This window comes from Periplaneta americana, chromosome 15 (genome assembly GCF_040183065.1).
Source record: "Periplaneta americana isolate PAMFEO1 chromosome 15, P.americana_PAMFEO1_priV1, whole genome shotgun sequence".
Taxonomy (NCBI): domain Eukaryota; kingdom Metazoa; phylum Arthropoda; class Insecta; order Blattodea; family Blattidae; genus Periplaneta; species Periplaneta americana.
Genome location: NC_091131.1, coordinates 65,352,859 through 65,424,947, shown reverse-complemented (window position 1 = coordinate 65,424,947; position 72,089 = coordinate 65,352,859). Strand labels below are relative to the sequence as shown.

Genomic DNA, 72,089 nt, shown 5'->3' with positions numbered 1-72,089 from the left:
AAGCGAGTCCAAAACTTTTGAATGAGCAGTATCGTACGTCTGCCACTCACTGAAGTCTTCGGCTGCATTTGCCTGCGCTACGATGTGCTACACCACTGAAACAGCGTGCACACCATGTACCGTACTTTAGCGAACACTTTGTCAGTGCCGAACACTTCTTGCGTTTCTGTGTGCATATTTCTTTATGGCACTTGTGACTGGCTAACTGCACGATGAAAGCGTCACCCAATGACATATGGCTCTGTAGTAATTCTGCCTACTTGGAAATGACGGGTACTGTTAAGTAGCATGCCATGATCACCGGAGATGACGTCACAGTTTGACATATTTTTGCACTTTGGTATTTCGAGAGCAGTGAAGTCTAGGGCTGTGCTTCTTTCCACATTCCGGCTCTTCTTTGACTCAGTACAAAACGACTTAGACGTTTTTGTGACAACTTGTAAGTTATATTGCAGATTGGTATTCAATTTAAATGGAAGAGAAAATGATAGCGAGAAATCTCAGGATATCCAGCCTTTTGCATAAAAATTAGGATCGCTGGAATAATGACATTTATTGAAAGCAGTTGGCCATTCTTATAAAACCATCATCACATTTGAGAAAGGTAATTAAAATGAAGTTAACATCGTTCAACATTACAAATAAATAGTATTTCAATTTATTTTTAATAGGTAATAGGGTAAACTAGGGTCTGTTGGACAGTCGGGCATGTTGGACACTCTGTACTTTAACGTGTTACCACGCCACTTGTGGGCACCACATTCAGCTAGAAGTCAATGAAGGAAGTAGCCACGAGTGGGGCTACTTCCGTCATTGACGTCTAGCAGAATGTGGTGCCCACAAGTGGCGTGGTAACACGTTAAAGTACAGAGTGTCCAACATGCCCGACTGTCCAACAAACCCTAGTTTACCCTATACACTCATTCTTAAAATAGGCAGCAAGAACTTAAATAGATAAAATAATAATTAATCATGTGACTCCTAAATACTTCGAAACGCATTTAGGCCTAAATCTACATAACTTTGACATATGCCAACCCAGTATGCCAGTGATCGGCAAAGATTACGTTACATAAAATGCAGCCTGCAATACACAGGAAAGGGGATGTTAAGAGGGGGAGGATACCCAAACTGCTTAACGTTGAATGAACAAGTGATGGCTAAGGGGAGGGAGATCATGTCTTACCCCTCCGCCCTGCTTGTATATTAAGGAGTTAACTCGAGATTCAGGAAATGCCGACCATTGCAGTAGGCTAATAAAAGGCATTTGACAAACATCCGGGTTCTAATTAGCCTATTATTAATATTTTATGATATATCATTCTATACATAACTGCTTTAGCCTTTTGTACTGATATGGAGTATTTATATTATAAGTTTATAACTTATTATTACTTAACACAGTTCATGTTCTCCTTTTGTAACGCCCTGCGAATTAGATATGATCACTTATCATCAATAAATAATAGCCAGTTCAGACTGGTGTCCTCGATTATAAAATAGTCATAATTAAAACTCACAAACCTGGAGCTCCTCGTCGCGTCGCAGTGATTGTGCGAGCTTACGTGACATAGATGGATGGACGTTGTCGGCAGAGCCATCTGGCCGCCGAACAATAGCTCCCATTACAAGACGACAATGGGCGGCGGGGGTCGCGCTACGGCAATTTGTCATGTAGCGCCCCTGCAAGTTGATCCCGATAAGCCGCCCAATTACATCTTAAATTGTCTGCCGGACATGTTAATCTCCAGCTATGATATTGCTTGTATCCATGCTGCTAGCAGGAGCCAGCGTGGTTACTTGCTCTGCAAAACTTTCGCTTAGTGGATCTCATGAGTTGGTTCTCTGAGGAAGAGGATGCGGTACAATAGTTTTCCGGTCCTGCTGCAGGATTTATAAGAATGATTGTAAATTACGGCGAAATGATGGGGGAAACTCTGTGGTGTTTGGTCAAAACATGGTGACTAAAAAAAAATCTGTTTTGAGATACAAGCATTCTTATTTTCACTTTTCTTATACAAAACATATTTCTAGTTTACAAACAAAAATGAATGAAAATAACACGAGTTTAAATGCAGATATCAGGCTATACCAAACGAAGGAGAACTGTTTTTTTTTTTATATAGGGCTGCGCTTTTAGCCAGAAATGGCCATGGAGTTATGTTATGACCAAACACCACAGAACTGGTGTACCCGAAGAAAACTTCCCCAAACAGCGTATTAACTACAACAAATTCAGATTTCCGGAATGTGAACAACAATCTCAGTGTTGAAAATTGATGCGTTCTTTATGTTAGAAGAACAATAACTCTTCCATACGGCAGTGAAACTATAAAATTGTAGTATAATGTAAACGAAGTGTTCGGGAAGAAGTTTTTCACAAGTATAACGGGATTGAAGTCGGAAAGGACAGAAGCGGTAATCTAATGAATTGTAAGATAATTATGACAGTCGTAAGCTCCCATCTTCACTCAGTCCTATTCTTCGACGGGGACCAGATAGAGCGATGTTTTTTTTAATAGGCTTAAGGAGTTCCTTAATAGACGATAATGTAATATGCTCGCAGTCTTTCGAGTTAGCTCTGTGATAGCGCGTCTGCCTCCAGACTAGCGGGCCCGGGTTCGATTCCCAGCGGGGTCAGAAATGTTAGTGTAAAATTTCTACCTCGAGACTAGGAAAGGTGGTGGTGCACAACTTCTAATCACTAGATTGTGCACCAATATGACTGGTTTAAATCTCTCCGCAGTGCGTATGAAGAGAAGGTAGGCTATATGTCACTGTTGATGGTGATTCGTTCGTCGGACGGAGATGTTAAACCTGGCAGCCCCTTGGGAAGACTTACTATTCGACAGGAGTAGGCTACGTGCCGGCACCGGGTTTCTCCTTCCCTTTTTCTCGTCTTCATCATCATCATCCTCATCCATTTCCTATATCACACATAGGCCTAAGTCTCCACAGATACACATCATGCACAGTGTGGCTCACCAAAATGGTATGCAACTTGAAAATGGGTCACAGCAGTAGCGGCCGGTGATCGAAATCCTCGGTGAGGCCAGATGCAACTAGTTTAAGTGCCTCCGATAGGAAATGTTTGTTTATGATATTAATTATTATTGTTATTATATTATTAATATCATTATTACTGTATTATTATTATTACTATTATTAATCTATTCTTATTACTATCAATGAAAAATAATAATTTCACTCACCAAATAAGCTGTTATGCTGTGAGTTTGTGATTGTTTCGTGTGATGAAGCAACCCATATTAGGCCTATGTGTTGAAATTCCTCTTTCTTTCTTTTTATTTTTTTTCCTTTGACAGCAACAGACAAGGCCAAGAGAAGTTTATTTTACACCACATTACCACATAACCATTTATGTTGCCCATACCAGGATGCAATAGATACTCGCGTTTTAAGATTATATGTCAGAAAAATTATCAGCGATGTCGTAGGTATCTCGGTAGTCTCTCTCTTTATTTAAAACTTCCTTTCTTTCAATATTATTTCTTCTCGAAAAAGGACACTCTAACAATGAATTAAGTACACCAGCATTATTTCTCTCATTTGTTTCTGTTTATATTTTCCCAAAATACATAACAACATTGGCCCAGATTCACTACTGTACTACGAAGTACAATAGTACAACACCCTCGCTTAAGTCATAAACTGAGATATAAGGGGAGAGAATAGTGTGTGTCTCTGCCTGCCAAAGAGCTGGAATTTTGTTATTTATGGCCTAGTTAGGAAGACAAGTCACCACTGCTATTCCCACCCCACTCTACCCTTGAGGCCGGCCCATGGATGGGACGAGTGAAACCTGACCAGGCCAGCCGAATTGTGCCTCAGCTACAACGTTTTAAACGTAAACTCAAAGCCCACGAAAGGACATGAAATGCATTAAGCCAGACCCGGCACGAACGATTCTGGCCTCAGGAACAAATTTTACTGCAAAACAGGTCTATATACATCACAAGCCAGACCCGGCACGAGCGATCCCGACCTCAGGAACAAATTTTACTGCAAAACAGGTCTATATACATCAAAGTTTTCAAATGCTTCTACAGCGATATATGCTTCATTCAAATAACTAATACATTATATAAAAACACAAAATTTGATTTCAGTTAAGCGAAGTGACTGAGGCCCGACCTCAATTGCCTCAGTCAATCAGCCGCCACTGGGTCACAGTCTTGTCATCTATCCGCAGTGTGTGTAACGTAAGTGAAGTGGGTAGGCATTGGACACATACACATAATATGTTCGGATTCTGTTAGATTTATGGTGAAAGTGAGTGAGTTATAGTGAGTGTGCGGAGCGTAATAGTGAAAGTACAGTGAGCTGTAGTGTTGTGTGTGTGCAGTGTTTTATAGCATAAGTGCAGTGAGCTGCAGAACCAATTCAATAAGTTTCAGTTACAGAGTAATGAGTGCAATTAATGAATAGTGATTAAAGAATGTATAGGGGATGTTGGAAACGTTGGTAGTGCAAGGTTATAATAATATGACAAATCTCTTTATAAGGGTTTTGATTGTATATTTTCTTGTTAGTTCTCTTACTTGCTGCCGTTCATTTGTTCTGTTTGTTGACTATTCCTATTCTGAAATATTTAGCACGGCTTCCTTCTGAAAGGAAGTAAAGCCCATGTCTTAAGTCTCAACAGTAACCCACTCCTCCTACCTTCCTCCCTTCACCAGTTCCATTCTGCAATTACTGACAGAGAAACTGAGAAATTACCTCAATCCTGTATATAGGCCTACTGTTTGGAAGTTCATTCATGGCTCATAGCATATCAACCAATTGCCAGATTTTTCAGACACGAACATTTCAATTCGTCCAAATGTTGTTTGTAAACAGGTTTATCATCATCATCATCATCATCATCATCATCATCATCATCATCATCATCATCATCATCATCATGACAAGTATTAGACCTAGTGACCTGTTACGGTCTTGTTTTCTGTCCATCTCTTTTGATGTCTTAAATTACTTATGGAAATCTGTTGTTGACGTGATAACTTATTGATATTATTATTATTATTATTATTATTATCGTCATCATTATCATGCTCAGTCCATTTGGTATATTTTGCCACAGGATTTTTAGGAGAATGAAGTACAAACACACCCTCTCACTTCTATGCATTGTCACCATAACCTCTCGGCAAAACCTGGACAGCTAGATGATTCTCGTATGACAACGTTTAGTTCTTCCGGAATATCTTAAGCCTTAACGAGTGTTTTGCATTCTGCTTCATTAGGGATGAAAGTGGTGAGAAAAGCTTTCTCTTTGTAGCCGCCTGTGCCAACATAAATCAAAAGGAGTATTAGGACTATATTAGACTATAAGCCAATAATTATTTGAGTGCAATTGAATTCAGTCACAAAAAGGCGTAGGTAACAAGATACACTCATTAGTCATTACTCATTAGCAGGCACCGAATTTTCGGTCCCCACACAGCGACAAGACGTCTCGTGTTGAGAAGTTTCGATTGCGTAACTGGACTTGCTAAGCCTTTCCTGCAATTCTGCATCCAGCCACTGTATAGGCCTACACGTTCAGTGGCCGTGTAAATATACAACACAGACACCACTGCAATCAGACCGCAATTACGAGGCTGTACAGAAAGTGATTTTCCCTGGGGCAGTTTACAGAGAAAAAGCACAATTGCTTGGAAAAATTTATTGAAGCAGATGTAGCAATTGTTGCGCTATTTGTCAATATATTCCCCACTGTAATTGAGATCAGTTTTTGTTTCCTTGTGTCGTAGAAGTCAGCCGCCTGGAATCGGAACCAGCGTTAGACAGCCGTCTGCACCTCTCTGTCGATCCCATGATACGACAAATGTATCAATTCCGGTGAGGAATATGTTGAAAAATAGCTCAATAATTGCTGTGTCTGTTCCAATAAATTTTTCCAATGAAATTGTGTTTTCTTTCTGTTAACGGCCCCCGGCAAACTTATTTTTTACGGCCCTCGTAATTGCGGTCGAGTGGCCAAAATTTGTATAAGTACTTATTTTGACACTATTAACGTTGTAGAAGAAAAAAAATTAAGTTTATCAGTCCCATCAGAATGTTTGCTTGTGAATTATTTCACTTCCACTCTGTATTGATGTTTATTTTTTAGATATTTTGGTGATGTTAAAATCCAACTTATGTCATTTCAGAATTACAGTAGGCCTATACTATTGTTATTATTAGGGCCTATTATTATTATTATTATTATTATTGTTATTATTAGTCAATTGGAATATTAGTTGGCGTGTATGCGTAAAGAAAAGGCGGTTGGACGTGAAACTTGAAGGAGGAAGAAGCAGTGATTGTCTTAGGTCTATTACTATTACTACTACTACAATTACTACTACTACGCAGTTGAAATATTAGTTGTCGTGTACTGAAAAAACGGTTGGACGTATAACGTGAAATAAGAAGCAATGGTTGTCTTTCTTAGGCCTACATGCAAAAAATCTTGTGTAAACACAGAAAGGAACAGAATATTTACAATGGAGACTATCAAAGAAGCCTGCATTTCAAAATTCAATTCCTGCTGTAAGTTAGTAATTAAGAGAAAATATAATCATTTATGATATCGTGTTATAGCTTACGTATCAGCTTGTATGGAAGATTTTCATGTTCGTCGTAGTAATTTACTATAGGCAGAACGATACGTAATGGACTTCACTAACAGTCATATAGGGATTAATTAATAAATGGATAGAAACCAACAGTTTTCGGTCGCAAGCCGTTGTGTTGCCAGGTCACCAGGAGCGCATCAGTTCTCTGCTTCCCTGTCGTAACATATAGCGTGCACTTCTATTAGGTCTTGTTGTTCTGTGATAGAAACTCATTCTACAGAGTAGCTCAAATCATATTATTTATTTCAGATTAATTGTTCGTAGTTAATTGTTTCAAAAAAATTTCATCGGTCAGAGTACTATTATTAAAATGCTTATGCCTACTGTTCTAGTCTCTGGTCGTAGCGCAGATGCCTAGAGAAGCTCTGTCTTACTGTAATTTTATTGCTTGCGTCGGCGCCAGCCCCAGGAAATTCGACTCTCATGTTTGTCTTTTTCGAAGATCGCTTATCTCGAGGATTTTTTCCAGTTATTCTCCTAGGAAGGTGATGTAGTACATTGCAGAAGTTCCCCCGTTGCTAATATACTAATTAGAAGGGTGACTAGGATTTGTATACAAAGTATGACGGACTGCAAACGGGAATTCCCTAAAATATACTACTACACTCATATTGTCATTCCGTACAAATTCTACTTTCCGGCGTGGAAAATCGCTGTTATGCCGTAACGCAACATTTTTAGAAAATGAAACTGTAGAACTCTTGTAATTAACAAAATATTAAATAAAACATCTATTCATGTGTAAATTAAGTTATAGGTCTAGCTATTAAAAGTTCTCCTGACTATTTGTATTTGACACCAGTTACGTATATAGGATGAACCGTATATGTCATTAATTTCAGGAGTTGTTCTCTGAGATAATGAAACAAAAAAGTTAATACAATGTTGCTCGTTTTTGCTTCCTTTTGGAGATAAAAATTGTTTTATATGAAACACTTCATAGCGTGTTTTGGGAAAACCACTGATTGAAGCTCAGTCAATTTAAGAGAGCAGTATATTAAGATAATAAACTGAAGACCTCCCTCAAAGAAGGTTGTATATCATATGAAAAAGTATATGATATACAACCTTCTTTGAGGGAGGTCTTCAATTATTGAAAGAATTTTAATTTTATCCTTCAAAAGTGCAGAAATTTGATCTGAACAAATGTAACTTTTCATTACGAAAAGTAATTTTAAAATTTTACATTTCTTCGGATCGAAATCCTGCACATTTAAAATATAAAACTAAAATTCTTTCAGTTATTTCTTATCTGTAGTAATGTCACGAGAGGTCTGAAATCTCCCGATAAATCCACGAGCGAAGCGAGTGGATTTATCTGGGAAATCTCAGACCTCGAGTGACATTTATTAGGACTATTTCGTGAATAAAATAAAAATTTAAATAATATATCCCTAAAATTCGATCACAAAATGTTAATAATTGTATATTAACAAATACTTAACCTATTCAGACATTGTGAAGTTGAAATACTCGTAGATGAATATCGATTATTGCAATAAAGAAATTCGATGTTATTATTAAGTAATGCCAATTGCGAAAAGCGAAATACAGGTTTAACAATGTTAATTACATGTACTGCACTTTTCTCTTATTATTATAACAAATACATTTTCATTATCTGCTGAAATCATAATTTAATTTAACAGTAACAGTGGGGACAGCTATATACCAATGCTTATGTATTCACAGCGAGACATGTTGCTACACAGTGAAGTCATCTCTGTATAGATAGGCCTAATTAAAACACGAATTTTATTACGCCATACGAAAGGCAGTTTGATCAAAGACATTATTACTATGCAAGGTCTTTGAGTTTGATATGCGATGATGTTACATAAATTTGAACGTCTATTAATTGTTTAATTTCAATACAAATGTTATAGGCTACAATTTTATAGGTTACGTTAGGCTTACCTGTGGAAGCAGGACCAATATCAGCTGTGCCTTATTTCGACCGTTACTTACAATGAGTGCTACACGAAAGCATTTTTTATAGCTCGACAAACGCATTCTCGCTATAGTGTGTAACGGAACTAAAGCTGCATCTACAAGTTCAATATTCCAATCGCGTATGCGTGCAATCTGGGAAGAATATTGAAAGAATCAAATTTAAACGGTACGTTCAATTAAGATGCATAAAGATTTTGTGTCTACATGGTGCGCTGTTTTGAACGTGGTCTTCACTGCGTAAATATATTAATTAATATTAAATATCAATCTTGCATTCATTGCTTTAAAGTTGAAAGAAAAGTTTAACCGTGTAGTTGCATCTTAATGTATGTATGCATCAATTTACGGAGAAACAGTTGGCGACAACGACTAAACAAAAGAAGGACCATGCGATAAATTGATAGCGATAAATCTAGCTGCAGAAATTATCGCAAAGTCTGGCTGTGATTGGTTGGAATTCAAAATTTCAATACACTTCATTGGTCGAAAATGGAACGACGTCATATAAACGAAATAGTCGTAATAAACTGCTCTCTTAAATTGACTGAGCATATTGGGAATTAAGTCGATGGCTTTCCCAAAACACGCTATGAAATATTTCTTATTAAACAATTTTTATCTCGGAATTAAAGCAAAAATGAGCAAAATTGTATTAAACTTTTTTGTTTGAAATATCTCAAACAATAACTACCTGAAATTAATGACATTACTTACTGTTCACCTGTATAGTCCTCGGCATCAATCCCTTTGATTTGATTACCTGGTTGGGTTTTTCTGAGGTTTTCCCCAACCAAAAGGCAAATGCCGGGTAATATTTTGGCGAATCCTCGGACCTCACCTCATATCACTACATCTCGCCAAAATATTGTAAAAAATTGCACAAAATTGTAAAAATTGTAGAAAATTACTAAACTGTAAAAATTTGTAAAAATTGTAATTGTAATATTGTAAAATGTTGACTTGTTCCACATCTTAAAGCTTCATTGCTCATGTAAGATCTATGGAATAAAATGAATGAATGAATGAATGAATGAATGAATGAATGAATGAATGAATGAATGAATACAGTATTTTTAAAATATAATAGACGATTTCGCCAACATTCGCCATATAGGCTTGTTTATTGCTTGAGAAATGTGAAATTAAATGAGCTATTAAATTCCTGATGACTTGTTAAAATTAAAACTGTTTCATTCAAAGCAACCAAAATGTAACAAAAAATTATCCTTCACTTTTACGATTCTTCACTTCATGTATAGACTACTTAAAGAATCATTCATCTTGCTTAAAGGCAAAAACGTGTTAATGAAAGTGTCCTGATTGGTTAGTCAGATAAACAGTCGGCTGCACATCAAATGTGTATGTTCAAATGTGAGTGTGACATGGGCACTACGTAACACACTCAGAAAGAATAAACCTTATATTTAACTCCGACGATAGGGCATTGATATCAATTTAATGGAAGAATATAGACACATAGTTCAAAATAAAATATACAGAAGTTTATTATATACAAAGATTTTCCTTGACAGGAAGCAATGTCATAAATACAGTGCAAATTAATTTTTATACAAAAGTACAGAGAAACCGTCTGCAGGCGCTGATAGCCCAATGTAGTTATATTATCGTTTTTGTTAATATTGGCATAGACTTTTTAGCAGTGCTTGTTTTGAAAGACTGCATGATGTAAGCGTGATTCACAGCTAATAATAGTCCTAATACACGTACATTATGTCCACAGAAATCTCTGTAATTACAAGCGGATATAATTTCTTAACGGTGAATATTAAAAACTTTATAGGTCTACTAATGTTATAAGAAAGAACGACTCAAAGAATTCCTATTTTGAATATTACGTAATGTCTTATTGCCGGTGGAAAAAATAGATGCCTGCAAGAGCGAATAGCAGCAGCTCATAATATTGGTTTCGTTCGTTCCGGTTTGCCAGTATTCTGTTATTTTTGCTTTGTTGCACTAATATCTCATGCTCGTGACCATCTAAATGAACAACTGGTAAGAAGGTGGATTGGGCGCGCTGGAGACTAAGAAAAGTGTTCTGCAAGTGGCCACCGAGGTTTCCCGACTTGAACGTCAGTAACTACTTGTTATGAGTCTATATAATCATAAAATCAGTAATAATAGCCAATAATCATACTTCTTATTGAGTTAAACAAAAGATATCATCTATGACCTCCACTTCCTTAGAACTTCGACATCGTATCTCCGTTGCCATTGAGTCCATTCCGGAAGATAGGCTTTGTTGGAACGCGTGTGGCTTGACTGAGAGTATCGCCTTGACGTCTGCTGTTGTTATACGCGGGGTGCACATTGTGTGTCTGTTAGGTATGCACTATAAAATGTTTGAATTGTTCTTCCTGGTGTCATCATTTTCATGTATACATACGACTATCGACAGCGACGCTATACCCGTTTACAATCACGGAGATTTTCTGTGGACACTCCGTATTTTTAGTAAAGGATATTTAAGATAGGCTATATAGGTAGGCCTAAAGTTTCTCGATACTCTAAACACAACTCCTCAACATTAACTTAGAATATTTTATAATTTTGATATAAATGTTTAGGAAATCCATATAGACATATATGTAGTCCTAATACATCTGTATAATAACGCTCTTGCCTTCACTTGTCATAAGTTATGTACAATTTTCATTAGTGTACTACAGGGCAATTCTAAATGATTGGTACAAAAAGAAATCATTCCTATGACTGCTGTAATGAATTAATTTCACAAATGCAAATATGACATGACTTTTCCAAATTTTGATAGATATTCACAAATGTTCGATGTGAGCGCCATTTGTGACAAGACAGATGACTACATTATACTCCATTACTTGTCACATCCCCGCTAGCATAGCCTGATCAATTGAGACAACCGGGTCGCCTTAACTGCTGTAAGTTCTGTGGACATAGGGGTACGAAAGCTTTGTCCTTCACATATCCCAAAAGAAAAAATTACAATGCCCTAGGTCGGGTGACTTGGGGAGCCACAATGGATACCCAACTTCATTTTGCAGCAAGACGGTGCCCCGCCACATTGGCATAACCTCGTATACAATCATCTCAACCAGCATCTTCCAGAAAGCTGGATTGGCCGAGTTGGGTTGAATGATGTGCCAATGATGTAGCCCCCAAGTCACCAGACCTAATACCTTGTTTTTTTTTCTTTTGGGGAAAAGTGAAGGACAAGGTGTTCGTACCTCCAGGACTTGCAGCAGTTAAGGCAAAGGATGAGTGATGCGGTTTACTCAATTGATCAGTGATGAAGGATAAGTGGAGCTGAGAAAAATTCTTAGTGATTGAAGACGGCGCTCATTCCGTTGGATCCCGACCACTTAGTCACTCGTAATGAATGCACCTCTGCACATAGTGTGTTGGACATTGTGCCACTGTCACACATCTGACACAGTGCATGAGGGTTGGCCACCAAAGGGAAACTGAGAGGTGGAACTTAAACTGAGAGGATTCAATCCGGCATCTAAACTGGAATCCGGTGTGGCTTAGTGGATAAAGCGTCAGCACGTAGAGCTGAAAACCCAGGTTCGAGTCCCGATGCCGGAAAGAATTTTTCTTCGCTCCACCCATCCTTCGCAGAATTCCTGCGCGGAAATATCACATGTAGCCTACTTCGGTACATCATATTAATATCAATTGATCAGGCTACGTCCGCACAGGTGTGGCAAGAAATGGAGTGTCGTGTAGACATCTGCCGTGTCACAAATGGCGCCCACATCGAACAACTGCGAATGTCCATGGAAAGTTGGAGAGGTAAGCTTTCATGTTATATTATTTATACTGTAGGGATTTGTGAAATAAGTTCATTACAGCAGTCACAGGAATGAGTTCTTTTTGTACCAATCATTCAGAATTGTCCTGTACTTCATCGCTGTTTTAAAATAGTGAACTGAATATAAGGCTCGAAAATACGAATCGTTAAACATTTTATATTGATCAAGATGCCCTGATTACAGATGAGGAAGCCGTATTTATTTATCGCGACAATAAAAGTGTAGGTACGTAGATTGCAGCGATTTATGTTCTCACGTCGTAAAACAGGATGGGTAGGACAGCAGCAATGAAAGTCTGGACGTCGTGGTAGGCAGCACTATATTCTAAACTATGTACAGGCTATACACAATACAAAACGCAGACCGTCTCTGTCCCTCACGCGCGCTCCGTCACATCCGTCTTGTAGGGCTGGAACAGTTTGGGCGGCTCCGTGTGCGGGCTCTTCAGCGCCGTGGTCATGAGCAGGGAGGGCGTGGAGGCCGTGACGCAGTTGACGATGCCGCAGCGACAGCTGGGCGAGCCGTCGCAGTTGTCGTCGTTGTTGTTGGTGGCGGGCGGGCTGAGCGTGGGCGTGCTGTTTTCCGAGCGGGGCGAGTGGCCCGCGCCCGCGGGGCTGCCGGTGCGGAGGGCGAAGGGCGGGGGCGGCGGCAGGTAGGGCTGCGGGCGGTGTGGCGGGGGCGGCAGTGGCGGCGGGTAGGGGCCGTAGCGTGCGTGCGGGTGGTAGTACGAGTAAGGGCTGCCGTACGCCGCGGCCGCCGCTGCCGCCGCGATGCCGGGTAGCCCGCCCGCGCTCGCCGCCGCCGCCTGCAGGATGCTGGCCGCGAAGGCGGGGTCCGTGTACACGGCGTAGGGCCACGCCATCGCCATGCGCTGCCGCTTGTCCTTCATGCGCCGGTTCTGGAACCACACCTGCAATAACATTTCAACATTGTTACATAGGCCTACGTACCAATGTGAGAACTAGGTCTACATGGAGGTTTATGGTGTCAGAACACTCACAGTGCAATCCCTGGGTTAAATTCTTGCTGAACAGTGTCAGATGTGTGGCAGGTAAAGTGGCTGTGGACAAGATTTCTTCGAATACTTCGAACCTTCAGAATTCATTTTTGCACAATTCTAGGGTGACCAACTCTCCCGTATTTACCGGGAACTCTCCCATTTGAACTATTTTTTTAAAATCCTCCTGGCTTTCGTATTGATCTAATTCTCCAGTATTTATATTTATCAATCATGGTCGGTAATTTCTTTATGTATTCTGATAATATAGTAGGCCTAATATCTGCCAAAGTTATTTGAGGAGCTCGAACGTAAAACATGGTAACTAACATTTTGGTCAAAAAATGAGACATGTAGCGTATATTATGGTATCTTACATTCTGCGTCTAATGCATTAGTTACTTTTCCAACATCTCAACAGATGGCTTAAGTGTACAGGTTTTACTTTCCTAGTAGCTAGGCCTATACAAACTGTTGCATGTATAGCCTACCTAATAACTTCAAAACACTAAAACGTCACTTACCATGTTTTACTCCCGAACCCTTCAATTTAGATAATATCGATAGTTTAATAAGTACCAATTAATATAATTTTGTTTCAGTGATCCTGTTATCTATCGTTTAGGGTAATTCTAGATTTTTGCTTGCACTGTTGTAACTTTTTTTTTCTTTTCAGTTTACATTTAACAAGGAATAAATGTTTTTGCAGTATTCTGTTGACAAATATAATAAGTTAAAACTAAGAAACATGCATATTTTTAAATATTAGCCTATTGTATTCAGTATTGTGACCTAAATCATATTTGTATAATTAAATTGATAGTTTTATATTATAAATATTAAACCATTCCATCAATGAATCCTGGCTTCACACCCCAAAAAATTGCGCTAAAACTTGTCGTGATCAAGTCTTCCGTATTTTTATGACTATAAGTTGGTCATCCTACACAGTTCTTCAATTACAAGGACGTCATGATTTAATCGATTCTGAATAACTTCAGACTTCAAACTAATTACATTTCTAAGGGAGGTGACAGGATGCAATACAATAAATGAAACTTGTGTTTTCATGTCTGAGTAAAATACTGACCTAAAACTATAACCAGTTGTTAAAAAGAAGTAGGCCTAGCCTATAGGATGTTAAAAGGATCGATTGAATGCTACGGACAATATAGTTGTAGTGCATCGAAGTTATGGTGATGATCAGGGAAAGGATTTATATGTAAATACATATTTACTTATAAAGCTAATATAATTTATATTTTGCATTATCTTTATGTTTCACAATGTGTAGGGTTGAAAAATCCTACTTTTATTTTCCATATTTTTCCATATTTTAGAGTTTAGTACATATTTTCGTTAATTTCCATATATTTTCCATATTTCATATAAAACAGTCCATATTATATTAGGTTTAACAATAAAACAAAACAAAATTCCATTAACTTTTAAAAATACATTTCAACAATAGAGATTTAAACACATGTTCAGTAATCCCTTTAACATCAGAGTTATTTGAAAATTAGCAGTCCTATCAACAATGGGAAAGTAAGTTACAAAACTGTATTAATTTAATTTAAAATTTTTAACAGACTTCAGTTGTGCAGCTCAACAGTTAAATGCCAGTCAGAGTACACATAGGTTCAGTTTTGTAAATCATACTATAAAGACGGTAAATATGCCAAAAGTACGTCATTCAGTCAATTTAAAATCAAAACTAACAAGTTACATTTCAGAATTTAAAGAAGATGGTTTATCAACTGACAATAAAATATTATTTTGTAATTTGTGTCAGTGTGCAGTATCATCTACACAAAAGTTCCTGATGCAACAACACATTACAACTAGTAAACATCAGGCCAACAAACAACTAAATTCCAAGCAGAGACAATTGTTTTTAACACAACCAACAACATCGAATGTAAGATCTGAGTTTAACATCGACCTGTGCCGTTCTCTCATCTCTGCTGATATTCCTCTCTACAAACTAAAGAATAAGATCTTCAGGGAATTCCTTGAAAAATATACTCAACATACAATCCCGGATGAGTCAACACTTAGGAAGACGTATGCTCCATCCATCTACGATGAGACAATACAGAAGATAAGAGATGAAATTAAAGATAGTTCAATTTGGGTTTCCATTGATGAGACTCCCGACAAAGAAGGTAGACTTGTTGGTAATGTAGTTATCGGTTTGTTAAGTGAACAATATTCTGAACGAATTCTTTTACATTGTGATGTTCTAGAAAAGTGCAATAACAAAACTATAGTTAAACTGTTCAACGAAGCTATGGGTATCCTGTGGCCAAAGGGTATTATGTACGATAATGTGTTATTCTTTATTAGCGATGCTGCCCCTTATATGGTCAAAGCTGGACAAGCATTATCTGTTGTATATCCTAAATTGACTCATTTTACTTGTGTGGCGCACGCATTTCATCGTGTGGCAGAAGTGGTCAGAGACAATTTCCCTAAAGTAGATTTGTTGATTTCATCAGTGAAAAAAGTATTTCTCAAAGCTCCCAGTAGAGTTAACGTGTTGAAAGAAATGTACCCTGAAATTCCATTGCCACCAAAGCCAATTTTAACTAGATGGGGTACATGGCTAGAAGCAGTTGAATATTATGCCGAACATATAGACTCTATTAACAATGTTCTCCTTGCATTGGACTCTGAAGATGCAGTCTCAATTGATACTGCGAAAACAGTTACCTGTGACATAAGTGTGAAGAATGACTTAGCTCACATTCAGCATACATTTTCATGCATCATAAAAACGCTCAAAAGTCTCCAAAATAGGCACCTTTCACTATCTGAAAGTTTTGAAATTATAAATAGTACTGTGGAACAACTGAATCGTGGTAGAGGTAAAGTTGCAGATGCAGTAAGAGCTAAGGTGGACACTGTACTTTCAAAAAACCCTGGATATGAAGAACTACAAAAGGTTGTTGCTGTGATGAGTGGTGAATCAACAGTGAAGATTAACTTGGACTTATCCCCAGCAGACATTGTGAAATTGAATTATGTACCAGTTACTTCTTGTGACGTCGAACGCTCTTTTAGTCAGTATAAATCTATCCTCAGAGACAATAGAAGAAGATTCACTTTTCAGCACTTGAAAGAAATGTTTGTAACCTATTGTTATGGTAACAGACAATAAAAATTGTGTTTTGTTGAAACTACATTGGAAGATAAGGTACGTCCATTATATTTTTTGTTTAGTTTGATAAAAATGTACCAATATTTAACGTACATAGTCATTTTTTTATAATTTTAAGTCCATATTTAATTCCATATTTTGGTAAAAATCCATATTTAATTCCATATTTTGGTAAAAATAACTACATATATATTTACATATTTCATATATTTTTAGTCCATATAAATCCGTTCCCTGGTGATGATAATCATAATTTTTATCAATTTAATTTTTAATTCTTTTCTGAAACAGTAGGGCTATCTAATCCACTACAGCACTCCAACTTAAGTTATTGGACGAGCGTTTTCTTTGCTATGTGTAGCCTAATATTTTCTATATACCAACTCTTTGTGTAATTGCTTTATCGAATGTCTTCCTGATGCTGATTTCGGATAATTTTTCAGTCCTTGTGTCCATTTTTTTTGCTACAGTTAGGACCTACCAGTATTCATTTCATTCTCTCAATTTTTACTTTTGAATTTTTATTCTTCACTTTCTTTTATACCTATTTTTTCACTCGAAATAACAGGCTGAAACTATTGAGATGACTATGAATATACAGCTTGTTTTTCTTCTTTCTGTTATAGGCGAGTCTTGATTGGAATCCACCTGTATGTAGGCAAGTAGTATATATACAGGGGCTCTTGTTTATGCACATGCGCAGTGTGTTGTAAGCGAAACAATAACGGAGCTCCAAATTTTACTTCCGTATCTGTACATATTTAATTTTGGTGCATGTTTTTTTACTTGGTTATTTAACGACACTGCATCAACTATTGTGTTATTTTTTTTTACTTGGCTATTTATGACGCTGTATCAACTACTAGGTTATTTAGCGTCGATGAGATTGGTGATAGCGAGAGGGTATTTGGCGACATGAGGCCGAGGATTCGCCTTAGATTACCTGGAATTCGCCTAACAGTTGGAGAAAACCTCGAAAAAAACCGAACCAGATAATCAGCCCAAGCGGGAATCGAACACATGCCCGAGCGCAACTCCGGATCAGCAGACAAACGCGCTACGGCATGAGCTACGCCGATGGCCTTTGATGCTTGTTAAATAACTTCATTTAGTTAGGTGTTTTGAATAATAAGTTAGCTAAAAAGTAATCAATAAAAAACGGCAATACCATTCGCTGCATGATAAAGGAACTGAACTGTTTCGAAACGCGTGAGATTTATAATGAGAAAATACGCATCGCCGTCGTGAGAGTCATTCGTCACCCTCATTGCCCGAGGGATATCTGATGCTTTTTCATTGCACCTACTTCTGTTGTAGGCCTACATTTCAAGAGCCGAGTACATGAGATAGCAATGGTGTTAATCAGGTTTATCAATCAATTCGAAATGTAATCCACTCGTATTGATTGATACTTCTTTACCAGCTATTATTGAGGTGTTCGAACACTTCGTTTGCTTCCGCTGTTTTATTCATGATATGATTCTCTACCTCTGTTGATGCATGTTGATTCAAGAGTTCTTCATTAGTCAGTCTACTATTTTGGCAGAGTTGTCTCTCTGTACTGGATGCTTTCATGTTTCCATTTACATTTTTCCCATGTTTATTTAGGCCTACTCTTTAGATAAATATGTATTTCCTGTATGTTATTATGTTAATTACTTGTTCTTAAAATATCACGTTTCTGATTATATTTTTCTTTCTTTAACTACTTGCAGATATCAACTTTATGTTCCTGATCTGTGTCGCTGCTGTACTGCCCACGTTTCCATTTCCACACAGCTGGATTTTCTCTGTCCTGTGTGATTTCTGTTTGGAAATCTAAAGGTAGGTTATACATTCTTTTTTGTTAATGTATCTGGTGCAGTGCAGTTTGCTATCAACTCTGTTTTAAAATCTTATCTAGTATTCTGAATTTAGTCCTATTTCTGATGTAAATGAACGTCAATGATGTCTCCACGGCTCTTGTGCTTGTGTATCGTTGAATGGCTGGTCATTCTAAATAGGATTTTGAATGATTTTTTTACTGCATTTATTTAGCAACACTTTCGTGATTCTGTTAATATCTTCGTGTTCAATGTATGGCCAGTTAGTAATGGCAAAGCAAGAATTCTTATAACTTACGTAGGTTATTTATAGAGATGGTTAAAATTCTTGAATAAAAGGGGCTAAAATTCTTTGTTAAAAAGGATAAAAATTCTTGAGTGAAAACGAAAATTTCTTGAGTAAACCTTAAAATTTCACCCTGTTTTATTAAATTATTATGTTGCTTAAGATAATTGACAATTATAATTATATATTCAAAGTTTTACGTTGACAACAATTCTACTGTAAGATACCTAACATTATTTAACATTCAAAGTTGTACGCAGATAACAGTTCTAAGTTTGTACTTGTAAGGTTTGTTCTTCTATTTGTTAGCACACACGAGAACTGTGAAAAGAAAACGTTCACATTCAACATTAGAAACTGGAACTCATATAGGTCTAGCTTGGAGTGCTCCGTCCACAAAATCACTGTGATCTTCACGTAACGACAGCAAACCTTTTCGAACTGAAAGTCCAGGACTATTTTTAACTATGTCCTTCAGTTCACTGTATGCATGTACTGCTAGATCAGGTGATAGATTCTTTAAGATTGGCACCTGATCAAAGAGAGGTTTCAAACTGCTTTCAGTTGCATCAAACCGTTTACGAACCATTTCAACTCACACCACCTAGCGCCAGCATTCCAAAGCTTGTGCATTTTTCAAACAGAACTTCTAAAATTTCCAAATTTAGATAATGTACGAGTATTTATTAATTGCTGAAAAATTGCGTCTTTTCGCGAATAACGACAGAAAATATGTTAAATTCGTGAGTCATAGTATTCTCGAGAGTGTTTAGCGAGTTGAAACGTGTAATTATATATTTTATATGTGATCATGTTTTAAACTATGTTTATTTGGGTTTTAGGTTTTTCGCGATTTCGCGAAACACGAATTTTGACTGTTTCTAGTTATTTATATACTTACAAGACTAGACTCTTCGCGTTTAAATTGCTTGGTAAAATTCTTGAGATTTTTCTATGAGAGTGTTGAATTTTTATAATTGTCTAAGTAATTTCTCCTTTTTTCATATTATTATTATTATTATTATTATTATTATTATTATTATTATTATTATTATTATTATTATTTCCATTGCTTTCTCACGAGCTGCGGAAACTTCTTGTATTGGACAAATTGTCCTAACTTTAACTAATCATCGATGCATAGTTGTTTCAGGTCTCTTTGAACATTATCAATGTAGCTATTTCGGTTATGGTCTTGTTTCTAGTCTCTTCTCAGTAGGCCTCTTTTCACATGACTAGGTTCATTTTACCTTCTTCACGTTCTCATTACCTGCCCATTCCATTTAATTCTTCTTTATTCAATTTTTAGACACCATATTTGTTCATGTAGCTATAGCTACAATTTATATTTTTCTTAATTATCCATTCTTAGTTAATGGAGTTCTTCTTTGTAGGTTATACATATTCTACGTAACATTATTTTTTCAGTCTGATAATAAGTTAGGATATATGATTCATGATCTTGACGCATAAGAGGGAAAGGATTTATTTATAAATATGCAGCTTCGATTTTCTATGATAAATTTATATCTAGGATTTCTTAGTGAGTGTTCCCACCAAGCTAATGAAATCCAAAATAGCTTAGAAGAAATGGACAGGACCTCATTTAATTTAATTGATTTACCGCATTATATATAGGTATCTAGGATGACTAAGTAAATGAACAAAAGATAAGAAGGGGGGGGGAAGTCTTCAAACTTTATAGGAACAAGACACTGGTCCTACAGTTACAAATATTAATACTGATGAATGTTAGAAACGTGTAGGCTACTTCTGTTGAAATAGAGCAGTCGATATTTTGTAGCATTGCAGTACATCAAATCGCCAGTGACATTATAAATAGCGTGTCGGTGTCATGTTATTGTTGTAGTAATTGACAAGTTATTGAGTCACAATGAAGCGCGCCCCCCAGTCATTAATATTTCATACAGGATAACTGGTTGCACAGCCCCCTCGACCCCAGCGCTTAGTCAGCAATGTATAGCACTTGGACACTCCATATAAGCGCATCTCCACAACAGTTATTTGCCCCGCTGTGATAAGATTTGCTTCGATATTTCCGCACAATGATGGAACTGTTTCCCTTTCATATTCATGAGCTACTTTACCCCAGAGTGCGTCAACAAATGTTGAGATTTGCAATTGTACTGGGCCTAAATAGCTCCGGCATGATTTAGGCCTTAGCGAGCGGTGCTCGTGCTCCGAGACTGCTCTCTGATGTGGGTTCGAATCTCGCTTGGGTTAATTACCTGGTTTCCCAAACTGTACGGCGACGTCAAAGATGGTTAAGTCTGCATTGTTTTTACGAAGTAATTCGGTACGTTACTTACTTACTGGCTTTTAAGGAACCCGGAGGTTCATTGCCGCCCTCACGTAAGCCCGCCATTTGGTCCCTATCCTGAGCAAGATCAATCCAGTCTCTATCATCATATCCCACCTCCCTCAAATCCATTTTAATATTATCTTCCCATGTACGTCTCGGCCTCCCCAAAGGTCTTTTTCCCTCCGGCCTCCCAACTAGCACATTCGGTACGTTAGAAAAAGTTTTAAATTCGAGAAATAATCCAGTAGCTAATAATAATTACCTACTTGTATAAGTTACAAAACTTTAATTACGCCTATTCTATTTTAAGTGTGTGGGACCTGGTCACTCACAAAACGGATGAGAAAAAATTGAACAATTTTAAAGAAAAGTCTTGAGAAATATATTAAGATCTGTTTGCGATTCTTAGCTCATATACAATGATGAAAAATTCATAACAAGAAATTTATGATATGACGTTATTAGCAGAAGAGAAGGCGATACTAAGGGGTATTCTACTGGAACTAAGTGTGATGAATATAAATGCAAACAAGACGAAAACCATGGTTATTGGAAGAAAAATAAAGACGGTAAATGTGCGAATTCTAAATGAGGCAGCTTCAAATACTTGGAGTATAGGCCTACTGCGTATAAGAAGTAACATGAGCTGCTGCCAGGAAAGGATAGCAATGGCAAAGGAAGCTTTTAATAGAAAAAGGAGCATCTTCTGCGGACCTCTGGAAAAAGACCTAAGGGAGAGACTAGTGAAGAGCAGTGTGTAGAATGTGGCATTGTATGAAGAGCAGCGAATATAAGCATTTGAAATGTGGATAGGAGAGGAATAGAGCGTGTAAAGTGTACAGACAAAATAAGAAATGAAGCTGTGTTGGGAAGAGTGGATGAAGATAGAATGATGCTGAAACTGACCAGGAAGAGAAAAAGGAATTAGTTGCATCACTGGTTGAGAACAAACTATCTGCTGAAAGATGCACTAGAAGGAATGATGAACGGGAGAAAAGTTCAGGACAGAAGAAGATATCAGATGATAGACGAAATTAAGATATAGTAGGGTAAACCTACCTAATTTAGTGATTTATGAAATTGGGTAAAATATACTATATGCATACAAACAAACTTTTTCAAGTGTGCTCCACAGATGGAATCTATTATTTGAACTCTGTGTACGTATGTAAGCAGTGAAACAAATTAAAATGGTATTCTTGTTAACCACGAGTGATATTTTCCGCAACAAATCCTTAATATCACGAAACTGGGTACGTTTATCTTATACATCATATACGGAGACGTCGACCTGGTTGGCGAGTTGGTATAGCGCATAGCGCTGGCCTTCTATGCCCAAGGTTGCAGGTTCGATCCCGGGCCAGGTCGATGGCATTTAAGTGTGCTTAAATGCGACAGGCTCATGTCAGTAGATTTACTGGCATGTAAAAGAACTCATGCGGGACAAAATTCCGGCACATCCGGCGACGCTGATATAACCTCTGAAGTTGCGACCGTCGTTAAATAAAACATAACATTTTTTATGCGGAGACTAAGGGGAAGGCAGAAAATAGGAAAGATTGGAAAATGCTTCGTTTGCAGTGAAATACTTGGCCTTGGGCAGAAAACTGTGAATGATTGAATGACAATGAACATGATATTATGGCTAGAATTAATACGCCTAAAAAGACTGCGATAAATTAGCCATATTTTAAGAACTGGCGAGTTGTGTTCACAAACTATCAATAAAGAAATTGCAGAACTCATAACTGAGGCTTGATAGTAGGTGCTGGTGGTGGTGGTGGTGATGATATTATTATTATTATTATTATTATTATTATTATTATTATTATTATTATTATTATTATTATTATTATTATTCGTAGGTCTACAGATAGCATATTCTTACTTTCTAATCTTTCTTTCTTCTAAGAAGCTTGAATTATAGGCATGATTATGTAGCCTACATTAGAACTAATTCTGGAAAAGAATAAGGTTTCGAAGAAATACTCTCTAATATGCAGGCTATTTCATGTAACTAGTTACGAGTACATGATATATGAAACAAGTCGTTGCTGTCGATCCAAATTAAATAGTCACTCTGTGTTTAAAGATCTATTCATCCTGTAATAAAAATAATTTCATATCATGCTTACCATTCCTGGAAGGCATGCTTGAACTCAACAAGTTCTCCAAGAAATCCTTGTATAAACGGCGTACGATACTGAAAATCACTTTGTTATTATTAGGAATCCAGAAATTATGTTTTCGCAAACATTTCAAAGCCGACTTTTTGTAACACCACAGTGCTTCATAGCCGCTTGTTGTAGACAGTAAATAACAATCAAACACATACATGCTCAGGATATTAATTAATAAAGGTAGCCTATGGTTGAAGAAATACGGGACAAATAATCTGTATGTAGAATATAATTAAAAATTTCTTAAAGAAAAAAAGTTGTCATTATAAAAACTAAATCCTATTATCCTACACACAAAGACTAGAATATAGCCTACGTATTGACATACCACTACTAGCTTACACATAGTGGACGTTTGAATAATTTGGAGATACCATAGCCTACGCGAAATTATTTTCCTTAAATGTCTATTTGGCAATACTTCTTATGTTATTATTACTGTTTAGCTACACGGTAGGCCTATGCGATTTAATTTCTGTATACAGTTTGCTAAAGAATAACGTCGAAATATTCTCAATGAGTAGAAGGGTCCTAAACACGAAATTTGAGATACGGAATCCATGATCTTTGGATTCAAATTTTCATGTTACGGCATAAAGTCTCCAAAGGATGTCCACGTCACTGACTGATACTGTTTGAAATTAAACGAGACAGTGGCCAAGAATAACTGATGACCATTTGCATCATTATTTACATAGTACATCAGTCACCAACTTCGAAAGAGATATCAATTTTCTTGCATCTAAAATTCAGCCGAAAATTTCTCATTAAAGATGAGGCGTAAATTGTAATGTCAGATTTCCATTTGTACAATTGAAGCACATTTGATACTTTGAATTTATGAGTCTGCCAAAGTTACAAAAGCTAATTTACATAATTTAGTTGCTATTTTGTTTAGTTATATTATTTCTTCAATTTTTTAATAAGTAATAAATAATTAATTAATGAAGAGGGTATATATACATATATCTATATTTGAATGATATCTATCATTCATTTAAATGTAAATCATGTACGAACCAGATCTCCTTCACTTGTTATCATTGTGGTCCGCCGACTCCTGTTCTAGAGTAACCATTCATTTCTAATTTTAAAGCTTAATGTGTATACACACGTCATTAAAAAAAAAGAAAGAGCTCTGACAAATAGTAGACTATTATATTTATGACTACTTGAAGGTAGGCTATTTTTACCATTATTTTGCACGCGATAAGTACCAACTTCCCTTAACTTGCCGTTATTTACCTCTACGAGCGTGTCTGGTACATATCGCTAGTGCCGAGAAGAGTAATAATAATAATAATAATAATAATAATAATAATAGGTAATGGTTTATTTAACCTGGCAGAGTTAAGGCCAGACGGCATTCTCTAACACTCAACCAGGAGTAGACCACATAGTTCGTCAGAAAGTATCCAGAGTGCACCACTGGCAGTGGGTATACATTACACATTAAAAGTCTTACTAATAAACCGTATATAGTTTTTATACGAGACTTATGCAGAGTTGAGACAGAAAACGTTACTAATAAATCGTGAATAAGCTATGGACGTATAAACAGGCTGTAACTATACAATGGGAATTGCTTTGTAGTAGTTATATACACGAAACCCCTTGTTTGAGCGTTGTATATAGCGAAAAAATGGCCGCACCTCTAACAGCTGTTCGTATCGACTGTCATTTTATGATGATGGTTACCTTGTAACCACAGAAGAACAAACCAAAGATCGTAGAATTATTAGAATAATATTGCTGTAGCTTGTACTCTTTGACCAAAATGTAGTGTGGTAATCGATTGGAGCCAGTTGTACTATCGATATTTAACACGCCACACTAGAGCGCTCTACCGGATGCAATAGAGAACCTCAGATATTCTATTACCTTTCGTAACGAAGTAATGACGAAACTATGACGTAGCTGTGTATCAGTTATACTGTTATACACGACGTATGTAGTGATTATTAGTAAGGAATTTACACACGACTTATAAACGAGCTACTCATTGTATAAGTATAAGACAGTTAAACGTCTGTATAATAATAATAATAATAATAATAATAATAATAATAATAATAATAATAATAATCCGTGGCGTTACAGCCCGTGAAGGGCCTAGACTGACCAGCCGGCTGCTGGCCTCACGCCCACATGCAGAAGCAGAGGTGGACGATCATCCAACCAGAATGGAGGTATCGTGTGGTTAGCACGATGATCCCCCCCAGCCGTTATAGCTGGTATTCGCAACCGGATTTCGCTACCTAACGTAGCTCCCCAAGTGCATCACGATGCTGGGTAGGCACCGGTCCCATACACTGGCCGAAATTTCTTCCCCCATGAGAAATCAAACCAGCGCGCATTCCGTAACGCGAGTCCTAGGCGGGATGCCTTAGACCGCAATGCCACGGCGCGCGACTAAACGTCTTTATATAGAGTTTTTATTAGTAAGACCGTAATAATAGAGGATAAATTGTTGGGATGTCACAGGGGAACCGGAGAAAACCCGTGTGTTGCCTGGAACACGGGCTTGCCGAATGTGAGACGTAAATGTAGGATGGATCAACCTGGATTTACCCGTGGCTTATAACCACAGCGTACTAGTACTGAGCCACCGTGTCGGTTATAGAATAATGTAGAGTAAGCTATTTATAACCATATTTAGTAGACTAGTAATTTAGCCACAAGTACCAGTTTCGATTAATCTTGTAAATAGGATTGCAAATCTCACTCGTAAACTGTAATTAATTAGTAACGTGGCTGTGGAAAGCCGGCAACGCTGCAGCTAGAGTACACCTCAGATAGAAGTAACTTACCACCTGACGAGCGCAGACGTCTTGAAATTCGTTGTTATCATTAAAAAAACGACTATGTAATATTACAATCAACTGTCCACATGCTAAGTGCGAGCTAATGTTTTGGTAGCATCATCATGCCGACTGTTCGCAAGCGTGGATTCATTTCCAACTTGCATTTCTCGACTATATAGTCGTCGGTACCTTTCCTCTGTAAGTTAGTGAAGAAGGGGAGTAAGCAAGGGCGCTCGCAGGGAGTAGCCAGTTGTAACAATTGCTATCACGAACATTTTTATTTTTACGAGTTTTTTTTTTTTTTTTTTTTTTTTTTTTTTTTTTTTTTTTTTAGGAGTCCGATAGGCTACATGTTTTCTCAAACCCTCAGTAAACAATTCAACAAAAGCGTGGGCAGGGTAATTTATATTTCACAACTGGCTATTTTTATGTTCAATTTTCTCTCTCCTCGTCCATCCATTTCTTCTAATTTTCTAACCATCTTACTACCACTGAGATTGGATCCTGCGGGCATCCTTGGCAGTAAGTACTAGGCTACTATTTATGTTCTACAACGTTATAATTAATCTTACAAAGAATTGAAACTACTAAATAAATTGGAGTATGATAAATGGGTCAAAGAGTGCCTACATGGATCTAGCCCTCACCAAAATCTACCTGGATTATAATTAATTCCCGAATTTTGTGACACACGGAGTAAAGAAAACGTAACACCTCGGTGACGACACACAATCTACGCCTCTCTACGATGGGTTCATCCAATGTAGCGTGGGGGTAACGGGAGATTTTGATTTGTGCATTTCAAAACCATTAATTTATGTTGACACGACTATAACGATGTCCCCCCCCCCCACAATAATGCCATTTGGTGAACACAGATAAATATATGGGTGAGCAACATGCGTTTTCAATAAAATTATATTACAAAAACAACGACTGTGTAGAAGTTGCAAGATGAGAATTCCTTTGTCACTTTCAATTATGGAGTCATAATCTGAGTCCTTCAGTTCACGCTGTACAGACCTGGTTGAGAAATGAGAAACAGCAAGTTCATCACTGAGCAATAAGCATCTAGGACCAGGAAAACTGTCCGAACACCATATAACGTCGAAGCTGTGAGGACTTCTTTCTTGCGTTCTGTTTCTTTGGATTTGTCACGCCGCACTTTGAGCAGCACATTGTTCAAAGATATACATAGCCTATCCATTCTTGTATGGAGCGACGGCTCATACTGCAAGCATATCGATCGCCGCTGTACAGGAGTTGTTTGGAAATCATAGACTATCATTTCCAGAATTGGTGACATTGTTTAGCCGGCGAGATCCCCAGATCCTTCTGCGTGTGGGTTATTTTTATGGGCAGAATATTGCACGTTGTCCTCACGACATCAGTGAATTAAAGGCTAATATTCATGTGAAGATATTCGCTGGATCTTCGTTGAAATGTTGTGACGAGTTATGAGTAGAGCCCGGATGTTAGGCAAAATGCCTTTTTTAAACTGAGTGTATGTATGAAAGACCTATTAGAGATAAACACGTTTCCACACATTTGGGGACGATAGACCCAATTTTTATTTTGCCTTTTTTGCCTATTTTAGCTCTCGTTGCTTATTTTAAGGTTAAATGCCGTTTTTAGCCTTTATACGTCGTTATTGTACATTTTCTATATTTTTAATGCATTTAAAATAAACCGCACATAAATTATATCAAAAAAGAATAAAGAAAGGTTGTACAAATTAAAAAATATATTCACCTCACACAAATATTTGCTGAGAATCTTATTCTCCAGGAATAGCCTACATTTGTTTCCAAGAAGTCTTAAACTTTTCTCCCCTACCGATTTCACCTTTTAGGCCTATGTCACTTAACAAAGATGTTTGAACAGTATAACCCTCAGTGCTCAGATCACTTCGGGGTTTATCAGCAAAAGAAAGGGGATGAGGGAAGTATTAAAAGCAAGTATCCAGGTCCTATTACTGTTGTCGCTTGCACGCACAAGTCACGCGTACTTTGAAGTCTCTAATTCTTTCTCACACCTCTCTTTTTGAGACAATACACATTCGGTTTTTTCCGATCTCTGAAAGAAAGTAGAGACAGTCCTTCTTAAATAAGTTTTAAGTTTGCTCCAATCACTTCAGGACAAGTAGAAAGATCTTTTTCAACCATGAAGAACGTTCTCTCTGACAGGCGGCTCACTATGACAGTTGACAACTTAAAAAGCATCTTGTTGTGACATGTAACCAAGGAAAGTGAGTACCGTATGGGATAGTTTATTAAGTATTTGTCTATTTTTTGTCTGTTTCCATGAATAATAAATGCCTATTTCACTGTCTATTTTTACTATCTATATGCCTGCCTATTTTAACCAAAATGAATACCTAAACACCCGGGATCTAGTTATGAGGAACATGTGTTCGCGAATGCAGGAATATGTACGCAGAGAAAGTGCCCACCTATGGGTAATCTTCAAGAAATTATTTTTCCATTAGATAAGTGATAAATGGCATAGGCTAATTCTTTTATCTTAACAACCATGACCTAATGAAAGTTCAGTGTATTTAAAGTAGCACTACATGGTTATTAAAATCTCCCATTACCGCGAGTGTACAATTCGCTAATACAGACCTAATTGGTAAGTGCATTGCTCATGCATTGTCGTGTTTCTGTTTACATCGGACTGTTATGCAGACTGTTAAATTCGGTTATGAATCTAAGCGAAATCCTCAGTGTAAAGTTTATTGATGACAATGATAGGGTTCGAATCCAGGGCCAGGTGTTCTCTCACTCCCATTCACCACATCATCGCCACTGAGTAGCAGTCTCTGTGGAATGAAATGCGAGCTTCTTTGTGCCGCCGCTCCAATCGGCAGCCGCCTCCGTAATTGTGTGCGTGGGCGCTACTAATGTAATTATCACTCGCAACATTGTGAGAGGCTTTCGTCACGCGGGCGCTAAGTGATCGCGCCCATAAACTGCGGCGGTCGCTTTGAGGCTGCGCCTGTGTGGCCCGACCCAACATTATTCAGTAATTATTAAACAAATCCCTGGGCCTTTTCTCTGAATTCCGCTTTCCATCATTTCTCTATAATTAACCACCGCCGTGATCTTTTATGTTACTGCCGCATTGTGATGCTAATATTGCAAGTACAAAATGTAGAGAATGCATTAGAAGATCGGTCGTAGTCACCAATGTTTATATGGTTTACCTTGAGAATTCTTAATAATTGTGTCATCAACATCAATTAAGAAATGAAGAATCTCATGAATATCAAATACAACTTCTGGAAACAAATGTATAGGCTGAAAACCTTTGAGAAATGAACGACACTACACAAAATATCCATGAAGAAGATAGCCACTAATGCCAATCCAAGTGAGCAAGTATAACTTACTCGTATTAGGTCTAATCCTGAATTTAGTTTAATAGTATAGGTCATTGAACGGAAAAGATTACGTCATATAAAATGCAGCCTGCAATACAGAGCAAAGGGGAATAGGCTATAGGAAAGGGAGGATACCCGAACTTCAAATTGAATGAACAAGTGATGGCTAAGGGGAGGGAGAATATAGGCCACCTTACTCCTCTCCGCCCTTAAGGGGTTGACTCGCACGTCACGAAATGCCGATCACTGGTGTAGATGCATCATACAAAATAGAAATATTTTGGGAAATGTATATCAAGAACGAATAAATATTGTCAGAAGACACAATGTGACATTAAACAGCTGCTTGAAATTCCAGAAAATATAAACCAGCATTGCTTGCTATGTCACATATTTATTAGATATTGCATTTAATTGACTCATGAAACAAAATACCTTCTGTTTCATAATAAAGAAACGTTTACAAAGTTCGCATAATAGTTTAAAATAACTTCCTTAAAGTAAGTTTATATCTAATAATACAAGATGGGCTTTATCTTCGTCACTGTTTTAACAATAAACAATTCACTTGGGAGACCGAAATATAATAGTCTATGTAATTAACCCATACATGCATGCATGTATGTTATACTTACAGAGAACATTATCTTTCCACGCTCGCATAATATATGCAGCTACGCTGTGCATTGCCGCTCTATATCCGAGAGCGTGGCAAGATAAAATGAATGCACTATACATGTATGGTCTGGTAGGCCTATGTATGTATGTAATGTATGCATGTATGACAGTCAATATATCTGTACCTATATATTTATGTGTATGCGTATAATTCACCGTAGATTAAGTTTCATTATGTAACATTAACAAAATCAGTGCTAAGTAGGTATACGTGGCTTCTAGGCTAGTCTATGAATAAAATTACTAATAACGAAAGTGATATTAAGAATTTACTATTAAGTTCAGTTTTTTTACGATTGAACCTGTGATTCAGTCTCGATAGGTCTACGTGAATGTTACAGTCATAATAATATGGCTGCTATAGTGCTAATAGACCTAGGATATATAGGCCTAAAACTGATGTTAGAAACCTCTGTCAAGGTTTTATTTTCATATGCATTATCAGTTCTAATTCAGTCTCATTTGGAGTCATTACGATAACTAGTAGGGATCCATGTATGTTGTGGTATGAAATTATTATAGGAAAAACTGATAATGAAACAGTAAGCGAATTAAAATTATAAATTATGACTATAAGTGGGAACAAAAAGCGCACGCGTGCTGGCGCTATGGTGCCTTCAGTCAGCGGGATGAGATGTCAGTGAGAAAGGATTTCTCAGTAATCCGACTATTTCCGTCAGTTTCTTTCTTCTGTATTTTTTTTTTTTTTGTTACACTAGATTAATTTTGTCATTACACGAACGATAAATAACTAGAGATCCATTCACAAAGAGGAATGTTGATGGGGTGAAATAGAAACCTCTCAAGATTAAGACAATACATTTTGGTTGGATGTAATGAGTAATAGTATTCCATTTCGAGCATTATCTGTAGGTCTATTTCCAAAATTTGGCCCAAGGCACACCTATGTGGGTTGAATTCTTACTGCGGGTGATGAATTTTTATGCCAAAAAATCATATGTAAGTTACGCCTTCCATTGGATTATGGTGCAAAGTCGTTGTCTTAAATTGAATTTGAAATATATTTTATTGTATCACGAAGGAAGTTGAATAAAGGTAGGCCTAATATTCTAAGTTATGTTAGCCATCGGTGTAGTTCAGGCGACAGGCGCATTTATCTGCTAAGCCAAATCTGCACTCGGACGTGGGTTCGATTCCTGATGATTCCTGCTTTAGGCTGGTTACTTGATTCGGGTTTTTTCGAGGACTTACTCAACAGTAAGACGAGTATCTGTTAATCTATGGCGAAACCTCGGCCTTATCTCGCCAAATACCATCTATCACCAATTCTATTGACTCTAAAATAACCTACCTAGTAGTTAATACAATGTTGTTAAATAATCAACTAAAATATTCTGTATTGTAGCTTGTCACTACCCTTTCTTCAGCTTTTGATCCTCATCACCAGGATGACGACTGTGGAGAATTATGTTGAAAAATAAGTAGGCCTATTGGAATATGTTCGTCCTAGACATTGGTCCACAGCTTTCTATGTGTAAGGCCTAACCTTACCCGCCGGTGTTCAAGAATTTAAAATAAGATTCGGACAAGCCAGTTCAATGACTTAGTTGTGAAATACTCTGTAGTGGAAACCAATTGACCAAATTTCATTAATTGACTGACCCACTCTTGTTACTCGAGCGAAAAGTATTCACCTCAAGAAGTAAGTTTACTCTGTTTAATAATGGAAGTAGATCAAACTTTCGAAATGTGTTTTCACTTATTTACGGCAATGGAAAAAGTTCCTTTCATTGGAATTACATTTAGACATACTTTTATTCCTATCGTTCCATCATGGCATGAGCTCTTCAATGTTCATCTTCTTTCTCGTTTGTAATAAAGTCACAAGCTTAGAAATTCGATCGCCTTCATTCTCATTACATAAATTATGATCTAACTATTTGTTCTTATTGTTACATAATTGTCAATTTATATCCGTCACATGTAATTACGTTTATGGTCTTGAAAAGATACTCATATTCTGCCACAGATCTAAAAATGTTTCTTTCATCGCTTTGAATAATATAGACCTATCAAATGGCCGAACCAGAAGTAACGAGGACAGTATCGTTGTTTTATAAAAGCAATAATTAACTTAACTTAGAAAGCATGATGGAATATTCAGACTGTCAATTTCTATAAATGAATACAATATAATATTTTGTTACTCAGTCAATGACAAATCAATGTAAAATAATGACTATAAAATAAGTCATTATTTTACATTGATTTGTCATTGACTGAGTAATAAAATATTATATTGTATTCAATAATTAACTTGGTAGATATCTTTGTTTGTACCCTCAAAAAATCTTCTAACAAGTAGGCTAAGTAGTTTATCTCTAATTATTTTTACTAATTTTTCTTCTAAATTCGTTTTCTTAATGTAGTACTCTCTTCTTCAGTCAAACTTAAGTTGCTGACCCCTTATTTTTCATTCATTCATAGTTTTCTTCCCAAGGACAGGTCCTTCACTGCAAATCCAGCTTTCGCCAATCTTTCCTATTTTCTGCCTTTCTCTTAGTTTCCCCATATGATCCATATAGGCCTATCTTAATGTCGTGTACCATCTGATATCTTCTTCTGCCCCGAACTCTTCTTCCATTCACCATTCCTTCCAGTGCATCCTTCAGTATGCAGTTTCTTCTCAGCCAGTAGCCCAATCAATTCCTTTTTCTCTTTCTGATCAATTTCAGCATCATTCTTTCTTCGCCCACTCTTTCCAACACAGCTTCATTTCTTATTCTGTCTGTCCATCTCACATGCTCCATTCTTCTCCATATGCACAATTCAAATTATTCTATTCGCGTCTCTTCACTTCGTCGTAATATCCATGTTTCTGCACCATACGATGCAACACTCCACACAAAGCATTTCACTAGTCCCTTTCTTAGTTCTTTTTCCAGAGGTCCTCAGAAGGTGCTTCTTTTTATACTAGTAGCTCTTTAACAATTCTTTATCGTTTCTCTCGGCCGTCTCAAAACGCCATCATTCGTGATTTAAATTGGAGGCTTCTTCAATGTGTTGTTTAAACCTGCGTGTTAATTTTCAATAATAAGCTTAGGACCTTCTTTGTTGTCTTGTACTTAAATCCTCATACTAATCTGACTTTAGTAGGCCTATACACTTTTAAGACAATCGTAGAAGTTTTCCTGCATTATTTATTTATTTATTTATTCCGCCATTTGAAATATAAATTGGAATAGTAGAGGCACAAAAATGTCGTGTTGATTGTGTTTGTGTTGTGCTGTCATTGCCAGCATCAGTTACCAGTCCGTAGTCCACCTTTATGTGCAGTCAGAATCTTTGATTCCTCCAATATGTCAGCAATAAATGTCGATTTTTTTTAATCATCGCTTAATGTTTGTTTGAGTCTTCTCTTGGAAGAACTGACTTCATATTACTTTGCATTTGACGCTCCATAGCAATTTTAATAATTAAGTTTTAAACTTGAGACAGTCTTTAGTTAATTATTCTGTAGCAGTTACTGCTCTCGGAGAGCCTAAGTCTGTGTACTTATGGACTTCGTTTGAAACCTGGGATGTTTTTGAGAAGACAAGCGACAGAACTACCGTAATTTAGTTCAGCTTTACGCTGGACTTCTAAGACTAGACAACCAACAAATTAACAATGAAGAGATAATTGTATTCAGTAAGAAATTCGAACTAACGATTTTTAATTTTCATCTAGGCAAAGCCACATAGAAATAGTGACTGTGCACAGTTTGTCGATTTCATAAAGTTTTCACATTTTATTTGATATGTTTCAAATGTAAAAAAATATATATTAGCCTATATAGGTAACATCCCATTAAAATTAGAATGATAATCCTTCAGTTCAAACGTTCTTTCGCTCATATCTCATGTCATACCTTCATAGAAACAAACCTTACTGTGCAGAAGTGTCATGTATCCTTCATAGAAACAAACCTTACTGTACAGAAGTGTCATGTATCCTTCATAGAAACAAACCTTGCTGTGCAGAAGTGTCATGTATCCTTCATAGAAACAAATCTTACTGTACAGAAGTGTCATTTATCCTTCATAGAAATAAACCTTATTGTACAGAAATGTCATGTATCCTTCATAGAAACAAACCTTACTGTACAGAAATGTCATGTGTCCTTCATAGAAACAAACCTTACTGTACAGTAGTGTCATGTATCCTTCATAGAAACAAACCTTACTGTACAGAAGTGTCATGTATCCTTCATAGAAACAAACCTTACTGTGCAGAAGTGTCATGTATCCTTCATAGAAACAAACCTTACTGTACAGAAGTGTCATTTATCCTTCATAGAAACAAACCTTACTGTACAGAAGTGTCATGTATCCTTCATAGAAACAAACCTTACTGTACAGAAGTGTCATGTATCCTTCATAGAAACAAACCTTACTGTGCAGAAGTGTCATGTATCCTTCATAGAAACAAACCTTACTGTACAGAAGTGTCATTTATCCTTCATAGAAATAAGCCTTACTGTACAGAAGTGTCATGTATCCTTCATAGAAATAAACCTTATTGTACAGAAATGTCATGTATCCTTCATAGAAACAAACCTTACTGTACAAAAATGTCATGTGTCCTTCATAGAAACAAACCTTACTGTGCAGAAGTGTCATGTATCCTTCATAGAAACAAACCTTACTGTGCAGAAGTGTCATGTATCCTTCATAGAAACAAACCTTACTGTGCAGAAGTGTCATGTATCCTTCATAGAAACAAACCTTACTGTACAGAAGTGTCATTTATCCTTCATAGAAATAAGCCTTACTGTACAGAAATGTCATTTATCCTAAATAGAAATAAACCTTACTGTACAGAAATGTCATGTATCCTTCATAGAAACAAACCTTACTGTACAGAAGTGTCATGTATCCTTCATAGAAACAAACCTTACTGTGCAGAAGTGTCATGTATCCTTCATAGAAACAAACCTTACTGTACAGAAGTGTCATTTATCCTTCATAGAAATAAACCTTACTGTACAGAAGTGTCATTTATCCTTCATAGAAATAAGCCTTACTGTACAGAAATGTCATGTATCCTTCATAGAAATAAACCTTACTGTGCAGAAATGTCATGTATCCTTCATAGAAACAAACCTTACTGTACAGAAGTGTCATTTATCCTTCATAGAAATAAACCTTACTGTACAGAAATGTCATGTATCCTTCATAGAAATAAACCTTACTGTACAGAAATGTTATGTATCCTTCATAGAAACAAACCTTGCTGTGCAGAAGTGTCATTTATCCTTCATAGAAATAAACCTCACTGTACAGAAATGTCATGTATCCTTCATAGAAACAAACCTTACTGTACAGAAGTGTCATTTATCCTTCATAGAAATAAACCTTACTGTACAGATATGTCAAGTATCCTTCATAGAAACAAACCTTACTGTGCAGAAGTGCCATGATTGTTCAAACGCAGGAAATTAACCTTTTGCAAAAAAAAAAAAAAATCAATTTATTGTTGTGTTGAAGTGATCTGCTTCTGTAGTTATTAGGGTCTAAATGCATTTTATTCCATTTGAGCCACAATTTTTAACGAACTCTTTTGATAGATGACATCTTACAGGGCCTAAATATGTTTTTACTAGTAAGATATTCCAAGTAATCGTCCAACATTTCACGCCATCAGAATTATTAGTAATTTCACGAAAAGTCACAATTTGAGGACACTCAATGCAGTTATTGATGTGACTAATAATTTCCATCTTCGTATTAAAGCATCGTCTTGGGTAGAGCTTACTAACGCTCATAATATAAACAATGTCTTCAACAGTCGCTAAATATGTGTCACTTACCTACAGATTTTGTTCAAGACTGACGAAATTGATTGATCTCAACTGAATTGTAAATTAACAAACAATATTGGAGCTAGTTTCGGGTATGGTCAGACCGGGAAGTACAGAATGGAAGTAATTAGTTTAATCGTACTAACTTAAGTAGAAGACGTGCTTAAAAGTTAATCAGTTAAGAAAACATTCACTTGATAAGTAGAAACGTTAATATAATTCAAGTAATTCAAGAGATTATAAAATTTAATTTTACGTGGTATGTTACATGCTTCAGATACGGAATGAGCAACGCTTTGCTATACCACTATGCTGTCGGCTGTTGTACTCATAAAAGCAGTGGCTGTTACAATCAATGCACTGTGTAAGAGTGAACAGGAGAGATTGGTTCGCTCACCGATAAATTGCAACGTCGTGGTATAGCGAAGCTTTATTCATTCTGTATAGGCCTACTTGCCGCTTAGTCTCTTTATGCGTGCTGGAGGTGAACATAATATTTTATTTATTTGTATTATGATAAACTGTCTGGAATAATGAATTTAGCTAATGCTGTGTACCTTGATAGGCCTACTTGATCATAAGCTCTTGCAGAATTTCAGACATGGAAAACCAATTCAAACATTTTATACGTATTGTGTGCAATTGATAAGATCATGAGCATGCAGGGGTTTCAGGAGGAACAGTAAATATTTTAGGAAAGGGGTGATAGTAGCCTATGGACTATTCTGAGTAAAAAAAAAAAAACATGTGTCCACTTTTCAATAGGTGTGGAGAAACAAATATATGCATGTTGCATAAGTCTTGCAAAGGACATGTAGGAGAGACAAATAACGTATTGATTGACTGAAAGCCTTAGATGTTTGTCAAAGATCTTTTATAAAAGTTTTTTTTTTTTTTTTGATTAGAGATATTTTGTATAATATAAGTGCATCTTGTTATATTTTGTAAAAGATCTGACTGGTTTAAAACAAATATGGCGGAACGCAAATATTGTTGGGCTGTTAGTACGACCAAAATGCTGATATGAGAATATGAAGCAAATGAAATGGTATAGGGGCCTGCAACAATGCAACACACATCGACTACAAAATCAGAAATAAAAGATTAAAAGTGTACATAAAAATATCAAAGACTAGAACTGCTGAACAGGAAGAATGCACAGGCTGGACAAACTGAAAATTATCTTCATCCATTCTCAAATATATTACGTAATTTTTCAAGTCTTCACACTGTAGCACTTTTAGCAAGTTTTGATAGATGCTTTTCTTGTCTCGTCTTGCAATCCATAGTTTAACCCATGTGTTTCCATTTCTTTTTCAGTAATATTCTGAATTAATTGTAGCTAACAAACATAGTAGCTACTCCTCTTCATTTATGAAAATATTTTATTTAAATGAAGGCTGATTGTGGTTGTTCCTTAATTTTAGGTATAAATCTTCGATTAATTATTTTACATAGTATAATGTACTCCAAATTCTACCTTTTATCCCAGATCTTTGGCAAAATATTTTATCATATTCTTTGTCAAAGAATTTTGATAGTTTAATACCAGCCTTGTAAAAGGTATGAAGGAAATGACTCGCGATTGCATTCATAGATTATTTAAATTATATCAGTAATTTGCAACAGTTCAAAGTAAGCTCAATTATTCAAAAATCCCATCAGCGACTTCAATGCACTTTTAAACTCTGTGCAATAGTACATGTTGCTCTTCTCAGATCGTCTTGGCGTTCTTTCATGAGGGCTACACTATTCATAACGCGAGCGACCAATTCATCTCGTGTGTTTATTTTTTCTTTATACACTTCGCTTTTCATCAACCCCTAAAGACACTAAGAACAAGGAATAAGATCTGGGGATCTTGACGGCCATTGAACGTGACCCACCGCGGCAGTTCCATCGTTCGGGGAATATTAGATTTATATCAGTGGTGACCAACTCAGCTGCTCTTATTAAGCAGTGTGTGGACTCACGAGCAAAATAGAGCAACGCTGGCATTACAAACAAGCCGTAGACTATGCATGAACCCAATCATTGGAGTAATAACTGATAATTATGTGGGCGATAAGAGACGTTGAGGTCCGGCCAAAGCATTTTGAACACGCAGCTTGAGTTTTCGTCTTTGTCGCAGCAACATACGGAATAAGGAATATAGGCTAAATATGTAACTTCCCTGATTAGAGCGGCGAGAAACAAACATGCTGCGACCGGTGTAAGCTTGAGCATCAAAGGGCTACCGACGTTAACCGTTTGAGTGAGATTATCTGCTCTTGCATGCTGTCCACCATACTGCACGTGTGTAGCGAAGAGTGCTCTTGCACAAAGAGCACAAGTCGGACACCATTGATTTAGATTATGCGCCACCTGACGACTACAATGTGCATGTCGTACGTTTTATAAGGCTTTCAATCATGAATCAATTAATTAAATGTTATGTTATGTTTTATTTAACGACGCTCGCAACTGCAGAGGTTATATCAGCGTCGCCAGATGTGCCGGAATTTTGTCCCGCAGGAGTTCTTTTACATGCCAGTAAATCTACTGACATGAGCCTGTCGCATCGCAGATAAGCCCAAAAATTTTTTGTGATAAAAATACAGTAGCACATTAGTTACTCTCAAAAATCGGTTAAATGATGTTGAAATAAACTGAAACAAGGAACGTATATTTTCTAAAGCTAACAAATACTACCAACATTATCGCACAACTTATAAAATGTCCCTAACACCAACAATGACATAATATCCGAAGGCACTGCAACTGTCCTTAAAAAAGGACGGTGGGAAAATCTGGGTTAAGCACACTTAAATGCCATCGACTTGGCCCGGGATCGAACCCGCTACCTTGGGCATAGAAGGCCAGCGCTATACCAACTTGCCAACCAGGTCGACTAATTAAATGCAATCAGTAATATTCAAACAGCTGTAGCCTATGTCCAGACTCACTGAAAATTGAATAGTCCTACATGTTCATACGAATGTTTTTACTTGGAATAGTCCATACTAACACCTTGTAAAATATTTACTGTTCCTTCTGAAACACCTGACATATGCATACAGAACACTTATTTCGCTAAATAAAATAATATTATATATAAGTAGGCCTGGATTGCAAGAAAGCAGATCTATACATAATATCTATATTCCTCCGTTAGTTAATGGCCCTTTAAAGTTAATGGATTGTCGGTTTGCAGAAGAGACATTTAAAGGGTCACTAGTTACCGAATCCTTAACCAAGAATCTTTGGATTTCAAGTGTGAATGAATAAAAAGTGAACATCGGCTGGTAGATTGATGTGTGGCATTGCTTTTTTGTTGTCAAAAGTTTAATATTTTTATGGGCCAGAAAGAATTGGGAGCAGAAATTTTAATGACAAAGATAATTAGGCCTATAACCTATGTTACTGTAAATAGTGCAGGGTATTATGGATGTCATATAAAACATAACCTCATCAGACGAACTGAAGTCTGTAATAAAGAAATAACTTCGCTGTTCGAAGAATGAATGAATAAATAAATAAACAATAAAATTACTGCATACCTATATTATTTTAATATTGTCTAACTTATAGACAGGGGCAGGTATTTATGGAGATTAATTTTATCATTTGTGTTTTTTTTTTAATATTGGTATCGGCGGAGATTGTTGGAGATTGATCTGTAGCCTACTCTTGGCGGAGATTAATGGAAATTTTGGAAAATACAATTATTTTGGAATTGGAGTATTAACTCAGTATGAATATTACTTTCCAAATAATTAACATTAAAGGTTCGTTGGATTCTGGTAAGGTGCGATATGACCACTAGACAATATTTGTTGGACTGAGACTGTATTTAACACACATTCGTTAAAAAAAAAAACACAGCCTCAAATTAACACTTTCAAACTATTAGTGAAATGTTGAATCCTTCGACTTTTGAGTTCACTAATGTAGGCCTGATCAGAACACCTGGAATACCATGTAATGTAGCCTATTTGGATATAGGCCCTATAACAAATTCAAGTAAAAAAAATCCGAAAAAGAAACTCAGAATATGAAATTCGCTATAAAACGAGGCAATAGTAATAATTCGCTATTAGAACCCTATTTCGCGATTTATCGCGATTGTTTTATCCGCATATTATTAATCAGTATCATTTAATTCGTAAAGATTAGTAAAAATCTATTGTATATCTATTATGTCGTGATTTTCGTTATCTGCATAAATATCCGGCTCTGCTTAACTTATAGCCTACACTGCCTACCTGAGTCTGATACAGATGAACATAAATCAAAACAGATCAGCTACTCGGCAGTACACAAAATGTAATTACTTAAGATGGCTGCTAACGGAGGAATAAATATTATTATAATAGGGAAATCAGATCTCTAAGTTAGTCAGTTCTTTAACGGGCCATTAATACTAAAGATGTTTCTTGCAACGCGTCTTTTGAACTTACTAGACCGTTAGCGGCTAACAAAGGAAACATGGCCTTAACTACACCAGAATAAATTACATAAAATTGTTCTTGCAACCCACCAATAGTTTGTCTCAGCCCTGAAATCCTGAGAGGTACAGTGAAGAGCAGGAACGTGAAACACCAGACAGGCAAGTTGTAGTTTTCGGTGATAAACAAAGACACTGACCGTAGATTTAGTTCACTTAAAGACTTCTGTGTAGCAGATTGTAAGCTATTAACTACATTTCAAATGGATTAGTAGTTATTAGTCTATCTTTGTCTCCTCGCTCTTCTAGCACAGTTGGGTTGCATTCCTTCCAGGGTCGCAGAGCTGGGACGCGAACTGTAGAATTGTATTACCTTGATGGTGGACTCGGGCAGGTTGAGTTGCGCCGCCAACTCGCAGCGCCGGGGCCGGGACACGTAGTTCTCCTTGTAGAACTCCTTCTCGAGGCGGGCGAGCTGCTCCCGCGTGAACGCCGTTCGGTAGCGCCGGATGTTCTGCTCGGCGGCCGCGGACGTCCCGGCGCCATCTGCAAGCAGATTCCCACGCATGCATCAAGAGATAGCGTTGAGTGCATTCGAGGTTTTTGCCCGTCCAGATGCCGCTGCGTGATGAATGTGCAGCATGCACTGCGAGGGCGAGGACCTCACAATGCGCCACCGCAAATGGCTCGTTTAGACCGACACTCTCTGCGGGGGACGCGCAAATTGCCGACAACTCGGCAGATGTGCGATGCCGGTCCGTTCAACCGCTCTGAAATATTGCCGCACGTCTTTATCACAGACAGATGACCATCTTACAGATTGTAAGCAGTCTTCTCGGTAGTCGCGCTGCAGGATCAGCAAAGGCATTGAGTGCGACAGCGAGCGCTTGCCACGTGCTGTTATGAAAGCAACGTAGATATATAGGCTACCTACTTATGTGTAACTTACTGTTGGGTGTCTAAACGACATTTCGTACAAGTTGAGAGGATGCGAAGGCATTTCTTTTCCCTTCTACTTGCCCTGAGTCCGTCAGTGACAGACCGGTAGCTATTACCTCTTATACCTGTACCCCCTGAACTGTACACAGTAGAAAATAAGAGATTAACTAAAGCACATTAATTAATTAATTCATTCATTTATTTTATTCCATAGATCTTACATGAGCAATGAAGCTTTAAGATGTGGAACAAGTCAAAATTTTACAATATTACAATAACAATTTTTACAAATTTTTATAGTTTTACAATTTAGTAATTTTCTACAATTTTTACAATTTTGTGCAATTTTTTCAATATTTTTGCGAGATGTAGTGAGATGAGGTGAGGTCCGAGGATTCGCCAAAATATTACCCGGCATTTGCCTTTTGGTTGGGGAAAATCTCGGAAAAACCCAACCAGGTATTCTAATCAAAGGGGTTGATGCCAAGGACTCGCCATAAATGAATATAAAATACAGTGACACAGATGTTTGGCAATTACGTGTATGAGTATATTTTAGTGTCGTTCTTACAATATTTTCAACTAATAATTAAATTAAGGGATGTTAGTTTGTATTATGAAGTCGGGGGGGGGGGGGGAGTGACACAGTGCAGATTGTCCCATTGTGTATGCTGTAGAGTAGCAACTGGCAGAGAAGGAAACATTTATCTTCTGCTGTCAGTAGCTTTTTAATCTGCCAGTTGATATAAACAGCAATAAAATGAAATATAAACGCAGACTTTCGAAATATAGATTACCGGTGAACACTTTCAATAATAAAATTAGTCACTATATTGAAAGTGATTTAGTCGAACGTTAGTAAGATGGACAGTAGCATCTTCCCCTTCACTGATGGTTGAGAGTGTGAGTAGAGGGGAAGGCCTATCAACCAAACTGAAATGGGGAATAGTAGAGCTATGAGTATAATAACTTAGTAATGATACTGATATTACTGATAATATTGACAACATAAATGAGGAACATCGTTTTAAAATGAATTTGCTCTATCTTAGTATTTTTCTCGTGAAGTAAAAATAAAAATCCAGTCTGCTCCGACAAACACTTTTTAACAATATTAAGATGAGAGAACTCATTCTGTTACGTTATCGTTGCAGATTTGAATTCTGCGTTCATGGAATGTAGAAAATATGTTACATGTTTAAGTTTACCATAGGCTACGTACCGCAAAAAACGAGACAGTTCCCTTTTTTGCCTAGGTGTCCGCCGTCACCGTAATTTTTGTCGGGACACGCAAAATTCCCGTATTTTGATCAAATTTTACTTCATAATATGAAAATAAATATTTTCTTTACAATTTACTTCATAAGTTAATGTTGAAATTATTGTTTTTATTTTTTAGTCTATAAATGTTTGCAAATAGTTGATTTTGAAATCAGAATGAATTAGTTATGTATGAAAAGTAGGCTATAGATAAGTTTATAATTAAGTGTAAAGTAGATACTGTCAAATGATGTAGACTAAATGAATTGATATAAGTAAGCATTGTTTAAAGACAATAGTTCCTTTCTGCTGGTTAACATCCTTGTTTCAGTCTTTCTCAATACGTTTTCCAGTGACTTCTAACTTCAATTTCCTTACAAAAAAAAAAACTCGATAGTAAAAGTGTCCCGAATTTTCTCCAGAAATGTATGTTCAGCTTCGTATCCATGGAGAAAATGCGTTCTGAAACGATGCTCTTCAAATAGTCTAGTAATACAGTAATACAGTAGGAATTCGTTAATTCTAACTGGGGGGGGGGAGGGGGGAAATCCAGTCTGAATTTGTGAAAGTACGAATTATAGAGAATTTACTGGAAAAGAGTTAATTCGATAATTGAAAAAAATAATGATATTGTATAGGCCTAGTTGCTTACAAAGCATTAATTAAAACAAGAATAAATTTGAAGTCATTTAGGTCAAGTCCTGTAGGTCTACTTAGCTTCAGAATTTTCCAGACTGTGATTTAAAGACAGAGATAAAGTATTGTCTGCTTCTGTCTGCGCTGCTGTTCTTTATGTATAGCTACATCATAACGCATTTATATTTTTAAGGGAAGACGAAATGTCTGATATTTCGGATTACAATCCATAAATTCAATTAATGTATCTAAATAGCCTAAATATTATGTTGGATAAGCCTGATTTGAATCTGTCGCCTTAAAAAAAATAGCTGCCCGAATTATTGCGAGTTCCAATTAGTGAAGTTCGAGTTATCGAGGTTTCACTGTAACATTAATAGTAGCATACATTCAAATTTTTATGACTAAGAATTCAGAAAAGAAGTTAAAATATAAAACCCTCTAATTGGGAACAGCCGAATATAGAATGTGAAAACAGAAATTACAATTATTGAAGCTGGGAAGAAACTTGTCAGAACTGACACGACAGCCCAATATTGACAAAAGTAAGATACCGTTTAATTTCGATATGTTCACATTCTTCCGAATGAAGTTAGGCTATAATTTTCGGATGTGCCCCTAAAGAAGATGAATCTTCGATATAGGCCTACAAACGACAATTTATAATCTAGTTGTCAAAACTAATGAATGTTTTAAGTCTTTTGGAATTCCTTAAATTTTTTTAAAAATTATTGCTAGGCTATAAGACGTAATGAAATATTCTGTTCAGATTTTACGTAATCACCTGTACACCTAAATTTCCTTATATTCTATCTGATTACTAATAATTATTGAATAAAAGTACTTTCCCAAGGGTAGCTTCCATTTGAAAATAATAATCATAACACAAATGTTTATTTTTATTTTTATTTGTTTAGTATGCTGTGTCTTTTGGCAACCCTTACGGAAGGGCACTACCCTTGTGGGATTTATGTATGACATTACTAATAATAATAATAATAATAATAATAATAATAATAATAATAATAATAATAATAATAAAAGCTTAATGATATATAACACAATCAGTATTTATATATTATGTTGATATTGATATTTATTTGTCAGTAAACTTTACAATTTCGAAGTTATGGTGGACCTTTACATTTCTGCTTTTCGATCCACCATCCCTTTAATATATACAACCCTTTAATGTTAATATATTCCTTTGCCAAGCATTCCTGATTACTTTCTATAATAATAATAATAATAATAATAATAATAATAATAATAATAATAATAATAATGATAATAATAATAATAATAATAATAATAATAATCATGCTTGCTACATCTCATGATCAGAATTATAACATAAAGAAATATATTTGGATTTTTTTTACGTAGTTATTATTTGTAGGAAAATATAGGAACTTAACAAACGTAACAAGAAAAAACATCTTGTAAAATAAATAAATATGCTATTTTGCAGTAGGCCATATGGTTGTTATGGGAAAGAAGACATAAACATCCAAGCAGCGAAAATGTCATTTTAAAGACCATTGAAGGAAATTAAAAAAAAATATAAGCCTACGAATGTAACTTAGAAGAGACAGCATGGGAGATAAATCAGAATAAAAATCATTTTTTTCTGTTGGTAGCACAACTGTTGAAGAAGGTGGCATTTTTCAGCACTGAACAAACTCAATTAGCGAAACTCCTTAAATATGCTGCCAGTATGGCGAAAGACCATAACTTAGGATAGGCAATCTAAAAGTACAATAATAATAATAATAATAATAATAATAATAATAATAATAATAATAATAATAATTGCTATTATCAGGAGAATGGAGAAAATCAAAGATCCTTAGCATTGGTTAACAACAACATAATAATTACTATTACGCCTATTATAAGGGTATAATAATAATAATAATAATAATAATAATAATAATAATAATAATAATATTCTTTCACGCAATGGACCGTTCTGTTTTCTTGTGGGAATTTTGAATTGTCACTAAATATATCCAAGTAGCCTATGTAAAGCGATCGCTTGATTGGCGAAAGGCCGTCTTTTGAAAAATCATAACACAACTTCTGGACGGAGGAAAAATTTCACAGAGGAATCAGATCCTTTGCACTGACTTTGTGGCCACAACATTAACAATGAGCATTATGGTTTATTATTGTTATCGTTATTTTCATTATTATTATTATTATTATTATTATTATTATTATTATTATTATTTAGTTTCGGATTTTGAGAGTTGCGGCATATTTTTCTTCATTGGGATAGTGTACTTCTCCTGATAATCAAACACACGATATAGGCTACAATAAAAGATAATTATGATGACGTTAGGGTAATAATAATAATAATAATAATAATAATAATAATAATAATAATGATAATGATAATAGCCTAATGTTGCGGGTTAAACTAAGATTATGTCAAATATAGGTGCATGTCTTGGTTACGTGTGAACTAAAAAAGTAAATTTTATGTCAAAAGTAACAGCGCAATAAAAGAGTGGAACACTTCATTATTTGAAAGTGTCAATTTCTTCGGAAAGTGTAGAAAAAATTCACTGTAACTAGTACAGAAGCTGGATGTAAATAACAGTGAACTTCTGCATACCACTGACCATTTAGGTCTGTACTTGTGGTCAATAATAATAATAATAATAATAATGGTGGTGGTAATAACGCAATACTAATAACAAGAAGAGCCTACCTTTCAAAGATGAGTCGGGCTGCTTGCCCGTCTGTGACGGGGGCTGTGGTGGCTGCTGTGTCGGCGACGGGGGGGCGTGGTGGTGCGTGCCGAGTGTATAGGCCGGCGGCAGAAGATCCACGACGACGGTGGCGGCCGAGGTCTTGAGGTGGAGCTTGTCCTGGTGGTACGACTGCTGCATGGCGCGCTAATTGCAGACTGAGCCAGCATCATCACCGCGGGGACCGGGACCGCTCGTCACCTGTCGGCGCGCTCATTGGCCGCGAAGGCGCGCCTGTCCCATTGGTTGTCTGGACGAGGGGCGGGGCCACCTCGTAGCTGCGCGCGAGAACGGCACACGTGTTGAATTGGAGCTGACAGTCCAGGTCTGGACTCGTCTTTATTTTCAGTGATTGACTCTGATCCGTTTCCGTTCTCACTCATGTGACATTCACACCTAGATTAACTATCTGGCACGCAACACAAGAGACATACTGTCTGCGCAACATGAATGGTTAACCTGTCTAAATACATGTAGGATTACCCTACCCTACGTAGTGAATAAGCTGTGGTAGGCTGATCTCCGAGAATGTTGCTATCCCCTGCTGTTTCTTTCTACTATATCGTGATGTATTTGGGGAGCTATGATAAGTAGTGAAATCCGGTTACGAAAACTAGCTATAACGGCTGTGGGGATCATCGTGATAACCATACGATACCGCCGGTCTGGTCGGATGATCGTTTACCTCTCCAGAGACATGTGGACATGAGGTCACCAGTCGGATGGTCGGAGTTGCCCTTCATGGGTTGTCGCGTCACAGATAATTAGACTATTATTATTTATTATTATTAGTCTATTATTATTATTATTATTATTATTGTTGTTGTTGTTGTTTTTGTTGTTGTTACTGTTATTGTGATATCATTGCAAGGAGGATGCTGGGGTTGATCAGCGAGTCGGTCACTCTCTCTGAAGAATGCCGATGCATGTAGGCCTATGCAGAGACGTTATTTGCTCTCCTGAGTTTAAGATTACAAATTGAGTAATCCTATTAAAGGAGAAAGTAAGAACTCTACATTTAATATTAAAATATTCTGCTGAAACGCTGAAGAAATAAAAGACCAGCTAGTTAATGACTTCGCTCAAATGAAATCAAGGCGTTATCCTTTCCTGCATTTTAGTGACTGTTACCAATATTATAATAAAAGTAAGAAACTCACAATATTTTTTTTAATTGAAATTAAATTTTTTATCATCAAAATTGTTTATTTATTTGTTCCTACCTACGTTTTATTAGTCTAACAGTATGTGCAAGTGTAGGCCTACGTGTTGTAAGTTATAATTCGGATAAGAAATTAAAACAAATTAAAACCAGACCTATAGGTAGAAACTGGAGTTGTCTTTCAAAGTGGGTTAAATTTTCCGATAAAACAAAAAAAAGTTTATCTGAATGAAGGGGGGGGGGATGGCAACGGTGAATAGTTTAATGGTTGAGTTGTTTGAACTTATCCATTGCTAATTTTCAAAAATTGTAGCACAACGTTTCGAAAAGTGGATCTCTCTTCGTCGTCAGGTGAAAACCTGCTGTGGGGATCGTTACAAACTGCTAGCCTGTCTGACTGATCGACGACAGTCAGGTCGCTACCCTATAAGAACTTCCATAAAAATTTCGGCCCCCGTCACCCAAGAAAAGCTCTGAAAACTGGACTCTTGCATGCATTCATTTCTCATGGGTATTCCTGACGTCAGTTCTATACCTGAGTACAGAAAAATTAGGTGCGATTAACACTCTTGTTCAGTAATTCAGTACTTCGACAAGCGATTGAAGGCGAAATGTGATATCGCCTTACATGCAGTCTACCTTCGAAATTGTCATATTCTGTGTGTTGTCATTTGACATGACACTCTCCAACTTTTATTCCCTTAACAGCTAAACGAATTGATGCCGCTTCTCAAGTCCGGCATCCCTTCACAGTCTGGACGTCTGTTGTCAGTGTGGCTTCTTGTGTTGTAACATGTCAGATGGAGGCTGGTGACGTGCTTCTTATACCACAAGGAAATGAGGGGATTTAAGCCAGAGCCCAGTCTGGATTGTGTGCTGATGAAAGTCGTAAAGAGAGAAGAATTAATGAAATAAGAAAGAGAGAGAAAATAATGAAAATGAGATTAATAATAGAAAGAGAACATAAGAAGGTAGAAAATGGAAGAATGAATCAAAGGAGACTAAAAGTAGAGGAAGGAAAACAAAAATAAAAAGGAGATGAAGGAATGCAGGAAAATGGAGAAATGAGAAAGAAAGAACGAAATAGTAACACATAAAATAACTTATCTGATAAATGAAAGAGAAAGAGAAAAGGAGAAAAGAAACGATAAAGGAGGAAAGAGATGAAATGAAAAGAACATGAAACGAACGAATAGAAAAAAGGCAATTGAAAGAAATAGGCTACACACAATTAGCTTTTAAGGAACCCTGAGGCTCATTGCCGCCCTCACATAACCTTAAAGTCCGCCATCGGTTCTATACTGAGCAAGATTAATCCAGTCCCTACCATCATATCCCACCTCCCTCAAATCCATTTTAGTATTATCCTCCCATCTACGTCTCGGCCTCACTAAAAATATTTTCCCTCAGGTTTCCCAATTAACATTATAAACATTTCTGCATTCACCCATACCTGCTACATGCCCTGTCCATCTCAAACGTTTGGATTTAATGTCCCTAATTATGTTAGGTTACTTTCTCCATTCTCCTGTAACTTCATCCCTCTTAGTCCTAAATATTTTTCTAAGCACCTTATTCTCGAACACTCTTAACCTCTGTTACTCTCTCAAAGTGAGAGTCTAAGTTTCACAACCATACAGAACAACCGGTAATATAACTGTTTTATAAATTTTAACTTTCAGTTCTTTCGACAGCAGACTGGATGACAAAAGCTTCTGAACCGAATAATAGCAGACATTTCCCATATTTATTCTGCATTTAATTTCTTCTCCAGTGCCATTTATTTTTGTTAAACGTACTGTTGCCCCAAGATATTTGAATTTCTCCACCACTTTCTCAAAGGATAAATTTCCAGTTTTTATACTTCCATTTCGTACTATGTTCTGGTCACGAGGCGTAGTCATACATTTCAGCTCAATTCGCAATGTTCAACAACTTAACTGAACTCTCCGCTCTGTCATTTCGATCCACTGGCATGGTAAAAATCCTGGTTGTGCTCGGGCAGACGATCAGAAAAAGATATTAAATTCCGTAAAAGGAAAGTGACAGTATATCCTTCACTACTACAATGGAAAATTTGGAAATATTAAGCTATAAAATAGTAGTGGTTGTTTTTATTTTCAAACTGCGCCCCTGGCTTTGCCTGCTCTCATATTCTTGCACCTTTTGAATAGCGTGCAGTAAATTTCGTTCATAATCCAAGAAGGGACTGTTTGCCCACTATTCGTTGTACCGAAGAAAGGTCTTTTTCCCTGACGGACCGTAATATAACTACTGAACTAACAATTGCCTGCAAAGAGCTCAGAGAAGGGACGGTGGATGACCATGAAGATATAAATTTCGTAAATGGAGCGTTCCGAGGAGAGTATTATTATTATTATTATTATTATTATTATTATTATTATTATTACCGGTAGTAGGCCTAGTATCAGTAATTTAATAGCTTTTAACTTAGTAGTGATATAGAGTGAGAACCATTCTAAATTGGGTTTATGGAACAACAAAGCCAGTAAGCAGAGAACACAAGTGCAGGAAATTGGTAGGCCTACAGTATTTGCAGTTAACAACTACGTACAGTGAAACCTCTGCAAGACGCTCTTCAAGGGACCGCATAAAAATAGCGTATTAAACGGGACCGCGTAGGCTATTAGCGAGAGTGGGTCATTTTTGGATTTTTTAAATTTTAACACAAAGTATGGATCGTATAAATATTGGTCGAAGAAATTTAAGGAATAAATAATGTAATTATGCGGATAAAAGGTTATTTTATTTTCTTTCCTTTCAGAAAATGTCAGAACAAATACAGTGTCTTATCAATTGAAGTGCCCCTTTATTAAAAAAAAAAAAAAAAAAAAAAAAAGTAAAAAATTGTTTTCTGTCTTGCATTTAATCCAATAGGCGTACTATGAATAATTGCATTTTTCACACGATTTAAATCGGAAGTGACATCAGTAACTTGACTACTGGAAACATTAATGAATCTACGAATCACAGACACCGCGGCAAGGGCTTCGTTGCGAGAAGGATTTGTAATGTTTACCGCTTCCACTTCCTCTTCGTCTAGTTATCACTGACAATGCGATTTAAAACTGCCAGCAAGGACAGGCTCTGAACACAGTAGTCTTGCAGGTACAGGTACTCAAGGGTCGCATTTCATTCTATTGTATTCACGAAATAAAAACTCCTACAAATTCTTGAATATGCGGGTGCTAGCTGTAAATGTAGAAGTCCAGGAAAATTTTCTTAGTATCCTTTAAAGTCCCGTATTTTACAATTTCCAGCACATGAGAGAATGTATTAAACGAGATGATGAGCGTATTAAGCTGTTGATTTTACATGGTTTTATAGCTATAGGGATGTCAAGGGATCGGACGAAAAGAGCGTATAATGCGGAATAGCGTAACAAACGGGAGTGTATTATCGGGGTTTCACTGTATATGGGGCATTAGACAACAAATATTATTATCTGGAGCCAGATCAACAAGAATAACGAAGTACTGAGCTATAAACAAAAGAAAATCAAACACGAAAACTTTAAGACTAGAACGAGGAGAGAAAAATAAGAATGAAAGGAGCTAACGAAGAAAAGGAAGAACATAAAGACTCGCAGGAATAAAATAAGACAAGGAAGAAGTCTAAGGAAAGACGAAAGAAGAGAATTACGGGAGAAAAAGGTAAAAAGTAGAAGAAAAGACGGAAGGGGAAAATTTATTCTAGGAAGATGTCCGAGGGAAGTAGAGTACCGCATTTAGAATGTCGGCTTGGGCCCCTTTTGCGCAGGGGTGCCGGGCCCGCCTCGCCTGACGAGCTGATGATGGGACTTGGCCCCGCCCCTCCCGTTTCTATGGCAACTTTCTCCTGAAGCTCCAAGACATCGCGTCGGGTCGATATGCAGCCTTTATCACGTCAATAATGTGACGGCCCGCGGGGTGAAGGTGGCCGCAGCGGCAGTGACGCCGCGGCGCCTGTAATCGCGTCTAATAGCGCCGAGACCAATAAAACGGCGAGATTACTTGGAGCGCGTACAGCCGCGTGCACGAGATACCAAACACCACACAATGGCAGTGTGACTTATCCTTCAGAAAATCACGATTTTTTGGATGTTTGCGTCGATTATAGAAATAAATTCGCAATTTATCAAGTAACAGGCCTATCAGATTTGACAATGTATTAACAGTAATTTAACATACAAATCTGGCTTTCAGGTAGTAGCTCCCTGTAAAGCAGGTTTGAATAATTTCAAGGAAAAATTGTTCCGGGGCCGGGTAACATTCGTTACTGGAGGTACGTTAACAGAAAGCCACAATTTAAGTCACACAAGTATTTGTGTGCACTCATAGTTGAGTTCTGGCGTCTTGTCAGCTCATTTGAGTCGTGTGGATACAAAGGAAAAATTATGACGGTGTCGTGTTTAGTTCCTGGGGTAGCTCAGTCGGAAGAGCGTTCGCGCGCTAAGCGAAGGGTCCCGGGATCGATACCCGGCCCCGGAACAATTTTTCCTTGAAAGTAATTCAACAGTTTAGCTTAGGCTATTTTAAGACTCTGATAACTGCCGAGGATTTAACCCTGCTGCGTCGAAATTCTAAGTGGACGAGAAATGGCTGAAAATCTGCCTAAAGACCTCTATCAGGACAGTGTTCTTTATGTGCTGCAAATCTGTGCTAGACCTCTCAGTTTTACTTCCCTCCAGAAGGAAGCCATGTATAGGCTACGTGCTAAGGATTAAGCCTATATCACCATTTAAACCAGTGGTCGTCAGTACTCGCTGAAATGTACAAAGGGTAAGCGGTGCCGTCCCGTGTGCACCGTCGTGCAATAGGAAGAGATAGAGAGCATACCCGCTAACAGCTACGAGTGCACCATGCACTTCCGCGGGTAAGTGACGCTAGCCCCAGGGTGCTCTGTGCTGATGACTCCTGGTCTAAACTATTAAACTGTTAGGATCTATGTTACTTATAAAATAATGTGTAGGCTATGTAGGCCTATGTGTGTGTATGTATGTAGGCCTATGTATGTATGTATGTATGTATGTATGTATTTTATTTTATTTTATTGGGTTATTTTACGACGCTGTATCAACATCTAGTTATTTAGCGTCTGAATGAAATGAAGGTGATAATGCCGGTGAAATGAGTCCGGGGTCCAGCACCGAAAGTTACCCAGCATTTGCTCGTATTGGGTTGAGGGAAACCCCCGGAAAAAACCTCAACCAGGTAACTTGCCCCGACCGGGATTCGAACCCGGGCCACCTGGTTTCCGTTACTCCACAGGTGTGGACTGTGTGTATGTAGTCTATGTATGTATGTATGTATGTAGCCTATGTATGTATACTAGGATATATATAACGTATGAGTGTTATGTATTTACAAATATATGCGTAGTACACAATGCCGGATTATAGATAAATTATTATATTTGGAAAAAATAATTTCTCACAAAGATAGGAGGACATCTGCCTAACAGACGAGGTGACCAATCAGATCCAGAATACACAAACATAATACAAATAAATAAGCAAATAAAAAGGGATTTCAAAATTATACAGATAACTGCTTAATTGAGCAACGATGAAGTGAGACTGGTCCAACGAGGTGCGAATACTTGTAAGGCATCTTTCCCTTAACAACATTGTGCACTGCAAATGTATGGCTCCCTCACGGTAAGCGGATAGCCGATGTTCGTAGAGTCTCAGAATGAAATTTTCCTCAAGAGATAGAGAAGTAAAATTTCTGTAATTTTCTGAAAAGAGCAAGCCTTGGATTTTTATACGTGCGCTTTTTACATAGCATGCAAAAAAAGTCTTATAGGTAATAAAAATAAATAATAAACAGACAATTATAACTTCTAACACTTTCTGAATTTGTACACTATTATTATTATTATTATTATTATTATTATTATTATTATTATTATTATTATTATTATTATTATTATTTTAAGAAACTGGTTACGTCAATGTCACACAATGAATATAACCTACCTATTGCCCAAAATTATTTCCTTCTAGTTTGTTGTTTGCCAAGCACTCATTACACAGGATGATGATGGTGCTTCTTATATAACTGAGGAATTAAAACACTGGGATTTTAACAAAACAGAATATCTAAAATCAGGCACAGAGGAACATTTAATTATATAAGACAAAGAAGTTAAGAAAGCCAAGAAATTTAAATAGTCTATACTTGGAATCAATTTTGGACAATGATGGGTAAACTGGATCTGAAATTGAAAAAAAGAATCAGTGACGCAAGAAGAGTGATTGGTATGCTAAATTCAGTGCTCTGGAACAATAATATTCTCTGCAACTCAAAAAGACAGATTTACCAGGCCTTTCCTTTGTTCAGAGCATTTTTTTATGCGGGGCAGAAACAAAGACAATTAATTTCCAACAGGCTAGAAAACTACTAGCAACTGAGATGGATTTTTGGAGAAGGGCAGCGAGAAAATCAAGACGGGGATAAAATTCAGAACACAGTTCTAGGAAAATATATGTCTATACAGTGGCGGCTCGTGATAAAATATTGTGTGTGTTCACAATTTTGTGGTTCCAAAATCGAAGAGAATTTGAAATCGTACGTTTAGTCTAATATGAAATGTCATGATTCCAATGTTTCACTATAAAAAAAAACCGTATATAAATTCAAAACAACATATAATAATAATAAGAATAATACTAATAATAATAATAATAATAATAATAATAATAATAATAATAATAATAATGAAACTCAGTCTTTTTATTTCCAATTTTTCTTGGTAAGCCAGTTTACCCAGTTCTGTACTGTTCAAAATTAGTTGAACAGAGTTCATTGTTTACGTTTGTTAAAAATGAATACATACCACAATCTCGTTATTTACAAACGCGCGTGTTCAGTAATATATTTTGATTCACAACACACTGATACACTATAGCCTATGCCAGTACTGTAATCCCACTCGCATAGATTACTATAAATACAGGCCAGTAAATATTATTCTTAAATATTATACACTGCCATACAGATATTTAAATTCATACCACCACCACAGTCAGCCAGCACGTGTTTGAAAGCCAAACTATGCTATTATGCCGACACTGAAGTATAGTAATTCACAAACTACACTCTCGTAGCAGCACTGTACACACATCCACGTAAGTAAACGTTCCTACAGTCAGATGCTGACATCTACAGGCTATTAAATTTCCTCCTCGAGATATAGCACGTGAACGATAGGCATCGATGGACCTGACAGATACTCATCATGTTCACTTAACGCTTTGTGCTCTTGACGAGTCATAAGCGGCCAGCTAAAGACAATTTTCTCCCGCGCATGCGTGAAATTCCTGTAACCATCTCGAAAAGAGCACGGCTTGTACGTGAACGGATGTTGCCGAGTTTACATAAGAAGTTTATGCAAGATGCGGGAAGTTTAAAATACTCGATTCTGATATTATACATCCCCACTTCGTCAATATGGTATCAAGTAATAAAACTAGTCGTGCATTAATGGAAACAAGGTGTTCACGTGCTCTTGTGCTCTTATTGACGCACCGCCACGGTTCTATATAAGTTAAAAATAATACTTTGAAGGTAAAAGAAGAGAGAACACTGAGATGATATGGACAAGTTATGGTAATGTTGTAAGAGAGAATACCAAATAAAATTTTAAATTGGCATCCAGAAGGCAACAGACAACGAGGAAGACCAAAATAAAAATTGATTGACGGAGCAAAGAGAAGCATACACAATCATGGGCTTCCAGAGGAAGATACGGCAAACAGAGATTTATGGAGGACTAACGTTAAGTTTGGAAAACTTGAAGGAAAATCGTTATTTATGGAAAATTTCTGTTAATTTTTTTTTTTCACTGTGTCATGCAAAGCATAGATTCCATAACTTAGTAGCCTATAGGCCTACCATACTAATAAATAAATTAGTGAAATGTACGATAAAATTCCCTCAGATTTAATGTAGGTTTAAGTTATGTTTAATTATAATTTTATTTGTTTCAATCTCTGTTCATTTCTTACTAAAAATTTTCTCATAGGCTAATAGGCTACAGTAAATTTCCCGCATTCTACAAGAACTGCTGTTAGCTGCCTAAGTCGGTCAGAATCATCTAGTACAGCGTTTCTCGAACTTATTTTGAAGTGGGGACCACTTTTTAAAGTCAGAACAGTTCCGCAGACCGCCTTACTCTTGTTCCCTACGAAAGCAAATTTATCATTTTCGTAGCATATTTTAATACCAGTATACTTATATTTTGAAATTGAATTAAGGTTCGGTACTTTTGGTCCATGGCTGGATTACAGGGCCGGCGCCAGATGTGCAGGGAAAAGATGTCGAGAAACACCACGTGTATAGTGCTTTAAATCACTCTTTTGCTGCTGAGAGTAGAGTGGGAAGTCGATAGACGGGTAGGGTAAAAATTTCATAAAATGTCAGTACTGGGAGAAAAAGTGAAATTCGATTGCCATGTGTCATTTCCAAACTCTGAGATTTTAAGTTATAGTGAGATACGCAATTCATTTGAATTTTATTTTTTCTTTTGTCTTTTATAAAGGACCACAATGGCAGATCTCGAGGACCACAGGTGGTCCGCGGACTATAGTTTGGGAAACGCTGATCTAGTACAACGACAAAAGGAGAATTGAAAATACAGACACCTAACTTGAAACGCATCTCCGCGACGGATTTAAGGGCTGGTATTTAGGGCGTGATATTTTTACGTCGCTTCGTTAGCCGAATTGTCAAAGCTTCATTTTTCCACGCTAGAGAACAGAGTTCAAATCATGAACTGCCTAATTAGAATTGGTTTTGGAAAAAAACTATATTAGAGTAAATTTTCTTTGAGGCACCCAGCGTCCCCAGTCCACCATTTCTGCATAATAACATGATCCTTATAACCAGAGCAGTGACACCTTCTGTATTGTCCCTTGTATAGGAAAATAAGGCCGGTTGCACACAGAATCAGACGCGGCTCTTTGCGACGCGACGTTTTGCATGACTCACATCGCCTCGCGACAGCTAGGACTGTCTGTAACTTATCAGAAATTGTGTTGTATTTGGTTATTATTTCCTAAGTACGCCTAATATACCTAAAAATCAATACAATTGAAAAAGTCTTAAAATTAAATACTAGCCTAACTTATGACTAATGTAGTGCACAAACGTCTTTTGTATGTTTATGACTACTTCACGAGTCACAATAATGAAAAATATATTAAATAAAAAATGAGTGATAATATATAGGGTGTATCTAAATTGGTGTCAAATATTTCGGGGACATGTTCCTAACACCAAAACATTACATCGGTTGTACAATGTTTTAACTAAATTACACCCAGAACTTCTAACATGTAACCCACTAACATATAACAAGAAAATTAGAAGCGTGTTAATATCTTCAATTTGATTAAATAAATTTATAGCCTATGTGTATGAATTCATCAACCTACATTATATTTGTATTCTATAATTTTGAAATATATATTAGTCCTACTTTTCACGTGCGATATTATTCTTCTCTAGTGTTAATATTATATTATATAATTCCATTGCCGCTGTAATTATATTTTAGTTCCTATTTTATTTTACTTATTTATTTATATTATTATTATTTTTTATTTTAATATTATATCTGAACTGCGACCGAGCACGAGCGCTGCTCATTCGGTCTCAAATTTTGTTAATACTACTGTATCTTCTTTTTATATTGCTTGTATTATTTTATTTGTATTTCTCTTTGTTTGTTTTGTAATTATATTTCTTTATTCTGTATATTTGAATTTAAATAAATAAATAAATTACAAAAAGTTCATATGAACATTGGTCTCAAAATAATTTATTTCAGAGTTACAAGACAAAATTTAATGTTACCAAAATTGCTCGGAGTGGCTTCCTCCTCCTTCGATGTGTCCCCTAAACCTGCGTTACATGCTCTGGCGTGCTCTGTTGAAAATTTCTGGAGTGTTTCGTATTTCGTGAAATCCAGTTTGTATACGCTCTCAGAATATCAACATTAAGTACAGGAGTCGCATAAACCAGGGACTTTAATGTCCCCAGACGAAGAAATCCATTGGAATCAAATCAGGCGATCGAGCAGACCATGCAATGAATCCCCTTCGACCAATACATCTTTGGGGAAATCGATCATTAAAAAGTTACGAACTATCAGACTGAAATGAGCTGGAGCAGCATCGTGTTAAAACACATTCGTTGGATGACGTCCAGAAGCACATCATCAATTAAATGATGCAAATCATTTCGTTCTGTTCACTCACAGAATACATTTTCTTCTGATTTCTTTCCTCTACAAAATACAAACAAAAAAACCATCAAACAATCAGCGGTCAATGAACGGACAAATCCTTTAATAACTCCCTAACGAATGGTTTTCAGACCCATGTTCTTATTTAAAAAGGTAAAGATATCCCTGTAACATGCCATGAAGGCACTTGGGGGGCATGGAGGTAGAGCCCCATGCTTTCCATGGCCTCGGCACTAGAATGAGGTGGTGTGGTCGGCACCACGCTCTGACCGCCTTTTACACCCGGGAAAGACCCGGTGCTCAATTTTATAGAAGGCTGAGTGAACCTTGGGGCCGTTCTGAAAGTTTGGCAACGAGAAAAAATCCTGTCACCACCTGGGATCGAACCCCGGACTTTTCAGTCCGTAGCCAGCTGCTCCACCAACTGAGCTACCCGGCCGTTGTTGATGTTAGGAACACGTCCCCGAAATATTTGACATCAATTTAGATACACCCTGTATAGAGAGAAGTAAACCTACAAGTTATTAGGATACTACTCACCTGAAGTTTTTGTCTCATTTAAAATTTCTCGCATATTTTTAGAAACCACATTCTTGTCGTGGTATTGTTTTAAAGTGAGATTGTACAGAACGTAGCCTATATTTCCTGTACTAGATAACTAATATATCCGCATCGAGCTCAATTCTGAATAATGCGCACTACTTAACAACAGTATCTGTACATAGATAATAGATAGTGGAAGCGTGCAATTGTGGACGTGGCTACTCATGCATGCGCAGTACGCTGCAGTCATCAGACCATCTGCTCCCAATCAAGTTCAAGCAGTTATACAATGTTGTCCCTCGTGTCTTCTCACGACTAAGTTCAAGCAGTCATAGAATGTTGTCTCTCGTGTCTGCTCGCGACCAAGTCCAAGCAGTTATCCAATGTTGTCCCTCGTGTCTGCTCGCGACCACGTTCAAGCAGTCAAACAATGTTGTCCCTCGTGTCTGCTCGCGACTAAGTTCAAGCAGTCATACAGTGTTGTCCCTCGTGTCTGCTCGCTATCAAGTTCAAGCAGTCAAACAATGTTGTCCCTCGTGTCTGCTCGCGACCAAGTTCAAGCAGTCATACAATGTTGTTCCTCGTGTCTGCTCGCGATCAAGTTCAAGCAGTCATACAATGTTGTCCCTCGTGTCTGCTCGCGATCAAGTTCAAGCAGTCATACAATGTTGTCCCTCGTGTCTGCTCGCGATCAAGTTCAAGCAGTCAAACAATGTTGTCCCTCGTGTCTGCTCGCGACCAAGTTCAAGCAGTCAAACAATGTTGTCCCTCGTGTCTGCTCGCGACCAAGTACAAGCAGTCAAACAATGTTGTCCCTCGTGTCTGCTCGCGACCGAGTTCAAGCAGTCATATAGTGTTGTCCCTCATGTCTGCTCCCGACCGAGTTCAAGCAGTCAAACAATGTTGTCCCTCGTGTCTGCTCGCGACCAAGTTCAAGCAGTCATACAATGTTGTCCCTCGTGTCTGCTCGCGATCAAGTTCAAGCAGTCAAACAATGTTGTCCCTCGTGTCTGCTCGCGACCAGGTTCAAGCAGTCAAACAATGTTGTCCCTCGTGTCTGCTCGCGACCAAGTACAAGCAGTCAAACAATGTTGTCCCTCGTATCTGCTCCCGACCGAGTTCAAGCAGTCATACAGTGTTGTCCCTCGTGTCTGCTCCCGACCGAGTTCAAGCAGTCAAACAATGTTGTCCCTCGTGTCTGCTCGCGACCAAGTTCAAGCAGTCAAACAATGTTGTCCCTCGTGTCTGCTCGCGACCAAGTTCAAGCAGTCATACAGTGTTGTCCCTCGTGTCTGCTCGCGATCAAGTTCAAGCAGTCAAACAATGTTGTCCCTCGTGTCTGCTCCCGACCGAGTTCAAGCAGTCAAACAATATTGTCCCTCGTGTCTTCTCGCAACCAAGTTCAAGCAGTCAAACAATGTTGTCCCTCGTGTCTGCTCGCGACCAAGTTCAAGCAGTCATACAGTGTTGTCCCTCGTGTCTGCTCGCGACCAAGTACAAGCAGTCAAACAATGTTGTCCCTCGTGTCTGCTCCCGACCGAGTTCAAGCAGTCATACAGTGTTGTCCCTCGTGTCTGCTCCCGACCGAGTTCAAGCAGTCAAACAATGTTGTCCCTCGTGTCTGCTCGCGACCAAGTTCAAGCAGTCATACAGTGTTGTCCCTCGTGTCTGCTCGCGATCAAGTTCAAGCAGTCAAACAATGTTGTCCCTCGTGTCTGCTCGCGACCGAGTTCAAGCAGTCAAACAATATTGTCCCTCGTGTCTTCTCGCAACCAAGTTCAAGCAGTCATACAGTATTGTCCCTCGTGTCTGCTCGCGACCGAGTTCAAGCACTCATGCAATGTTGTCCCTCGTGTCTGCTCGCGACCAAGTTTAAGCAGTTATAGCCTACAATGTTGTTCCTCGTGTCTGCTCGCGAACAAGTTCAAGCAGTTATACAATGTTGTCCCTCGTGTCTGCTCGCGACCAAATTTAAGCAGTTATAGGCTACAATGTTGTTCCTCGTGTCTGCTCTCGACCAAGTTTAAGCAGTTATAGCCTACAATGTTGTCCCTCGTGTCTGCTCGCGACCAAGTTTAAGCAGTTATAGCCTACAATGTTGTTCCTCGTGTCTGCTCGCGAACAAGTTCAAGCAGTTATATAATGTTGTCCCTCGTGTCTGCTCGCGACCAAGTTCAAGCAGTCATACAATATCACCATTAAATCGAGAAAAATTCGTTCCGGCACCGGGAATCGAATCCGGGACCTCTCAGCTCTGCGCCCTGATGGCTCTTTCCAACTGAGCTATGCCGGGACACGATCCACGGTGCCGGTCGAACTCCTCTTATTGTACTGTTTTACGACCTAACTACCTGCATTTAAACCTATGTAAATCAATATGCAGGAGCGCATATTTAAATGACATTTGTGGCCATATTAAACAACAGTTTGTTGTTCGACCGGCACCGTGGATCGTGTCCCGGCATAGCTCAGTTGGAAAGAGCCCTCAGCGTGCAGAGCTGAGAGGTCCCGGGTTCGATTCCCGGTGCCAGAACGAATTTTTCTCGATTTAATGGTAATAATACACATTGACTACTTCATAGTAGTCGTGTTAATATTCAGTGAGGTTGGCGATTTCTCATATAATGAATATTTAATGTATTAAATGTTTACAGTTATCACAAACTGTTGTTGAATATGGGCACAAAAGTCATTTAAATATACGCTCCTGCATATTGACTTACATAGGTTTAAATGCAGGTAGTTAGGCCGAAAAACAGTTCAATGAGAGGAGTTCGACCGGCACCGTGGATCGTGTCCCGGCATAGCTCAGTTGGAAAGAGCCCTCAGCGCGCAGAGCTGAGAGGTCCTGGGTTCGATTCCCGGTGCCGGAGCGAATTTTTCTCGATTTAATGGTGATAATACACATTGACTACTTCATAGTAGTCGTGTTAATATTCAATGAGGATGGCGAGACCTCATGTAATGAATATTTAATGTACAGTCATACAATGTTGTCCCTCGTGTCTGCTCGCGACCAAGTTCAAGCAGTCATACAATGTTGTCCCTCGTGTCTGCTCGCGACCAAGTTCAAGCAGTCATACAATGTTGTCCCTTGTGTCTGCTCCCGACCGAGTTCAAGCAGTCATACAATGTTGTCCCTTGTGTCTGGTCGCGACCAAGTCCAAGCAGCCGTACAATGTCTCCCTCGTGCCTGCTCGCGACTAAGTTATAAAGCAGTCATACAATGTTGTCCCTCGTGTCTGCTCGCGACCATCTTGTCGCGTCTGATTCTGTGAAATAATGGGAGACAAGTACTAACAGACAAAATGTTGCGTCGCGCCGCCGCGTCTGGGTGCACCCGGTCTAATTCCTCACGGCGAGAGTTCTTAGTGTACGAAATCATGAGAATCTCTGACTTCTTATTCAGATGCGACACTATACAGTCGTCGTTAGTGGTCTAGCACTAGCAGATACCGTGCTAGTCGCTGCGATCAAGGTTCGAGGGATCAAACCCGGTCGAGGACAGTGGATTTTAAAGATTGGTCAAATTCTTTAACATAATCCTTTCAGAAAAGAAATAAAGCTGGAGGGGGTCGGGCATCGCAAATTTATTATAAACTCTGACCGTGATAAAGTGCTGTAGGCCCACTTTGAATTTAAGTGCTGAATCACTTCTGAGCTGAAAACGTCATCATTGGCTCTACAGCTCAATGCGTGTCGTCCACACCTGTGGAGTAACGGTCAGCGCGTCTGGCCGCGAAACCAGGTGGCCCGGGTTCGAATCCCGGTCGGGGCAAGTTACCTGGTTGAGGTTTTTTCCGGGGGTTTCCCTCAACCCAATACGAACAAATGCTGGGTAACTTTCGGTGCTGGACCCCGGACTCATTTCACCGGCATTATCACCTTCATTTCATTCAGACGCTAAATAACCTAGATGTTGATACAGTTGATACAGCGTCGTAAAATAACCCAATAAAATAAAAAATAAGAAATCGATGCATGTCCTAATCTCAAACAACAAATTCCTTATATACTTTTCCTATGCTGGACTACCATCTTCTAATTCCTGTCGCACAGCTTTCTCAGGTCTTTTTTATTCCATCCATCTGACGTTAGGTCTGTCACGTCCTCGCTGGCCAATGGGATTTGTATTTTCATTACTTATGCATTCTTCGTCATTCACTCATGCTACATGACCCGCTCATTTCAATCTGTTTATTATGTCTGAGTCTTCCAAGATTTCATAGAGCTCTTTATTAAATTTTTCTCCAATTGCCTTTCTCAAGAAGAGAACTAGGCCTACTTATTCTTCGAAGGATCTTTCTTTCAAATAGTAATTACACCTACTCTTTTTGACGTGGATTATGTTTTCCCCGCATCGAATATGGACACTATGAGCCACAGTCGAATGCTAATATTATTAGCAGTTAGGCCATCAACGAATGTAACTTGTGTGACCACGCTCAATGGCGCTACGGACATGAGAACGCCGGATTTGCGTACAAAATTAGCTGTGCCGTGCGGCCTCTCTCAGTAACATCTCGGCATTGAGAGCAGCTAAGACCTGCTCGATCACTCGTTTGATTTTTAATCGTAAGTTTTGCAATTCTAAAGTGATAATAGGCACTTACGATACACTTTGAGTGAATCAGAGTGAAAAATTTGTTGTGAACTGGAACTAATTTCGGGGTGTTGGGAATGCGCCTAGCTTGAGGGTTAGCGCAATAGATCGTAGCAGGTCGCAATGCTGGGCTATAGTACTCCCCTGCCGTAAATTCCATTCCATTAGGACTGTTATTGCTTTTGTTTTTTTGACACTGACAATTCCACGGCCCGAATTCATTACAACCTGTGCTAGCAAGCGAGGCAGAGTGTTTACTCAAGAATGAATGCCGAAACTCCGCTAGGCTTACGATTTTAAATAGCCTCACTGTATTGTTACTGTAATATGTGTGTGTATCTAATCACTAGCCACTTCACTTACGTGATTCGGGTTCCGCATACCGCATGTGTAAGTGTTCGTGTAAGTGTAGTGTAGGGAATGGATTAGTATGATGATGAAGATGAGAAAGGGAGAAGCGGAAACCCGGTGCCGGCACGTAGCCTACTCTTGTCGAATAGCACCAAGGAGGCCGCCAGGCTTAACGTCCCCGTCCGACGTACGAATCACTACCAACAGTGACATATGCCTTCTCTTCATATGCATTGCGTAGAGATTTGGGATTTAACCCAGGCATATTGGTGCACAATTTAGTGATTAGAAGTTGTGCACCACCATCTCTCCTAGTTCCGAGGTAGAAATTTTATTTGAAAATGTGTGACCCTGCCGGGAATCGAACCAGGGCCGGCTGTAATATAAGACATTCTAAATATAATTAATTATCTTTTTCTCTTCAATAACAACAACAACAACAACAATAATAATAATAATAATAATAATAATAATAATAATAATAATAATAATAATAATATATTTTCTGAGAAGCATATCTCAAGAAATCCAAAAGTATATAGCCTAGCCTACAGTAGATTAGTTACTAGGAAAGCAAAAGCAGAAATCCCAAAAAAAAAAAAAGAAGAAAAAAGCACATACAGGTCTACTGTAGAAAAGGTAGGCTACATGCATTTTCACAAGTTTTTCAAGAGATGTAATTTATGATCATCATCACCATCTTCATAATCATCATCACCATCACCAGTCTGCCTGGGTGGCGCAATCGGTAGAGTGTTGCTCTTCTGTGCCCGAGATTGCGGGTTCGATCCTGGCTCAGGTCGATGACATTTAAGTGTGCTTAAATGCGACAGGCTCATGTCAGTAGATTTACTGGCATGTAAAAGAACTCCTGCAGGACAAAGTTTCGGCACACCAGCGACGTTGATATAATCTCGGCAGTTGCGAGCATCGTTAAATAAAACAATTTTTTTCACCATCACCATCTTCATCTTTATCATCATCATCGTCACCTTCACGGAATAAGCCTCCTAGCGTGTTCGGTCCTGCATTCCATTGCCCTTTTGGTCTGCTCCGGGCTCTCTTCCTAACAGCAATAGGCTAGCTATAGACCTGTATCTCAAGGCGGTTATCTAAGCGAAACGGACTACAAAATACGGCTGCTGTGGAATCAGCGGAGGTGGTTATTGTTTTTCGTCATATTCCTTTGCACTTAACTGTAAATGAATTAGACTCTCCATTTCTTCTCACTGCCAAATCACCTTTGTAATATTAGCTACCGTGACAGTAGTCTATTAATCCCGGATATAGATCTAATTAACTTCACTTCTGTCAATTTCGCAGCAACCATAATTATTAGTAACTGGTTTGATTAAGATTACTCTCTGTATTCCTTTAGTAATGTAGTAATAATAATAATAATAATAATAATAATAATAATAATAGTAATAATAATAATAATAATAATAATAATAATAATAATAATAAATACCGTACGTAACAGAAGAATAAAATTAATCAGAGATTAAAATAGAGAAGATTACCTATAGCTGCTTTAAATGCTATCCTCTGGGACAAACGCATTACTAGAGAAACTAAATTTATCATATTTGTCATAATAGTTATAAATAGGACTTTTTAACTTACGTAGGCCTACATATTCTATGGATCAGAAATTTGGAACTAAAAGGCAGAATGTCGTTCAAAATTATTGACAACGGAGATGGATTTTGTCGGAAGCTGGTGATACTAAGAAGAGATAAAATTAGAAGGTACAATTATTCAGGGAAAAGGGGAACACAAAATTTGATAATATCAGAATGCTTTCTCTAACCACAGGTTTTTAGAATATGAATCATTGTAAATAATTATTTTGTGCGAGATCGTGCGTATTTGCTTGGTTTCCGCACAAAACCAATCCGCGGAAAATCTAAAATTCCATATTCAGTATTCCCAACCTACCACACATAACAATTTCCCTCTTCTTACCGCTTAAGTGACATATTGATTTTACTCCTTTAGGCTTTTAACATATTATTTTTAGAGACGTTCAATATAGTAATAATTATAAATTGGAAACTTACCACTGCAATTTCACCTAAATTGCACTGTTAATTCTTGTTTTTAAATATTTGCAAACATTAAGTAAACTCTACAACTCCACTAAAGTTACTGCATTCGTGATGCAAGTAACATTAAGGAAGCCGTGAAAAAATCAACAAGATTCCAGACTCATCATAGACTGGGGGAAAAAAAGACAGACGTATATCACGGCCTGCTGGAGTATAGTAAACACAGAAAACATTTTAAAGCAACAATGTTGAAGATAGATATTTTTGTTTTGCAAATTTGCCGTCATCGAACAGAAACTAAGATGGAGATTTCATTGCAACTAATTAGAAATTCCTCTTTCAGGTATGTAATAAACAATCTTCGCACAAAATAATGTACGATACACGAGCGGTATGTTTTCTTTCAATTCTCGGAAATTGAAAAAGCTCAACTACGTTTCGCTTTTTCAAACTTTTCCTCGAACATGAAAACTTCAACATACCGCTCTTGTAACGCATATTACTATTGTCTTTAATGTAGGCTTTGATGTTACCATGGTGATGTTTGTAAATAGCACAAAGTTTATGTAAATACCACTCCCTGCTGGATCACATCCTATGGCTGCTTACACTGCCTGCCCAATCAACGGTTATGCGCGAGTAACCGCTAGGTGGGAAGTAGTGACTTTGCATATACTGAAAGAGGAAGGTTCGATCCGATGCTGTGGATTGAATTCGGCGTAGCTCAGTGGTCAGAGCGCTTGGTACGTAGAACCAAGGACCCTGGTTCGATCTCCGGCGCCGGAGCGAATTTTTCTCCTCAAATATTAATTGTCAATATTACAGATATTCTGCAGGACAAATTAATAAATCTATAATACACTGATAAAGTTAATAGCGGTGGCCACTGCCTGCCACCTAGCGGCAAAATAATTTTGATTGAGCAGGCAGTTTACGCAGCTATAGAATGCGATCCAGCAGGCAGTGATAAATACAGAACTGTGTTTACATTATAAGCCTACATTACGATAGCCAAAAGCTCAGAGCTAGTGCCACTGCAATCTCAGTTGAATTCATCTTCCTTTGGTGAGTGACGTTAGGTTCACACTTCACGGTAAGTATTACTTACTACTGTTTGTAGTTTATCGGAAAGGTTTAAGTTATATTGTGCGAACTTGCTTATAGGCCTATGCATTTCTTTTATGAAAAAGCAAATATGTGTTGTCGGAATGCTTTCTGTAACCAAATGGAAATGGAAGAAAATACAATTTACAATGCGAAGTAGCTCATACCATGTTTATAAGAACTCACCAGCGTTTGCAGGAACAGGGAGTCTGTAACCAAACTTCAAGAAAATGGCCTTAAGTTCGATGCTAGCTGGTTACACTGTAATTATCAAACGGAACGTTTCCGAACATGAATTTTTGTATGAAAATTGTTCATATTGATCACTTCCATCATTCATAAAAGTCACAGAATCACCCTACATATTTATAGGCCTAATATTTTTATTTATTTAATTGCTTAGTTTATTTACCAAATTTGTCCCCGATTAAAATATACGGCACCGAAATTCCGTTCAGTGAATCAGTAAAGAATCTAGGTATTTATATGGATAAAAGTTTAAGTTGGAACCTTCAAGTTGCAGAAATCTGCAAAAAAGTATTCTCATTAATCCACTCGTTTAGGCAATTGAAGAATTTTCTACCCTTTTCCATGAAAAAAAAATGTTAGTGCAAACACTCGTGATGCCCCACTTCGATTACTGTGATATTCTGTTTACTGACCTAAGCGTTACTTCGGCGCAGAGACTACAACGTAATCATAATATGTGCGTCCGTTTCGTCTGCAATATTCGCCGGGTTGATCACGTAACACCATCCCTCGAAATGTTGTCCTGGCCCCGTCTAGAAGATCGTAGGAAAATCCATTGTCTTTCCCTTATCTTTCACATATTGCATTTCTCCACTCCTGTCTATCTTGCGTCTCGTTTTCAAAATTTATCCACACATCATAACCTAAACACACGATCACAACACTCCTCAATATTATCCATTCCCTCCCACCGAACATCCTCATATTCATCTTCTTTCACTGTGGCTGTTCCTCGGCTTTGGAATTCCCTACCGACTAATGTCAGGGACTGTCAGACATCAAACCAATTTAAGAATAGACTAACGAAATATTTTTCTAACAATTCTTGTTAACAATAATAATAGCTCTTTCAGGTTTCTCAATGTTTAATGGTTATATATATATATATATATATATATATATATATATATATATATATATCAAAAAATAAATATTTAAATTATCTCATTATTATTATTATTATTATTATTATTATTATTATTATTATTATTATTATTATTATTATTATCACACTAACATTACTTATCCAACTTTCATTATTTACTTTCATGTTGTTTTATGGTCTAGATATTAATGTAATAACTATGTAACCAATTGTATTCAATTAGAATTAGAGTCTGGCTGGGCGGAAGAGAAGGCCTACTGGCCTTAGCTCTGCTAGATTAAATAGATAAATAAATTATTAACTTGTTGACGCATTTGATCACCCGTTATTGATGCGATGTGACAAAAAATTACTATTAACGGATTGAAATTGGAAGAAAACGAAGTAGCGGAAGGGAAAGTTTTCCACTGTTTTGTGTTGACTTGCTTGTTAGCGGGGTCCATGTTGTGCAAGGTCTATGTTTTCGAGTGAACGATACACGGGGCGGGTCTGCTCCCGCGAGAGCCATTCCCCATCGATTACAGACGCCGGTACTCACTGAGCGCAAGAAGGACGCGAGGGGAACTGGGCAGATTCCTCGCGTCTTTCTTCAGGCACAACTTGGTTGAGACCATAGCACAAAGAAACCAATACAGAAGGATGACAAAAGTTTCAGATTACCAGGCTAGGAGGCAGAACGGGAACAATATATCGCATTGCGAAGCACTAATAGAAATGGACGATAGGTCCTTAACTGAGTTTTATGTAGAGTTGTAGACAAGTAAACATGGAGGCTGTAATTATATATCGCCACGTGAATGCAAGAACTAGGTAACTCGAAATTTGCGTTTTTTAGTTACCTCTTTTATAGCATAGCAAAAATCGCACAAAATGTAATGCAAGAACTAGGTAACTGATCGAACGATACTAGCGACATCTATTTTCCAATATAACAAATAGGTACAAGAAAACGAGACATTTTCCTTAGTGCAATAAATAAGTAAATAGGCAATGTCACAAAATATGAAAAATCAAGTTACCTAGTGCTTGCATTCATGCGACGATATGATTGTCAGGCTGAAATTTGAATAACATACAATTATTTTCTCCATGTTGAATCTTTCGTACACTACTTTTAATCTTGAATATAAATAATTGATTAAATGGCGATCTTACTCGTGTTAATTATGTAAGCATGTGCGGCTTACAGCTGTTTCGGTGCTATTCGACACCATCCTCAGACAGCTGTAAGCCGCACATGCTTACATAATTAACACGAGTAAGATCGCCATTTAATCAATTAATTATTTTCTATTAGCCTAAGAGACTGACATAGGCGAAATTATCTTATGACATGACTGTTGGACAAATACACAAATCGAATAAAGGCCTAATAATAATGCATTTGTTAGGCAACTAATTAAACAAATAGGCAACAATTACGCGTATATTATTGTTAAGAAACAAGATACATTTAGACTATATCGCATTGGTTAGCAACGAGACATAAAAACGAAATTATTAACTTATTATTATTGTTGTTGTTTAGTCAACTATCCGAAGACAGGTTTGAACCTCATAAGTAACACCAATAAGGCATCACTCATGAGGCAACTAGGTCAGGAGATAATGAGATAGGGTGGTTCGTTCCTTTCCCTCTCCAATGCTAAATAGGCGACAGTTAACACATAGTTGCTAGGCATCGAGATAAATAGGCAACAATTAACACTAAGTTGCTAGGCAACGAGACAATTAGGCAACAGTTACACAGAGTTGTTAGATAATGAGACAGGTACACCAAGTTTCTAGCCAACGAGACCATTAGACGGCAGTTAACACTTAATTGCTGGGCATCGAGACAATGAGGTGAGGGTTACGCTACACCTTGTTACCAAGCAATGAGACAATTAAGCGACAATTACACTCAGTTTTCAGTTTGTTGGACAATTAGACCAAGTTGCCATGCAACGATACAATTGTGCGACAATTACATCGAGTTGCTAGGCAACAAGACAATTATGTGACAATTACATCGAGTTTCCAGACAACGGGACAATTAGACTACAATAATAGACTATTACATTTAGTTGCTAGACAACAAGACAATTAGGCGACAGTTACACCGAGTTGGCAGGCAACGAGATAGTTAGGCAACAATTAGGCTACACCAGTTGTCATGCAACGAGACAATTATGTGACAATTACATCGAGTTTCCAGACAACGGGACAATTAGACTACAATAATAGACTATTACATTTAGTTGCTAGACAACAAGACAATTAGGCGACAGTTACACCGAGTTGGTAGGCAACGAGATAGTTAGGCAACAATTAGGCTACACCAGTTGTCATGCAACGAGACAATTATGTGACAATTATATCGAGTTTCCAGACAACGGGACAATTAGACTACAATAATTACATCTAGTTGCTAGACAACAAGACAATTAGGCGACAGTTACACCGAGTTGGTAGGCAACGAGATAGTTAGGCAACAATTAGGCTACACCAGTTGTCATGCAACGAGATAATTATGCGACAATTACATGGACTTTCCAGACAACGGGACAATTAGACGACAATAATTACATCTAGTTGCTAGACAACAAGACAATTAGGCGACAGTTACACCGAGTTGGTAGGCAACGAGTCAGTTAGGCAACAATTAGGCTACACCAGTTGCCATGCAACGAGACAATTATGTGACAATTACATCGAGTTTCCAGACAACGGGACAATTAGACTACAATAATTACATCTAGTTGCTAGACAACAAGACAATTAGGCGACAGTTACACCGAGTTGGTAGGCAACGAGATAGTTAGGCAACAATTAGGCTACACCAGTTGTCATGCAACGAGATAATTATGTGACAATTACATCGAGTTTCCAGACAACGGGACAATTAGACGACAATAATTACATCTAGTTGCTAGACAACAAGACAATTAGGCGACAGTTACACCGAGTTGATAGGCAACGAGACAGTTAGGCAACAATTAGGCTACACCAGTTGCCATGCAACGAGACAATTATGCGACAATTACACCGAGTTGCTAGGCAACGAGACAATTATGTGACAATTACATCGAGTTTCCAGGTAACGGGACAATTAGACGACAATAATTACATCTAGTTGCTAGACAACAAGACAATTAGGCGACAGTTACACCGAGTTGGTAGGCAACGAGTCAGTTAGGCAACAATTAGGCTACACCAGTTGCCATGCAACGAGACAATTATGCGACAATTACACCGAGTTGCTAGGCAACAAGACAATTACGTGCCAATTACATGGACTTTCCAGGTAACGGGACAATTAGACGACAATAATTATATCTAGTTGCTAGACAGTAAGACAATTAGGCGACAGTTACACCGAGTTGATAGGCAACGAGACAGTTAGGCAACAATTAGGCTACACCAGTTGTCATGCAACGAGATAATTATGTGACAATTACATCGAGTTTCCAGACAACGGGACAATTAGACGACAATAATTACATTTAGTTGCTAGACAACAAGACAATTAGGCGACAGTTACACCGAGTTGATAGGCAACGAGACAGTTAGGCAACAATTAGGCTACACCAGTTGCCATGCAACGAGACAATTATGCGACAATTACATCCAGTTTCCAGGTAACGGGACAATTAGACGACAATAATTACATTTAGTTGCTAGACAACAAGACAATTAGGCGACAGTTACACCGAGTTGATAGGCAACGAGACAGTTAGGCAACAATTAGGCTACACCAGTTGCCATGCAACGAGACAATTATGCGACAATTACATCCAGTTTCCAGGTAACGGGACAATTAGACGACAATAATTACATCTAGTTGCTAGACAACAAGACAATTAGGCGACAGTTACACCGAGTTGGTAGGCAACGAGATAGTTAGGCAACAATTAGGCTACACCAGTTGTCATGCAACGAGACAATTATGCGACAATTACATCGAGTTTCCAGGTAACGGGACAATTAGACGACAATAATTACATCTAGTTGCTAGACAACAAGACAATTAGGCGACAGTTACACCGAGTTGGTAGGCAACGAGGCCATTATGCGACAATTACACCGAGATACCAGATGAGACAATTAGGCGACAGTTAATTATATCGAGTTCCTAGACAAGACAAATATGCCTAGATTACTAATCTGTCCTGCAAAAATTATCGTTTACTTTAAGCCAAAATAAAATTAAAATTTAAATGTGGGCCTAAATAATTATGATGTTGTAGTCATACTCAATTTAAAGATATTACTTTCATGTAGCTTACTAGTGATAAACCTGTGTTGCGTCTTTCATACTAATTTTGAGACAATGACTCATAATAAAAAAGCAGGCCCATTTACTAGTAAATCTATGTAGGCCTAACATTTACTCATTTACCTGGTTGTCTAATAACTCGGTACCATTTCCATGAATTTGCTAAGCATGAGCCTACAGACAAATTTATGAAATTGTGTCCGTTTACTAGGCAGCAGAATAAACAAACGGAAGTTAATATCAGTTTACTAGCCAATGGTAGGCCTAATTACTGATAGACGATAATTTTAGTTGTCATATCGGTTTGATTATTAGACAGTAGTTACAAATAGATGACATTACATCGAGTTTCTAGATAATGAGGGTAGTAGGCGATTGATATAGAGATTGTTGGTATGTCAAGTAGACTACGGTTACAGCCTGTACTCAGTTGCTAGGTAATAATACAAATAGCTATGTAATATCTATTTTATAAGCAATAAGACATACTGGCTACAGTTATATTGATTTGCTAAGTAGCAAAATAAATAAGTGACAATAGGCCCTAATGTGTTTCTAGTAGAGACAAACATGCGATAGTTACAACGGGACTCAGTGATGGCAATTATGTCGATTTGCTAGGTAACAAATAATAGGCCTAAATGATACGTAGTATAAAAGCCCATGAAGGCCCAAGGCCGACCAGCCGGCTGTTGACCTCACGTCCACATGCCTCAGCAGAGGTGAACGATCATCCAACCAGAACGAAGGTATCAAGCTGTGA

General features: G+C 37.6%; 1 protein-coding gene across 1 annotated transcript; it reads right to left on the bottom strand.

The window, feature by feature from the left end:
• Positions 1–12,105: 12,105 nt before the first annotated feature.
• eve (even skipped) lies at positions 12,106–46,012 on the bottom strand. Its single transcript, XM_069847470.1, has 3 exons — positions 45,829–46,012; positions 40,648–40,820; positions 12,106–13,319 (listed from the first exon to the last, which is right to left on the bottom strand). Exons 1-3 carry the CDS (start codon positions 46,007–46,009, stop codon positions 12,786–12,788), a joined length of 888 nt encoding a protein of 295 aa, XP_069703571.1. The 5' UTR covers positions 46,010–46,012; the 3' UTR covers positions 12,106–12,785.
• Positions 46,013–72,089: the final 26,077 nt, after the last annotated feature.

Bases quoted from the DNA above. Each gene is read 5' to 3' on its own strand.
- eve (XM_069847470.1), bottom strand. From the start codon at position 46,009: ATGCAGCAGTCGTACCACCAGGACAAGCTCCACCTCAAGACCTCGGCC. The intron at 40,821-45,828 runs GTAGGCTCTTCT...ATCTGCTTGCAG, and splicing joins GCCCGACTCATCTTTGAAAG to ATGGCGCCGGGACGTCCGCG. The intron at 13,320-40,647 runs GTAATACAATTC...ATGTTATTGCAG, and splicing joins TGCCCGAGTCCACCATCAAG to GTGTGGTTCCAGAACCGGCG.